The sequence below is a fragment of the Arachis hypogaea genome, chromosome 15 (assembly GCF_003086295.3).
Source record: "Arachis hypogaea cultivar Tifrunner chromosome 15, arahy.Tifrunner.gnm2.J5K5, whole genome shotgun sequence".
Taxonomy (NCBI): domain Eukaryota; kingdom Viridiplantae; phylum Streptophyta; class Magnoliopsida; order Fabales; family Fabaceae; genus Arachis; species Arachis hypogaea.
The window spans coordinates 49,883,488-49,955,576 of record NC_092050.1 but is presented as its reverse complement, the minus strand read 5'-3'; the positions used below and the strand labels follow the sequence as shown (position 1 = coordinate 49,955,576).

Sequence of the window (72,089 nt, the reverse complement as noted above, 5' to 3'; positions counted from 1 at the left end):
TTATTTCGTGTTTTATTAGGATGATGATCATGTGGAGTCATAAAAACTACTGAAAAATCAAAAATAGAATGAAAAATAGCACACCCTGGAGGAGGAGCATTCTGGCATTTAAACGCCAGAAATAAGCACCAAGCTGGCGTTTAACGCCAGAAACAAGCATCTATCTGGCATTAAATGCTAGAAACAGGCTACATTTGGGCGTTTAACGCCAGAAACAAGCAGTAGTCTGGCGTTAAATGCTAGGATTGCACAGCAAGGACGTTTTACACGCCTAATTAGAGCAGGGATGTTAAGTCTTTGACCCCTCAGGATCTGTGGACCCCACAGGATCCCCTCAGGATCTGTGGACCCCACAGGATCCCTACCTTTTCTTCTCTCCTCTTCACACCTTTTCATAACCCTCTTCCCCAAATACCCTTCACCAATCACCTCAATCACTCTTCCCCATCACCCCCTCACCACTTACATTCATCTTCTCTTCCCCATAAACCCCACCTACCTCTAAAATTCAACTTCTTTTCCCTCCCAAACCCAACCCTAATAGCCGAACCCTAAACCTCCCCTCACCCCTATATAAACCCCTCATTCCTTCTTCATTTTCACACATCATAACCACCTTAATCCCCAGTGGCCGAACCATTCACACACCTCCATCTCTTCTATTTTCTTCTTCTTCTACTACTTCCTTTCTTCTTTTGCTCGGGGATGAGAGCAAACCTTTTAAGTTTGGTGTGGTAAAAAGCATTGCTTTTTGTTTTTCCATAACCATTAATGGCACCTAAGACCAGAGAAACCTCAAGAAAGAGGAAAGGGAAGACAAAAGCTTCCACCTCCGAGTCATGGGAGATGGAGAGATTCATCTCAAGGTCCATAGCTCAGTGGTAGAGCATTTGACTGCACAAAAAGAGAGCCCACTCATGGACCTCAACAAGAGCATGAGGAAATTCCTCACCATGAAATCACTGAGATGCCTCAGGAGATGCACTTTCCTCCACAGAATTATTGGGAGCAAATCAACACCTCCCTAGGAGAATTAAGTTCCAACATGGGACAACTATGGATGGAGCACCAAGAGCACTCCATCATCCTCCATGAGATTAGAGAAGATCAAAGAGCTATGAGGAAGGAGCAACAAAGACAAGGAAGAGACATAGAGGAGCTCAAGAGCACCATTGGTTCTTCAAGAAGAGGAAGACATCACCCTCACTAAGGTGGACCCGTTCCTTAATCTCCTTGTTCTTATTTTTCTGTTTTTCATTTACTATGCTTTATGTTTATGTTTGTGTCTTATTACATGATCATTAGTATTTAAGTGTCCATGCCTTAAAGTTATGAATGTCCTATGAATCCATCACCTCTCTTAAATGAAAAATGTTCAAAAAACAAAAGAACAAGAAGTACAGGGTTTCGAATTCATCCTTGAAACTAGTTTAATTATTTTGATGTGGTGACAATACTTTTTGTTTTCTGAATGAATGCCTGAATAGTGCATATGTCTTTTGAAATTGTTGTTTATGAATGTTAAATATGTTGGCTCTTGAAGAATGATGGAAAAGGAGACATGTTATTTGATAATCTGAAAAATCATAAAATTGTTTCTTGAAGCAAGAAAAAGCAGTGAATAGAGAAGAGCTTGCAAAAAAAAAAACAAAGAGAAATGAAAAATGGCGAAAAAAGAAAGAAAAAGAAAAAGCAAGAAGAAAAAGCCAATAGCCCTTAAAACCAAAAGGCAAGGGTAATAAAAAAGATCCAAGGCTTTGAGCATCAGTGGATAGGAGGGCCTAAAGGAATAAAATCCTGGCCTAAGCGGCTAAACCAAGCTGTCCCTAACCATGTGCTTGTGGCGTGAAGGTGTCAAGTGAAAACTTGAGACTGAGCGGTTAAAGTCAAGGTCCAAAGCAAAAAAAGAGTGTGCTTAAGAACCCTGGACACCTCTAATTGGGGACTTTAGCAAAGCTGAGTCACAATCTGAAAAGGTTCACCCAGTTATGTGTCTGTGGCATTTATGTATCCGATGGTAATACTGGAAAACAAAGTGCTTAGGGCCACGGCCAAGACTTATAAAGTAGATGTGTTCAAGAATCAACATACTGAACTAAGAGAATCAATAACACTATCTGAATTCTAAGTCCCTATAGATGCCAATCATTCTGAACTTCAATGGATAAAGTGAGATGCCAAAACTATTCAAGAGGCAAAAGCCTAATAGTCCCGCTCATCTGATTGGAGCTAAGTTTCATTGATATTTTGGAATTTATAGTATATTCTCTTCTTTTTATCCTATTTTATTTTCAGTTGCTTGGGGACAAGCAACAATTTAAGTTTGGTGTTGTGATGAGCGGATAATTTATACGCTTTTTGGCATTGTTTTTACATAGTTTTTAGTATAATTTAGTTAGTTTTTAGTATATTTTTATTAGTTTTTCAATAAAAATCACATTTATGGATTTTACTATGAGTTTTTGTGTTTTTCTGTGATTTCAGGTATTTTCTGGCTGAAATTAAGGGACTTGAGCAAAAATCATATTCAGAGGTTGAGGAAGGACTGCAGATGCTGTTGGATTCTGACCTCCCTGCACTCAAAGTGGATTTTCTGGAGCTACAGAACTCCAAATGGTGCGCTCTCAATGCCAGTTCCATGTTGCATTCTGGAGATAAACGCCAAAAATAGGTTGCAAAGTGGAGTTAAACGCCAAAAACAGGTTATAAACTGGCGTTCAACTCCAAGAGAAGCCTCTACATGTGTAAAGCTCAATGCTCAGCCCAAGCACACACCAAGTGGGCCCCAAAAGTGGATTTCTGCATCAATTACTCATTTTTGTAAACCCTAGTAACTAGTTAGTATAAATAGGACTTTTTACTATTGTGTTTACATCTTTGGATTATCTTTTGATCCTTTGATCATGTTCAGGGGGCTGGCCATTTGGCCATACCTGGACCTTGTTCTTATGTATTTTCAACGGTAGAGTTTCTACACACCATAGATTAAGGTGTGGAGCTCTGCTGTTCCTCATGAATTAATGCAAAGTACTATTCTTTTTCTATTCAATTCAAGCTTATTCCGATTCTAAGATATTCATTCGCACCTCAATATGAATGTGATGATTGTGACACTCATCATCATTCCCAACCTATGAACGCGTACCTGACAACCACTTCCGTTCTACCTTAGATTGAATGAGTATCTCTGGGATTCCTTAATCAGAGTCTTCGTGGTATAAGTTAGAATCTATGGACGGCCATTCTTGAGATCCCAAAAGTCTAAACCTTGTCTGTGGTATTCCGAGTAGGATCTGGGACAGGATGGCTGCGACAAGCTTCAAACTCGCGAGTGCTGGGCGTAGTGACAGACGCAAAAGGATCAATGGATCCTATTCCAGCATGATCGAGAACCGACAGATGATTAGCCATGCAGTGACAGTGCATTGGGCCATTTTCACTGAGAGGACAGGATGTAGCCATTGACAACGGTAATGCCTAATATACAGCTTGCGATAGAAAGGAGTATGAAGGATTGGATGACAGCAATAGGAAAGCAGAGATTTAGAAGGAATTAAGAATCTCCCTACGCTTATCTGAAACTCTCACCAATGAATTACGTAAGTATCTCTATCTTTAATTTACGTTCTATTTATATTTTTATTATCAATTCACCATAACCATTTGAATCCGCCTGACTGAGATTTACAAGGTGACCGTAGCTTGCTTCAGGCCGACAATCTTTGTGGGATCGACCCTTACTCACGTAAGGTTTATTACATGGACGACCCAGTGCACTTGCTGGTTAGTTGTGCGAAGTTGTGACAAAGTGTGATTCACATTTGAGAGCACCAAGTCTTTGGTGCCATTGTTGATGATCACAATTTCGTGCACCAGGAGGCCATCAAAGCAAGGGGCATCAATATTCTCTTCTTCTCCCTTGAAGTCATTTCTCTTAACCAATTGGAAGAAGAGGAAGAAAATTCAAGAACCAACATGTCAAGCTATTGACACTAAAAGAGCGCTTGTTGGGAGGTAAGCCAACATTTGGTAACATTTTCTTTCTTTGCTTGGTTTACTTTCAATAATTTGGCATATGATTGCATTTTAAGTTTGGTGTTGCGTACAACAATTTGATCTTCAATCTTTAGTGGGTACTTGCATCATTCTAAAATGAAAGTGTCACACTAAGTTTGGTGTTGCCAATTACCTTTCATGCATAGTACCATGCACAACTCACTTATTAATGCAATCACATTGTCTCTTTTCTTTGTACCTTGATTGTTATCTTTAATTTTCCTTGCTTAAACACATGCATCACTCACTTACTTTCTTGAAGACATTCATGATTAATCATAAATTTCATCACCATTATTTTATTTTTTGCTTGAGGACAAGCAATCATTCTAAGTTTGGTGTGGGAAGGAAGGAATAGGAGGAAAATGACAACAATGAAGATGAACTACAAGGTGGTTAAGTTCCTTTTCCTCTTATTTATTCTCTATACTTTCAATTGCATGATTGTCTTCCATTTCTTTCATATTCATGTGTGTTCTTCTTCTCTTGTGAATAAGCATAGCTTGATTGCTAAATTGTAACATGTGCTATGACATTATGACTACCATCATGAGTTTTGTAAGTTCAAAGAAATTTAGTTTCACGATCATAAACAAACAAGGTAATTAAAGAAGAACCTAGCATGAGCATATAAGTATTGGAAGGCTAGCATGACTATTGTAATTGAAGTTTTCATCTAGGACATTTTATAAAATTTTTTGAAATATTGAAAACCTTGAAAAAGCAAATGCAAATAAGGCAAGAAAAGAAAAGGGAAAGATGAGAAAGTTGAAAGCTCTGAGTACCAATGACAATTTATTAGTCAAGTACTTGTGGTGTTTATGTATCAAGCAAAAGGCTTGAAAACAAAACACTTAGAGTCAAGGCTAGGCTCAAGTGCAAAGCACTCCCTCAAAGCTCAAGGCTCTAAGCACCAATGATTAGAAGGAAAGTAAAGAAAAGAAAGAAATGAGCTTCAAGAGTCCTCTAATTAAATGCTTGTGTTGCTTATGTATCAAGTGGTAATACTTGAAAACAAAGCATTTAGAGTCGTAGCTTTCAACACATGGTGCAAAGCACCCAAGAAGCTAAGATAAGAAAATAATTAAAAGCTTACTTCAAGGAAGGAACATAAAGAAAAAGATTTCATAAAACGAGCTAGATAGAAGCATCAATCATTTGAATTTCTTTTGTGATTGTAGATGCATAAGAAACTAGCCAATGATGAACATAAATATTGCTATTCTTCTCACCTTGGTTTGTCAATATTTATTGCATAATTCTTTGTTTGCTTGAGGACAAGCAAAGTTTAAGTTTGGTGTTGTGATGACTTGCATAAAAACAGCACATATTCAATGTTTCAATGCAATTTCATGAACTAAATGATAAATATTATCGTACATTGCTTTGAAATGGGTTTGTGTTGAATTTTGTAGGAAATGATAGAAAAAGAAGCAATAAAAGCACTAATAGAGGAAGCACACTCTCAAGGTGGCAAAAGAGTTGGAGACAAACTCAAAGAGAAGCAAAGAGGATTTGTAACCCTGACCTCTTCACACTCAAACAAGAATAACTCGAGTTACAAAGCTTCAAATGAGGTGATCTTAGTGCCATTGAAAAGTAGACTTCCAGAGCTTTCCAACCATATATAACACTCTATAGTGGACACTAGATTTGAGGGTGAAAATCGCAATTCTTTCAAGCACTGCGTACTCGGCGTGGCACGCCAAAACCTGGGCGTGGCACGCTGGGCCAAAATTCCAGCAAGCCTGCCAGACTGACCTCTTCACCTTCAAAAGATCATAACTTGGGCTAGAGAGGTCCAAATGACATGCTTCCAGCGGCGTTGAAAATCTGAGATCCAGGACTTTCCAATGATATATAATAGTCTATAGTGGGCATTTAATTTGGGGACCCAAACAGATCAATACTTCAGCGTGCAAGGTTTTCCAAACCTTCACAAGCCCAAAATGCCACTTCAATGACACTCCACATTGGGCCACTTCTAATACTCCAATTCCTTCATTTATTCTTCAATGTTTCAAATTTCCATGAAAAGAATTAAAAGTTCACAAGCCCAAGTCAAGCCACATTTAACAATCAATCAAGGGCATAAGAATCATCTAGAAGTAATTAAGAAATTTGCATTTGATTGTAATTTCATTTGAATTTGTAATTTAGGTAGCTTATAAATAGGACCTTAGCTTCATCATTTTACACACACCATAGAGGGGTGGAGGTGACTCCACTCCCCTTTCTCTCTCATTCTCTTCTCTTCTTCCATTTCTTTCATATACACTTTTGTAAATATTTAGTTATGAGTTTCTAATTTCCAACATTGGGAAAGAGAGCTCTATTGCTATTTGATGGATTAATTTATTTTTATTCTTCTCCTTCTCTTCATCTCTCTTTGATTTACTTGAAGGATTTTCGTTCTTCATGCTTAGCATTCAATTAACATGGAAAAGATATTGAATGCAATTGGGTTTTATGGGAACCTTGGAAGAGGAAACATAAAACCATGCTTGAAAATCCTTCTCACACTTGAGTAGATTTGGGTTTTGGTGTTTGGATATGGTGACATATAATCCTCCCTCTATTGGGATCTATAAGGATGTGTGGTATAATTAGGGACCATTCTTCATCTCTTCTCATGGGCAATTAGACCAAGGAATTGGCTGATGATCAAGATTTGAGAGATTGAATTACCAAGGAATTGGGATTCAATCAATCATGATTGCCAAGAGGTCAATGAGTTGCATGATTGAAAATGAGATGAAAAATATTGATCCTAAGAATGCAATATCTCTTGATCCCAATGTTAATTTCATTCTTATTTCTTGTTATTTACTTTTTGTCTTTAATTCTTGTCATTTACTTATTCACATTTATAGCTTTATTTACTTTTGCACATTTGTGCCTTCCAAGTGTTTGTAGAAATGCTTCACTTGGTTTTACTTTCTAGTCATTTACTTTCTTGCACTTTACTTTCTTGTACTTTCTATTCCTTGTAATTTACATTCTTGTACTTTAATTTTCAGCACTTTAATTTCTTGTCATTTACTTTCCTTCCAGTTTATTGCTTTCCTTTACTTTTATGTCATTTACATTTCCTTGTTGCTTATCACTCAAAATTGAATCGTCTAACTAGAATAAATAATCAACTATTGCTTGCTTAATCCGTTAATCCTCGTGGGATCGACCTCACTCTTTGTGAGTTTTATTACTTGATAGGACCCGGTGCACTTGCCGGTAGTTAAAACGGAAGAACTAAATTTTTTTTTCATTATCACAGCATCTTAACACCCAATGTCCATACCAATAACTTCGAACTCAAGCCTCAATTGATTACCCTGGTTCAGAATAACTGTCAATATGGAGGAAGTGCTGCTAAAGATCTAAACCAACACCTCTCTGTGTTTTTGAGAATCTGTGACACTGTCAAAACTAATGGAGTCAACCCTAACATCTATAAACTCTTGTTATTCCCATTTTCACTGAGAGACAAAGCCACACATTGGTTAGAAACCTTCCCTAAAGAGAGCATCACCAGCTAGGATGATTTCGTTAGAAGGAGAGTCATTGTATGAAGCTTGGGAGAGGTATAAAGCTCTGATCAGAAGGTGTCCAGAAAGAATGTTCAATGAATGGGTGGAGTTACAGAATTTCTATGAAGGCTTGTCCCTGCCCTCAAGGAAAGCTTTGGATTATTCCTCAGGAGAATCATTGCAAATGATGAAAACTGCTCAAGAGGCACATGATCTTATAGACATGGTGGCTAACAATGAGTATTTCTACTCCTTTGAAAGGCAAGCAGCTCCAAAGAAAGGTATGTTTGAGCTTGAAGGAGTTGATACCATATTAGCTCATAACAAACTCATGCAGCAGCAGCTCCAACAATAAATTAAATTAATGACAAAGAGGATGGATGGATTACAACTTGCAGCAGTGAGCACAACTAACCAACCACCAGTGATGTGGGGACAGCAGGAGGAAAGCTATGAAGAGCAGTAGCCTGAACAAGTGCAGTACATGCACAATCAAGGTTCTGGATCAAATGATTTCCATGGAGACACTTACAATTTATCTTGGAGAAACCACCCCAATTTGAAGTGGGGGAGAACCAGAATCAACAACCTTGGCAAAGAAACTCAAACCAGAACAATTCCAGAAACACAAACCATCAAAACTATCAAAACACTAACCAAAACTAATACAGAAAACCACAAAATAACCAACCCCAACCCAACTACTATCTACCCAACAACCTATCCACTAACCAATATAACTATCATTCAACCTCAACATCCTATAATCAACCACAACCACCTCAAGAATCTCAAAGGATCTCCAACTTGGAAATGATGATGGAAAAGATGATCAAGCATCAAGAATTGACCAACAAGAACCATGAAGCTTCACTGCAGAATTTAGAGAGGCAAATTGGCCAATTGTCCAAGCAAACAGTGGCTGAAAGAGAATCCAATGCATTACCAAGTGACACCATTCCCAATCCCAAACAAGAATGCAAAGCAATTCAACTAAGGAGTGGAAGAACCTTGGTAAATAACAAAGAAACTACCAAGAGGCCAGCTTAGAATGATGAGGCTAGCAGCAAGGAAGAAGTGACACTCAAAGACAAGCAAGACCAAGAGAAGCTCAAGGAGAAAGAGGAACAACCACAAGCTTCAAAGAATGGAAAGTAAGTCATGGAGGAGCAATCACAAGAACAGAGGAAAATGGTGAAGACTCACACCCCTCCTCTGCCATATCCTCAAAGATTTCAGAAGGAGATCAAGGATCAACAGTTTCCAAAGTTTTTATAAGTTTTTAAGAAACTGGAGATCAACATTCCACTTGTTGAAGCTTTAGAGCAGATGCCTCTATATGCTAAGTTTCTCAAAGAGCTCATCAACAAGAAGAGGAGCTGGAATGAAAAAGAGACAGTGATCTTGACACAAGAATGCAGTGCAATGATCCAAGAAGGCATCCCACCAAAACTCAAAGACCCTGAGAGCTTCTTCTTGCCTTGTACCATTGGTAACATAATCATTGACATGGCACTGTGTAATTTAGGATCCAGTATCAACCTGATGCCTTTGTTTATGATGAGAAGGCTATCTATAGAAGAAGTGAATCCTACACAGATGTTATTGGAGCTAGTGGATAGATCTCTGGTAATTCTCAAAGGGGTGATTGAAAATCTCTTGGTCAGAGTGGGGAAATTCATATTTCTAGCAGATTTTGTAATCCTGGACTTAGGTGCAGAGGGAAATGACTCTATTACATTGGGAAGACCTTTCCTGGCCATAGCAAGGGCTATTATTGATGTGGAATAAGGAGAGATGACTTTGAGGGTAAATAACGAGAAGATCACACTAAATGTCTTCCAAGAAATACAGCATACTGTTGAAGAGAAAAGCTGCATGAGGGTTGAAGAAGAAGAGTTACATTGGAAAAACAAACCCCATGAAGCACTTATCGGCACACCTCCAAAGCAAAAGACAAACATTGGAGAAGAAAAAGAGGATAAGGAACATGTGAAGGCTAAGAAGAGAAGGCAAGAAGAGATTGAAGATTTGATCATTGGGAAGGAAGTCCCTGAAATAAAACCTGATGCCAAGAAAGAAGGGCCATCAAAGAATGAAAAAAAGAGAAAGAAAAAGGTTCCAAAAGGGTGGAAAAACAAAAGAATACCAACTGAAGATTCACAAAAGGGGATAGAGTAAGATTGATATACCAGCAGTTGGAGACAGATCCACAAACTGATGATTACTACATCGTCAATAATATGCTCTCACTGGAGCATATGGAGATTGATCATCAACACACAGGAAGAAGGCTCACAGTGAGAGGGGACAAACTGAGGCACCATAATCATCAGCCACCATAACAAGGGACCAATGTCAAGCTAGTGACAATAAAAGAGTGCTCCATGGGAGGAAGCCCATGATTTAATATTCTTGCTTTTGTTTTAATTTCAATAATTAATAGTTCTTCTAGCATAAGTTTATGTTCTCATGAGCAGATGTGATAACTACACACATCATTTTGAAGCATATGTTTGATTCCTAAGTTTGGTGTGCCTAAAGGCACTTTAAAATAGCTTTTCAAGCAAGCTGATCATATAACCATCCTAGGATATATACTCATTCGTTCCATTGAAGTATTGACGAACGGGATTAATTGCTAGTAAAGAATTTTATAAGAATAACCGTGTTTTAAGTATAGCTTTTAAACCGGCAGAAAATCCTTTCGTACAAAAGTTTGGTTGTCACAAGTAACAAAGCCTAATAAAATTTACAACCGAAGTATTTAAAACTCGGGTTGTCTCTCAAGGAATTGCAGGGAAGTATGATTTATTATCGGTTATGAAATTGTATATTTTTGGGTTTTTTGAAATAAGGAACAAGTAATTTAAATGGAAAGAAAAATAAATTAATAATTAGAAAAACTTTTGGCAAGGTATGAGAACTGGAAATCCCATCCTAGTTATCCTTATCAGGTGTGATGAGAATTGTTATTGCTCCCACTTAGTTAAGCCTTAATAAATAAAGGAAAGTCAAGTGGACTAATCAATTTGATTCCTCAAGTCCTAGTCAACTTTTGTGGAAAGAGTAGATTTAGAGGGATCCAAATCAATCAACAATTCCCAATTTTCAATCAACAGCTGAGTTTGATAACTCAAGTGTCACCAATTACTTAACCAAAGCCAAAAGGGAGAAAAATCTAAATTATTTATATCATAAATGGAAGAAAGCAATCATAAATCAGAAATACCTTGAATTGTATTAAATAGGAAATAAAATTAAACATAGGAATCCATAAACCAAATTGGCAACATCAAGTAATCAACTAGAGTAATAGAATAAATAAAAGTAGAAGAGAACATAATGTATAGGAACATTGAACTTGGTATTGAAGAATTAACCATAAACTAAGAGAAATCCTAATTCTAAAACCTAAGAGAGAGGAGAGAACCTCTCTCTCTAGAAAACTACATCTAAAACCTAAAATTGTAAATTATGAATGTTGTATCCTTTGATTCCCTCATTCTCCAGCCTCTATTCTGTGTTTCTGGGCTTGGATTTGGGCCGAAAAAGGGCCCAGAAATCACTGGGGGCGACTTCTACCATTTTCTGCACGTGGCGTCCATCATGCGTGCGTGTCATTTGGAGATTTTCCTTGCCACGCGTACACGTCAGTCACGCGTGCACGTCGCTTGCGTTTTGCGCTAGGCACGCGTCCGCATCGTCCATGCGTGCGCGTCGCTGCCATTTTCTTCAAAACTCCATTTTGTGCGTTCCTTCCATTTTTGCATGTTTTCTTTCTGTCTTCTAAGCCATTCCAACCCTATGAAGCCTAAAAATACTTAACACACAGATCACAGCATCGAATGGTAATAAAGGATAATTAAAATTAATATTTTTAAGGCATAGGAAACATGTTTTCACATATATCACAGAATAAGGAAGGAATTGTAAAACCATGCAAATTATATGAATAAGTGGGTGAAGAATTGAAAAGAGCACTCAATTGAGCAATAGATGAATCATAAAATAGTGGTTTATCAACCTCCCCACACTTAAACAATAGCATGTCCTCATGCTAAATTCAAGAGAAACTAAAAGAGTGAAGGTAGAATGGTAGAATCTATGCAATGCAATCTATTCTAAATGCAAGCTACCTAAATGAATCATGCAATTCTAATTATTATCCACCAAAATATATAAAGCTTACATGTGGTTAATTGATTCATATTTTCAAGGAATCATATATGCACAACCAAGGCTAAATCATATTAAAACACATTCACAATTGAGTTGAGTTAATTAAAAGAGTTCACAAACTTGCAAGACAATCAATGATTAAATATGGATATATGGAAATGAGCTATTGAACCCTCACTGGAATTGTGTATGCACTCTAATCACTCAGTGTTTGGGGTTAATCACTCTATTCTTCTGTAGTCATGCTTTCTAAAACTTTGCTCTTTATCTAACCAATCAAAAAATATTCAATATACACATGCAAACATCATGAGGTCTTTTCAAGATTGTAATGGGGTTAAGGCAAAGGTGAGTATATATATATATATATATATATATATATATATATATATATATATATATATATATATATATATATATATATATATATATATATACGTCTAAGTAAACTATAAATTGAATCCTTGATTAGTCTAAAATTTCACCTAACATATACATACTCTCCATGATTCTAAAATTATGCTTAACTTCCCAATTTTCCCACATTTGTATCACATACTCATGCACCAAATTATTTTTAATCTTATCCTATATGCATTGATTTCTTTACTAAACTCATTATTGGGGTAATTTTGTCTCCTTATTTATTTACTTATTTAAAGGGATTTTTTTATATCAATGCACATGGTATTTTAATTATTTAAGTCTCACATGAGCATGCACCCAATATTTCAAATAATTTATCAATTTAATATTTTCCTACCAACCCAAGTTCTCATAGTTTCCCCACACTTAGGGGATGCACAATCTCTATTTTAAGCTAACCAAGGATCCAAATTGGGATATTTAATTTGTTTTTCTGCTTAAGACTAGTGATGTGGTTATAGAACAGAATAAACGGGGATTAAAAGGCTCAAGGGGGCTAACAAGGGTGATATAAAAGGGTAGGCTTATTTGGGATAAGTGAGCAAAGAACAAGTAATGGCCTCAATCATATGCAAGAAAGTAAATACATTGAATATTGGACATATAGAATGAAACAAACTAAAGTCTGCAATTATAGTGAAGAAGGGAGAAACACACAGGAATGAAAACTATGGTTAAATAATGTAACCATGCAATTAAGCTCAAAATCTCACGGGTTGTGTGTTCTTTGGCTCAGAAACCATATATCAGTTATGGATATTGATGCCAGGGTGATGCCAGGGCATTTTGGCCAGTTTCACTGACCTTTTCTTTACTGTTTTTAGGGTAGTTTCATGCATTTTCTTAGAAAATAAGCTCTTTTTGGGTAGATATTCACTTACATCTTGATTCAAGCATACATTGTGCACTTTACATGATTTCATGAGGATTTTGCATGAATTTAATGACAAATTGGATGTTGCATTTCCCATGACTTGAATTAGAACTTTGATGCACTTTATTGCTTGATTTCAGGACAAAAGAAGCAAGGAAGAATCACGTTAGCAGCCACGTTAATCTAACTAACGTGACCTCTGACGTGGAATGGGAGCTAACTTGCAAAGTTAATGAGAAAAGTAATCGCCAATAACGCCCCCGAAGCCATCATAGCCCACGTTAAGAGTCACGTTAACTTAGTTAAACTCTAACGTGGAAGAAGACAATAAGGCCAACGTTAGTGACACTCCCCTTTGTCACTAACGTTGGACCAAGCTCATAATTGGCCACGTTAGTTGCCACGTTAACTTAGTTAATGTGGCTTCTAACGTTAAGGAGCAAAAGGGAAGCCAACGTTAGTGAAATTCATCTTTGTCACTAATGTTGGCCAAGCTTCCATAAGCCACGTTAACTCCCACGTTAACTTAGTTAACGTGGAAGCTAACGTGGAGAGAGCAATTGGTCGCCAACGTTAGTGACACTTACCTTTGTCACTAACGTTGGGGTGAACCACCAAGAGCCACCATGAGCAACGTTAACTCCCACGTTAACTTAGTTAACGTGGAAGCTAACGTGGATAAAGAGGTAATGAGCCAACGTTAGTGACACTCACCTTTGTCACTAACGTTGGAGATGGCTAGCATGACTACGTTAGAAGCCACGTTAACCTAGTTAACGTGGACTCTAACTTGAGAAATAAGGGCACATTGGAACGTTAGTGACAAAGGTAAGTGTCACTAACGTTCTCGAAGGATTGGCAAGCTTACGTTAAGATCCACGTTAACTAAGTTAACATGGACTCTAACGTAGAGAAGGGGGAGGCTCATCAACGTTATCGGGAAAGGTAAGTCCCAATAACGTGTGCGAAGGACCAAGAGGCAACGTTAGTGGTAACGTTTGTGCCACTAACGTTGAGGTTAACGCGGTTCATACTTGGGTGAGCAACGTTAGTGAAAAAGGTGATTGTCACTAACGTTCTTGAACCCACACTTTTAATTAACGTTAACACCACTAACGTCCTGAGCTAAAAGTCCCTACCTACTTCATACTTTCTCTCTGCAAGCAAAGCTAAGCCCAATGAAGAAGATAACTGCTTCAAACTCAGGATCCAAAGGCCCATACCCAAGACTTGAAGAGCCAACTAGAAGATCAGAAGAGTAGTATATATAGGAGTAGCTTTGAATTAGTTAGGAGGCTGAAAACTTTAGGGAGCCTTTGGCCTAGAATTACTTTCTGTATTTTACTTTCTCTGCACTTCTAGTTTACTTTCAGCATGTATTCTCCATCTTTGTTTTCATTTTCCAGAGCTATGAACAACTAAATCCCTTTCATTGGGTTAGGGAGCTCTGTTGTAATTTGATGGATCAATTTTAGTTTTCATTCTCCTTCTTCTATCTTTTCTCTTGATTTTACTAGAAAGCTTTCGATCTTCATTTAATTGGGTAGTTATCTTGGAAAAGAAGCTATTCATACTTGGATCTCTTCTGAACCTTGAAAGAGGAATGAAGGGATCATGCTAGAAATGCTTTCTCATGCTGGACCAAATTGGGTGTGGATGGATATGTGACTATAATCCTTCCAACACTTGATTTGGGAAATGCATGTGGTATAATCAGTGACCATACTTCATCTCTCCTCATGAGCAATTGACCAAGGAATTGGCTATTGATAAAGATTTGAGAGATTGAATTACAAGGAATTGTAATTCAATCACTTAAGATTGCCAAGGAGATCAATGAATGCATTGATTGAGTAAGAGATGAAAATGAACTTGATCCGGAGAATGCAACATCTCCTGAGCCCGATGAACTCCCCATTTCTGATCTTACCCATTCTCTTTAATTTCTGCCATTTACTTTTATGAGCAATTGCCCCATCCCAATTTAAGATTCTGCAATTTACTTTCTGCCATTTACATTCAGCTCTTTATTTCCAGCATTTACTATTTCCACTATTTACTTTCCCGTCATTTAATTTTCTGCAAATTCCCAACTCAAATTCTGGTTCGCTCAACTAGAACATTCCTTTAATTAAAGTTGCTTGATCAATCAATCTCTGTGGGATTCGACCTCACTCTATTGTGAGTTTTTACTTGACGACGAATTCGGTACACTTGCCAAAGAAAATTTGTTGCGAGACAAGTTTTCCGCGTATCAAGTTTATGGCGCCGTTGTCGGGGATTGATTTTGAATCAACAATGATTAAATTGGAGGATAACTAGATTGAGCACTTTTAGTTTGTTTGATTTAATTTTCTGTTTGAGTAATTTACTTTCAGTTTTAGTTAATTTCTTCCCTTCCCCCTACTTTTTCATTTCTTTTAGTTATTTACAATTCAGTTCACTGACCCACTAACTGTTTGATATATTGCATCACTCACACTAACAGTAATTCTAACAGAAATACTTTCTGGATCTATTTCCTTGCTTGTACCTTGTTGGTTGTATGACAGGGAGAAGAAGCGAGGCTTCAACTTCCTTTGATTCAGAACCTGAGAGGACCTTCCTTAGATTAAGGAGGGAAGCAAGAGAAAAACGAGTAGTGGGTGCCGAAGAAGAGGAGGAATACTTTGAACCAAACATGGAAGAAAACATGGAAAACCATCATGAAGAAGAGGCTCACAACCATGGCAGAGAAGGTCGAGCAAATCATGCTGGGGACGAGAAAAGAGTTTCAGGCTCTTACATCAATCCAAACCCAGGAAACTGTGGAAGTAGCATTCAAAAGCCGACCATCCATGCCAATAATTTTGAACTAAAACCGCAGCTCATCACCCTTGCTCAGAACAACTGTTCGTTCGTTCGGAGGAGTCCAAGAAGACCCCAATCAACATCTAACCACCTTCCTGAGGATATGTGACACGGTGAAGTCTAATGGTATTCATCCTGACGCCTATAGACTGCTCTTATTTCCATTCTCACTCAAGGATAAGGCAGCCAAGTGGCTGGAGTCTTTTCCGAAGGTGAGTTTGACAACCTGGGAAGATGTGGTGAAAAAATTTTTAGCCAGATTCTATCCTCCCCAAAGAATCAACAGGCTGAGAGCTGAGGTCCAAACTTTCAGGCAACAAGATGGTGAGACTCTATATGAAGCATGGGAGAGGTTTAAGGACCTGACAAGGAGGTGTCCACCAGATATGTTCAATGAATGGGTGCAGCTACACATTTTCTATGAAGGCCTTTCTTATGAATCAAAGAAAGCAGTAAACCACTCATCTGGGGGATCTCTGAACAAGAAGAAGACCATTGAGGAGGCCATAGATGTCATTTAAACTGTAGCAGAAAATGACTATTTCTATGCTTCTGAAAGAGGGAACACTAGAGGAGTGATGGAGCTAAACAATGTAGATGCTCTGCTGGCCCAAAATAATCTCATTACCAAGCAGCTGGCTGACCTCACCAAGAAGATGGAGAGGAACCAAGTAGTAGCAATCACCACTTCATCAGCAACCCAAGAAGGAGTGAATGAAGAAGCAGAGGGTAGTCAGGAGCAAGCCAACTACATTGGGAATTCACCTAGGCAAAACCATGATCCATACTCCAAGACCTACAACCCTGGTTGGAGAAATCACCCAAACTTTGGATGGGGGAATCAACAAGATCAAGGCCAAGATCAGAGACGTCACAACCCCAACAACAATGCAGCTCACCAACAATTCACACAGAGAACATATCAACACCACCATAACAACACCTCTCCACATCCATATCAAAACCAAAATAACATTTCTAATCCCTCCACCTCTAATCCCAATCCACCATCATTTGATGATAGACTCTCAAGGATTGAGAATCTACTTGAAGGCATAGGCAAAGAGATTCAAGACAACAAGGCAATCAAGGAGGAAGTGCGAGTGAATTTTAAGAACCAAGGAGATACCATCAAGAGGTTGGAATCTCAAGTAGGGTATCTCTCTGAGCAGATTCCCAAACCTACAGATGGATTCCCAAGTGACACAGAGAAAAATCCGAGAGGAGAAACAAAGAAAGTAAGATGGGAAGATTGCAAGATGGTCACTATAAGTGATAAGGAGACTGAGGACAAGCCAAACAAGCCGTCAGAACAACCTGGAGATACCTCAGCAGAGGAGAAGGAAAAAGATCACCAAGAACCAAAAATCTCACAACAGGAGCTGCTGAGACTCTATGCACCCTTTCCTCAACTACTCAACGGTGCTGTGGAAAAGAGAATATACTCAAGATTTCTTGACTTGTTTGCATCTCTGCATGTAAACATACCATTCATCAAGACCATCCAACAAATGCCTGCATACATCAAGTATATGAAGGAACTGCTTCCCAGGAAAAGCTCACTCAAGGGAGGCCAAACTATAGTGATGAACAAGGAGTGCAGTGCCCTCATTCAACCAGAGTTGCCTACAAAAAGAAAGGACCCAGGGAGTTTTCATATCCCCTGTGCCAAAGGAGAAACAATGTTTGATAGAGCATGATGAGGCACAAAAGTTGGTGAATTAAAAATTATTAAAAGAGTTACGTTGCAAGTATAGTTCTTAACTCACCGAAAATCTGCCTATCAATTTAGAAATATGTCACAGAGAGTTTAAATTAAAAATTACTGGGAGTTTAAGTCCCAGGTCATCTCCCAACGAGTTACAAAAAAGTGTGCTATTTTATTAATCAGATGTTCCAAGAAGTTGAGTTAAGTAGGTGGAAAATTAAATTGAGAAAATTCAAATAATATGAATAAAAGCCTTGACTGGGAGTTGATTAGTTGGAATCTCTATTATTGATGGGACGATTTCAAGATTAATTTATAATTAATGGTTATTCTGTTTAGTTATCCTTTACTAGGTAAAGGAAAGTCAAACAAGTTGGAATGTTAGATCTATTCATGAGTTGCAACCCACTTAGTTCAAAGGGATTGGTGTTAGTGATTAGATAACTCCAACAGTTAACCCAATTACAAACTTTCTTTCAATCCTTCCAACTCAAGAGTTCCTTTCAATCAACTCCCCATCAAGTGAGGGAACTACTCACTCATTGTAAATAATAAATCCATAACACATGAAAGGGAATTAAAAGAAGACATGATTATTGGAATGGAAAATAAATTAAAATGGAAGAAATAATCCTTGTACTAAATAATCATGAAAGTATTTGGTGCACGAAAATTACTTCACACTATGTAATTCCGCACAACTAACTAGCAAGTGCACTGGGTCGTCCAAGTAATACCTTACGTGAGTAAGGGTCGATCCCACGGAGATTGTTGGTTTGAAGTAAGCTATGGTTATCTTGCAACTCTTAGTCAGGATATTAATTTGTAGTTATCAATTGACTTGCAAATGAACAAGAGAGCATGAATTTAAGGTTACTTGTTATGCAATAAATGAGAATATGTTGGAGTTTTGGAGATGCTTCATCTTTTGAATCTCTGCTTTCTCCCTATCTTCTTCTTCACGCACGCACGTCCCTCCTATGGCAAGCTGTGTGTTGGTGGATCACCGTTGTCAATGGCTACCATCCTTCCTCTCAGTGAAAATGGTCCAGGTGCGCTGTCACCGCACGGCTAATCATCTGTAGGTTCTCGATCATACCGGAATAGGATTTACTATCCTTTTTCGTTTGTCACTACGCCCAGCACTCGCGAGTTTGAAGCTCGTCACAGTCATCCAATCCCAGAATCCTACTCGGAATACCACAGACAAGGTTTAGACTTTCTGGATTCTCAAGGATGCTGCCAATGGATTCTAGCTTATACCACAGAGATTCTGATTAAGGAATCTAAGAGATACTCATTCAATCTGATGTAGAATGGAGGTGGTTGTCAGACACACGTTTATGGATTGAGGAAGGTGATGAGTGTCACGGATCATCACCTTCTCTATAATCAAGCGCAGATGAATATCTTAGATAGGAACACGCATGTTTGAATGGAAAACAGAAATAGTTGCATTAATTCATCAAAACACAGCAGAGCTCCTCACCCTTAACAATGGAGTTTAGAGACTCATGCCGTCAGAGATTACAAAGTTCAAATCTAAAATTGTCATGAGATGAAAAATAAATCTCTAAAAGTTGTTTAAATACTAAACTAGTAACCTAGGTTTACAGAAAATGAGTAAACTATGATAGATAGTGCAGAAATCCACTTCTGGGGCCCACTTAGTGTGTGCTGGGGCTGAGACTAAGGCTTCTCACGTGCCTGGGCTATTTTGGGCATTCAACGCCAGGCTGTAACCTGTTTCTGGCGTTGAACTTCAACTTGTAACGTGTTTCTGGCGCTGGATGCCAGACTGCAACATGGAACTGGCGTTGAACGCCAGTTTACGTCGTCTAGCCTTGAGCGAAGTATGAACTATTATATATTGCTGGAAAGCCCTGGATGTCTACTTTCCAACGCAATTGGAAGCGCGTCAATTGGACTCTTGTAGCTCCAGAAATTCCATTCTGAGTGCAGAGAGGTCAGGATCCAACAGCATCAGCAGTCCTTTTTCAGCCTGAATCAGATTTTGGCTCAGCTCCCTCAATTTCAGCCAGAAAATACCTGAAATTACAGAAAAACACAAAAACTCATAGTAAAGTCCAGAAATATGAATTTTTCCTAGAAACTAATGAAAATAAACTAAAAACTAACTAAAACATACTAAAAACTATATGAAATTAACCCCAAAAGCGTATAAAATATCCGCTCATCAGTATTCAAATGACAAAATTGAACAAAGCAAAGAACATGGAAGAATAAAACCAAGTTAAGAGAACGAACTAGAATGACGAAGTCTTGATGAGGAAATAACTCTTCTCAATGTTCCAATGCTAAGACCAATTGAAAATTAAAATTCCTAAAACCTAGAGAAAGAAACCTAAAGGAGTAAAACTAGATATGAAACTTCAAACTGTATAGAATGAATGTTCTTTTTTTTGTTTCTGCATATTCTCTGGCTCTAGTCTGCTGTTTCGGACCGAAAACTGGGTCGAAATAAGGTCCAAAATCGCCCGCAGCGAATTCTGCAGATTATGCAGATCGCACATGTCACGCGATCGCGTCATCCATGCGGACGCGTCATTCGCATTTTTCCTTGCCACGCGTTTGCGTCGTCCACGCTACCATGTCACTTTAGCTTTTCCAATCCGCGTGGCCACGTGAGCCATGCGGCCGCGTCACTGCGATTTGCTCTCCTTCGCGCGGTCGCGTGAGCCATGCGACCACGTCACTTCTCGCTGGTTATCTCATCAAATTCTTGTGTTCCTTCCATTTTTGCTAGCTTCCTTCCCAATTTCCAACTCGTTCATGCCCTATAAAGTCTGAAACACTCAACACACAGATCACGGTATCGAATAGAATAAAGGAGAATTAAAATTACATAATTAAAGTCTCTAGGAAGCAGTTTTCAAACATGTTATAAATTCAGGAAGGAATTATAATTTCATGCTAATTTGATGAATAAGTGGGTAAGGATCATGATAAAACCACACAATTAAACACAATATAAACCATAAAATAGTGGTTTATCAACCTCCACACACTTAAACATTAGCATGTCCTCATGCTTAATTGAAGGAGATAAGGAAATAAGTATGAACATGTAGAAATTCATGAAATGCAATGCAAGCCTATATATATATAAATAAATGCAACTATATGATTCTTGCCCACTTGATCAAAAGTAAATAAGCTCTTCAAAACAATTACAAATCAAATTCCACTAATTCTATCATTATACAATAAAACAGATAAAAGTGCAAGAAGATAGCTCATGAAAGCAGGGAACATGAAAATTCAAGCATTGAACCCTCATTGATAATGTATATACGCTCTAATCTCTAGTGTATATGGTAATCACTCTATCCTTCTCTAATCATGCTTTCTAACTTTTGTTCTTCTCCCAACCAATCAACAACAGTTAATATACCAATGCAAACATCATGAGGTCTTTTCAAGGTTGTAATGGGGCTAAGGTACAGGTAGGGGTATACATTTAGTCAAGTGAGCTAATAAATTGAATCTTTAATTAACCCAAGCTTCAACCCAACCTATATATTTTTAATGTAATCTTAAAGTTCATACCTAGCTACCCAGAATTCCCTTTTTCTATCCATACTCATGTATTAACTTTATATTTGATTCTATCATATGTGCATTGATTTTTGAATTCTGAATTTAACATTGGGGTAATTTTGTACCCTTATATATATATATATATATATATATATATATATATATATATATATATATTATTTTTTTTAACATTAAAATAAATATAGCTTATCAATGCACATAGATTTTTTTATTCTTATAGTTTCACATGAGTAGGTATCCAAATTCCCATTAAATTCTCATGACACATTCCTTTAACAACTTTTGTTCCCACAATTTCCCATACTTAACTAGCACACACAATTCTATCTTAAGCTAACCAAAGATTCAATTTGGGATATACAATTATTTTTCAGCTTAAGGTTAGTAATGTGGTAAAATATAGAACAAATGGGATTTAAAGGCTCAAAGTGGTTAACAAAGGTAATTGAAAAGGGTAGGCTTAATTTGGATAAGTGAGTTTAAACAAATAATGGCCTCAATCATGTGCAAGCATGCAAATATAATAAATATTGGACATATAAGATAAAACAAAATATAGATTACAATCATAGAGAAGTAAACACACAAGAATGAAATAATTATGGTTAAATAATGTAACAATACATAAAGGCTCAAATCTTTCACAGGTTGTGTGTTCTTTAGCTCAAATATCATGTTCCAAATACAACTCAAGCAAATTTATCATAAAAATTTTGAAAAATTAGTGAAATTTTGTTCCAAAGATAGGGTCTTAAAAGAAACTTATTGTCTTTTCAATCAAGTAGAACATGCATGCAACTATCCTAACCTATGCAATTTATTCTATTCTATAAAAGAAAGAAAATCTAATTAAATATCCTAATTATTGGTGCTAGAGAAGAGAAATTACCTCCGGAAGTCAGGTACTGACCGACCTCCCTACACTTAAGGCTTTGCACCGTCCTCGGTGCCGTCTGTCAGGAACAGGGGTGGGCTGGTGGCAGTATCTCCACAGTCGGGACCATTATGGCTCCCTGTGCTGGTAAAAGAAGTGGAGTCCGGGGTATCCAAGTCCTTGAAGTGTCCCTTGAGTAGGTCCTTGAGGTGTTTGAATCGGCGCTCATTATGGCGCTCTCTCATCTTTGCTTTCTGTTCTTGCCGATCCAACCTTTCGATTATCTGTTGGAGCAATTCATCAGTTGTAGGTACTTGTGGTGTTGAAGAAGGATTATCTTCAACTGGAGTAGCAGGAAGGCTTGTAGTGGCTGCTTGGAGTTTGAGGTATTTCCCGTTAGGGACATACTGATCATCCCGTGGAAGCACGGCTTTGGTGTCCCCAGCTCTGTAGGAGACTCTGGCTGCTGAGACAAGATCTGAGACCAAGGCGGGAAAAGGTAAGTTGTCCACAATTTGTACGTGTCCCATAGCATTCCGGATATGTCTTGAGAGATGCAGAGGTTGGTATGTAAGGATGCACCACAGTAGAACAGCCATATCCGTAGTGAAGGAGGACTCATGAGTGCTCGAAAAGACATAATGGGACATGATCTGTGCCCAGACGCGAGCCTCCAAGGTAAGTGCTGAAGCCAAGATTCCCTTAGGGCGGGTACGGTGGTATCCGTAGATCCAACGACTGCCAGGTAATGCGATAACTCCGAGAACGGAGTCCCAGTCAAATTGGTACCTCTGGCGCTTAAGTGCGGCTTCTTGGAAGGCGTCCATTCCTTCTGGAATAGGGGGAAGACTCAGAGCTTGCTGAATGGCCTCTTCTGTGATGGGGACTTGCTTCTGCCAGACATAAACAGACTGCAGGGTTGGCATGTAGAAGTTAGAGTAGAACTCAACTACCCAAGAAAGATTGACCTGCCTTGGCTGTCTCCGTAGGAAACCCCATTATCTTCGTTCAATTTGTGGCTCAACAAAGGAAGCAATATTGGACGGGAGGATAAGAAGGTATTCATTGTTATAGTTTCTTTCTGCTAGGATAGGGAACATCTGCTCACAGTAACGATTGGTAAATCGCGTAGTGTCCTTTGCTGGAAAGGCTTTCTCCTTCTCATCAACCTTTATTATCCTCTTAACTCTTTTTGTTGAGGGCTTGACTGCGGTTGAAGAAGGCTCTGCCACTAATGCTCTTTTAGTCCCTCTTCTTGCTGGTGGTTTGGAAGTAGCTTTCTCTTTTCCTTTCTTGGTGGCCATCCTGAAAGAAGGGAAGAGAAAGTAAATTAAACTCAAAGAGATATACAGCAAGGAAGGAAACGGAAAAGAGGGGGATGGATGCACATTAAGATATACTGACATTAACACATGCTCGCGAGTACATGTGAAAAGCCAACAATGGAAAATAGCTAGTGCATATAAAGACAAGTGACTGCAAGGTGTTTATTGGCATGCCGGCAAAGGGCATGAGTAGCATAGACCAAGCAATACTTTGTAACAAACCATCACGTTTGTATTGACAATTAAATTCAATTAAAACAATAGTAAAGGAAAGTTGTGAAAAGCAAGCATTGAATAGTATAACAACATAGAGAAGTGCATAATGCCGTTTGAGCTTTTTCACAAACACATAGCATGCATGTTGAATAAGGTATAGAAAATATGAAGGTGAACATGCAAGCAATCCCTTAAATAGAATAAAAATAATTGTCAAATAATTTGCAACAATCCACAAGCATATAATGAGGGATAATGACTCAAAAAAAAGAAAAACAAGTAAATTTCTAACACCATGTAAAAAGGAAAAGAAAAAGAAAGAAAATATGAATAATGAAAAGAAAAAGAAAAGAAAAGAAAATACATATAAAATAATAAGAATAATAGAAAAAGAAGGATGGAGGAAGAAAGTAAAACCTTGTTAATGGAGGTGAGAGAGATAGAGAGTGAAAGGTGAGATAGAAGGGGGAAGGGAGAAGGAAGAAATAAGGAGGAAAAAGGAAAATTAGGATTTGGAGGAGAGAAAGATAAGATATGTGGCAATTTTAGGTTGAGCTGTGCGGCGCATGCGACGCGGCCGCGTGGGGCACGCGTTCGTGTGGATGCGCTTCAAGTATGGTGACACGATCGCGTCGGTCACGCGGTCGCGTGACCCATGTTATGCTTCTGGCGCGAGTGCAGCCCCGCACCAGCACAACTCTCTGTTCAAATTAATTTATTTGCCAAAATTGGGACGGCGCGATCGCGTGGGTCACACGATCGCGTGAGTGTGCGCCAGAAAATGGATGATGCGGCCGCGTCGGCGACGCGGTCGCGTGATAAGAATTGTGCTTCCAGCACCAATCCAGCATCACTCTCGCACAATATTTCATTGTGCATCCTTTTACGTCGAAAACTCAGGGCACGCGGTCGCATGCGAGGCCATGATTCCCATGCGACACGGACGCGTCAGCGACGCGGTCGCGTGGGTTGATTTGTGCCATTGGCATGCCTCCAGCCACACTCCAGCGTGACTTTCTGTTTATTTTTTTATTTTTCTTTACTCTCCCTGTGATGCGGATGCATCGTTGATGCGATCGCGTCGCGTAGCAAAATTTTTTTTTTTTTTGAAAATGAAAACATGTAAATGCAGATGCACGAATGTACTAAGAAAGAGAAGAGTTATTGAATAGAAAAAACTAAAAATAAAGAAAAAATGATCATACCATGGTGGGTTGTCTCCCACCTAGCACTTTGCTTTAACGTCCGTAAGTTGGACGCTCCACTAGCTCAATCTTCTACTGCGTGGGGATCTTCCAAGAGGAAGATCTCAAGCTCCTTGTTTCTCTGCACCTTCTCGCCATGGTATAGCTTCAGGCGTTGTCCATTAACCTTAATGAGTTCAGAGCTTGAAGGATGGCTTAGGTGATAAACTCCGTACGGTTCGGCCTTCTCTACTCTGTATGGACCTTCCCATCTTGATCTCAACTTACCTGGCATGAGTCTTAGTCAAGATTTGTAAAGGAGGACTAAATCCCCAGGTTGGAACTCTTTCTTCTTGTTGTTTTGATCATGTACAGCCTTCATCTTTTCCTTGTATATTCTGGAGTTTTCATAAGCTTCTAGGCGAAGGCTCTCCAGTTCCTGCAGTTGCAACTTCCTTTCAGCTCCGGCTTTCTCAATTCCCATGTTGCACTCCTTAACTGCCCAAAAAGCTCTGTGTTCTACTTCAACTGGGAGGTGACAAGCTTTTCCATAAACCAAGCGGAAAGGACTCATCCCAATGGGTGTCTTGTATGCTGTTCTATATGCCCAGAGTGCATCTTGTAGCCTGGTGCTCCAGTCTTTTCTATGAGGCTTTACTATCTTTTGTAAGATACGCTTAATTTCTCTGTTTGACACCTCGGCTTGCCCATTAGTTTGGGGATGGTAAGCTGTTGCAACTTTATGAATTATCCCATGCTTCTTCATTAATCCTGTTAGTCTCCTGTTACAAAAATGGGTGCCTTGATCGCTCACGATTGCTCGTGGTGATCCGAAGCGACATATAATATGGTTTCTCACAAAGGAAACAACAGTGTTAGCATCATCAGTGTGGGTAGGAATTGCTTCCACCCATTTGGAAACATAATCCACAGCTAACAATATATAAAAATATCTATTAGAATTTGGAAATAGACCCATGAAGTCAATGCCCCAAACATCAAAAATTTCACAGAAAAGCATAATTTGTTGAGGCATCTCATCCCTCCTGGATATATTACCAAATTTCTGGCATAGGAGACAAGATTTACAAAACTCAGCAGTGTCTCTAAAAAGAGTAGGCCACCAGAATTCACAGTCTAAGATCTTTCTAGCTGTTCTTTGGGGACCAAAATGTCCTCCACTCTCAGATGAGTGACAGGCCTCTAAAATGGACTGGAATTCTGATTGAGGCACACAACATCTAATTACTTGATCAGCGCCACATCTCCATAAATATGGGTCATCCAATGTATAATATTTAGACTCGCTTTTCAGCTTGTCTCTTTGATGCTTAGAAAAATTTGGAGGAAATGTGCGGCTAACTAAATAATTAGCAACAGGTGCATACCAAGGGACTACCTCAGATACTGCTTGCAGGTTATCAAAAGGAAAATTATCATCTATAGGAGTAGAATCATCCTTAATATGCTCAAGGCGACTCAAGTGGTCTGCCACTAAATTCTGATTACCACTCCTATCCTTTATTTCCAAATCAAATTCTTGTAACAGCAGTATCCAATGTATAAGTCTTGGTTTGGATTCTTTTTTAGCTAATAGATACTTTAAAGCTGCATGGTCCGAATACACTACTACTCTAGTACCAAGTAAATAAGCTTGGAATTTATCTAGAGCAAAAACAATAGCAAGAAGCTCTTTCTCAGTAGTAGTATAGTTGGACTGGGCAGTGTCTAAAGTCTTAGACGCATAAGCAATAACGAAAGGATCCTTACCTTCGTGCTGAGCCAGCACTGCTCCTACTGCATGGTTGGAAGCATCGCACATGATTTCAAACGGCTGGCTCCAGTCTGGTCCTCTCACAATTGGAGCTTGAGTCAGAGCAGTCTTCAGCTTATCAAACGCTTGTTTGCAATCCTCACTGAACTCGAACTCAATATCCTTCTGCAGTAATCTGGATAAGGGAAGTACGACCTTACTAAAGTCTTTAATAAATCTCCTGTAAAAACCTGCATGGCCAAGGAACGAACGGACTTCCCTCACAGAAGAGGGGTAAGGTAAACTAGAAATAACATTCATCTTTGCTGGGTCTACAGAAATGCCATTATTAGATACCACATGTCCTAATACAATCCCTTGTTTTACCATAAAGTGACATTTTTCGAAATTTAATACCAGGTTTGTATTAACACATCTATCTAATACTCTAGATAATCCATCTAAGCAAAGGCTAAAAGAATCACCATAAACGCTAAAATCGTCCATAAAAACTTCAATACAGTCCTCAATAAAGTCAGAGAAAACACTCATCATGCACCTTTGGAAGGTAGCTGGTGCATTGCATAAGCCAAAGGGCATTCTCTTGTAAGCATAAGTCCCAAAAGGACATGTAAATGTAGTCTTTTCCTGATCCTCAGGAGCTATATGAATTTGGAAATAACCTGTGTAACCATCTAAAAAGCAATAATGTGATTTACCTGACAGGCGATCCAGCATTTGATCAATGAATGGAAGTGGGTAGTGATCCTTACGAGTAGCTTGGTTGAGACGCCTGTAATCAATGCAGACTCTCCAAGCATTCTGAACTCTAGATGCTATGAGCTCTCCATGCTCATCCTTCACTGTAGTGACTCCAGACTTCTTGGGCACCACTTGTACTGGGTTTACCCATTCACTGTCTGAAATGGGATATATGATACCGGCTTCCAATAGTCTAGTCAGTTCCTTTTTGATAACTTCTAAGATGGTGGGATTCAATCTTCTTTAGGGTTGACGGACAGGTCTTGCTCCCTCTTCTAAAAATATTCTGTGCTCACATACTTGAGGGTTGATGCCGACTATGTCTGCCAAGCTCCACCCAATTGTCTTCTTATGCTTCCTCAGCACATCAAGTAACTACTCTTCTTGTTGAGAAGTAAGTTCCCTTGCCATGATAACTGGAAACCTCTGCTCATCTTCAAGATAAGCATATTTGAGATGTGGAGGGAGGGGCTTCAATTCTAACTTTTGATCATGGGCAGGTTCTGGATTATCTGGAGCTTGTGAAAATGACGAAGTGCCCTCATTGTCAGTTAAGAGGATCCCCATACTTGGACCTTATCCAGTGTACCTCTCTTCTAACTCTTCCTTGTGAACTTTAGCTACACTTTCATCTATGACATCACACTGAAAGATAGAACGATCTTCTGGGGGGTTGTCAATGACTCCGTTCAGATTGAAGATTACTATGCGGCCATCTATTTCAAAGGAGTATGTTCCTGAAAAGGCATCCAATTTGAATTTTGATGTCTTTAGGAATGGTCTTCCAAGTAGGATTGATGATGGCTTATCTGAATCATTATGGGGCATCTCCAAGATATAAAAATCAGTAGGAAATGTAAGCCCTTTAATGTTCACCAAAATATCTTTAGCAACTCCAGCCACTGTAATAATGCTTTTATCTGCTAACACAAAACGAGCTGCCGACCTTTTTAAGGGAGGGAGCCTCAAAATATCATATATAGACAAAGGCATTATACTGACACATGCTCCTAAATCACACATGCAATCATAAATTACTACACGACCAATAGTACAGCTAACTATACAAGGACCTGGATCACTACATTTTTTCGGTAATCCTCCCATTAAAGCAGATATAGAACTACCTAAAGGAATAGTTTCTAATTCTTTAATTTTGTCTTTATGGATACATAAGTCTTTTAGAAACTTCGCATATTTAGGTACCTGTTGAATAACATCAAAAAGAGGAACAATTACCTCAACCTTTTTGAATATTTCTACCATTTTGGAGTCGGGTTCCAGCTGCTTCCTGGGCTTCTTTGCGAGTTGTGGAAATGGAATAAGAGTAGCATTTTCTGTGGTGTTTGCGCCTTTTGGTGCTTCCTCCTGTGGTTGAGCTATTTCTTCTTCAGCTATGTCCTGTATGTCCTCTTCCTCTTCAACATCTTCTATTTCTACTACCTCTTCAGCTGAGGTGTGTTTTGATGGGCTTGGTTCATCCTGATTCCTCTCCTGCAGTGTGGTTCCAGACCTTAGGGTGATGGCATTAATGCCTCCCTTTGGATTAGGTAATGGTTGAGAGGGGATTCCAGTGGAGCTTGAAGGTTGGTTACTGGAATTTTGCGTTGATCCAATCTGTGACATAAGAGCTTACAAAGTAGAGGTGAGACCATTCAGACTGGCATTAATACTATTCATGATGTTATTTTCCATGGTCTGTTGTCTTCGCTCAAAAGATTGTAGTAGCTCTTCATTAGGAGATACAGAAGAATGAGTAAATTGAGAGGTCTGCTGTTGATTGTTCTGTGGTCCTTGGTTTTGCCTCAGGTGAGGTGCTCTATAAGGTTGATTCTGCTGCCTCTTGTTGTTATTATTCCATCTCTGATTTCTCTGATTATCTGTGCCTCCTCTGTTATTGTTGTCCCTCTAATTCTAGTTAGAATTGTCCTGCCATCCATGGTTATTATTTCCACTTTGATTGTACCCTTGGTTGGGGCGGTCATAGAAGTTATGAGTGGATGCCACCATGTTGTCTTCTTGTTGGAGCTGCGGGCATTCATCAGTGTAATGGCTATAATCAGCACAGATTCTACAAATTCTTTACGGGACCAGTTGTTGGTTTTGCTGTGGTGGAGGAGGTTTAGCTTGCTGAGCATGTTGTTGATTCAATTGCATCTGCTTCAGCAAGTTGGTCATCTCACATATACTCTGAGCTAGAGCCGCAGTCTCTCTGCTAGAGGATACTTCTGCAACGGCTTTTGAACGGCCTTGCTTTTGTCTGTGGTTCCTAATAGATTCAGCTAAATCACTAATCAATTGCCAAGCCTCATCAGTGGTCTTGTACTTCTTCATAGACCCATTGCTAGCACTTTCCAATGTGGTCTTATCTTGGGGCCTCATGCCCTGTGTGATATAGCTAAGTAACATTATCTTGTCAATCATGTGGTGGGGGCATGCTTCCAGAAGATTATTGAAGCACTCCCAGTATTCAAAGAGAGTCTCATTGTCATCCTGAACAATTGTGGAAATATCCTTCCTCAGTTTATCAGTAACTTCATATGGAAAGAATTTCTCCAAAAACTCCTTTCTGAGTGTATCCCAGTTGGATACATTTGCTAGAGGTTGAGTGTAGTACCACTCTCTTGCTTTTCCCTCAAGAGAAAACGGGAAAGCTTTCAGCAAAATTGAAGTTTCATCAGTACCATCACGCCTGACAGTAGAATAGGCTGCCTGGAAATCTCTCAAGTGCTTGATAGGCTCTTGAGCAGGTAGGCCATGAAACTTGGGCATCAAATTTAGCAGTGCGGTCTTTATTTCAAAATCTGTAGCTACCGCTGGATGATGCGCTTGAAACAGTTGCATTGTAAAATCAGGGGCTCCTTCCTCCTGGATGGTAACTCTCCTAGCTGCCATGTCTTCTGCACGTAAAACAACCGAATCAGTAGAACGGGAGCTGGTTTCTTCCTCAAGTTCACTTTCAGATCCGCCCTCAGAGCGGACTAACCGACGCTGTTCTCGCCTTATTCGGGAAATAGTCCTTTCAATTTCAGGATCGAATATCAGCAAGCGCGGATCAGGAAGTGAACGCGTCATTTGACGAAAGAAACATGGAGCTCATAGTAGCAAAATAAAATAAAATGCAAATAAATAAATTCTAATTAATAACTTTAGCACTCTATTGCAACTCCCCGGCAACGGCGCCAAAAATTGATGAGGAACAGAAGTTGGTGAATTAAAAATTATTAAAATAGTTACGTTGCAAGTATAGTTCTTAACACACCGAAAATCTGCCTATCAATTTAGAAATACGTCACAGAGAGTTTAAATTAAAAATTACTGGGAGTTTAAGTCCCAGGTCGTCTCCCAACGAGTTGCAGAAAAGTGTGCTATTTTATTAATCAGATGTTCCAAGAAGTTGAGTTAAGTAGGTGGAAAATTAAATTGAGAAAATTCAAATAATATGAATAAAAGGTTATTCTGTTTAGTTATCCTTTACTAGGTAAAGGAAAGTCAAACAAGTTGGAATGTTAGATCTATTCACGAGTTGCAACCCACTTAGTTCAAAGGGATTGGTGTTAGTGATTAGATAACAATCCAACAGTTAACTGATGAGCGGATATTTTATACGCTTTTTGGGGTTAATTTCATATAGTTTTTAGTATGTTTTAGTTAGTTTTTAGTTTATTTTCATTAGTTTCTAGGCAAAATTCATATTTCTGGACTTTACTATGAGTTTGTGTATTTTTCTGTAATTTCAGGTATTTTCTGGCTGAAATTGAGGGAGCTGAGCAAAAATCTGATTCAGGCTGAAAAAGGACTGCTGATGCTGTTGGATCCTGACCTCTCTACACTCGGAATGGAATTTCTGGAGCTACAAGAGTCCAATTGACGCGCTTCCAATTGCGTTGGAAAGTAGACATCCAGGGCTTTCCAGCAATATATATACGTCCATACTTTGCTCAAGGATAGACAACGTAAACTGGTGTTCAATGCCAGTTCCATGTTGCAGTCTGGCGTCCAGCGCCAGAAACACATTACAAGTTGGAGTTCAACGCCAGAAACAGGTTATAGCCTGGCGTTGAACGCCCAAAACAGCCCAGGCACGTGAGAAGCTTTAGTCTCAGCCCCAGCACATACCAAGTGGGCCCCAGAAGTGAATTTCTGCACTATATATCATAGTTTACTCATTTTTTGTAAACCTAGGTTACTAGTTTAGTATTTAAACAACTTTTAGAGATTTATTTTGTATCTCATGACATTTTAGATCTGAATTTTGTATCTTTTGGCAGCATGAGTCTCTAAACCCCATTGTTGGGGGTGAGGAGCTCTGCAGCGTCTCGATGAATTAATGCAAGTACTTATGTTTTCCATTCACACATGCGTGTTCCTCTCTAAGATACTCATTCGCGCTTAACTATGGAGAGGGCGATGATCCGTGACACTCATCACCTTCCTCAATCCATGAACATGTGTCTGACAACCACCTTCGTTCTACATTAGAATGAATGATTATCTCTTAGATTTCTTAATCAGAATCTTCGTGGTATAAGCTAGATTGATGGCGGCATTCATGAAAATCGGGAATGTCTAAACCTTGTCTGTGGTATTCCGAGTAGGATTCTGGGATTGGATGACTGTGACGGGCTTCAAACTCGCGAGTGCTGGGCGTAGTGACAGATGCAAAAGGATAGTCAATCTTATTCCAGCATGATCGAGAACTTCCAGATGATTAGCCGTGCTGTGACAGAGCATTTGGACCATTTTCACTGAGAAGATGGGAAGTAGCCATTGACAACAGTGACACCTTACATAGAGCTTGCCATGGAAGGAACTTTGCACCTTTTCATGCATGAGGGAAGAGGAATACAAAAGAAAAGCTGAAATTCAGAAGACAAAGCATCTCCAAAACTCCAACATATTCTCCATTACTGCATAATAAGTATTTATTTCATGCTCTTTTATTCCTTGCAATCAAATTTGATAAGTGAATTGTTTTATTGTTTTCCTGACTAAGAGTTACAAGGTAACCATAGATTGCTTCAAGCCAACAATCTCCGTGGGATTGACCTTTACTCACGTAAGGTATTACTTGGACGACCCAGTGCACTTGCTGGTTAGTTGTGCGAATTTGTGAAGAATTGTGATTTCCAATTTCGTGCACCAAGTTTTTGGCGCCGTTGCCAGGGATTGTTTGAGTTTGAACAACTGACGGTTTATTTTGTTGCTTAGATTAGGAAAAATTTTTTTCTTTTTTTGGTTTAGAGTCTTCTAATATTGTTTTTGGTTAAAATTTTCTTTTTAAAATCCTTTTTTTTATTTTATTTTTCAAAAATTTTATTCTTAGTTATTAAAAATACTTTTTCAAAACAAGTGTTACATTTACTGCCCAATTGGCTAGAGCATTGGTCTGTGTTCTTGGTAATTGGGTACCTTCTTTTTAAAATTCTTTTTCAAAAATAATTTTTACATTAAATCTTGTGCCAAACTTTAAGTTTGGTGTTTTCTTGTTGATTTTTCTTTGGTTTTCGAAAATCTTATTTTAGTTTTCTAAAAATTTTAAGTTTGGTGTTCTTCCTTCATGTTCTTGTGTTCTTGTGAGTCTTCAAAGTGTTCTTGAGTTTTCCTTGTGTCTTGATCTTAAAATTTTTAAGTTTGGTGTTCCTTGGTGTTTTCCCTCCAAAATTTTCGAAAAAAAAAGGAGCATTAGATCTAAAAATTTTAAATCTTGTGCTATCTTATTGTTTTTCTCTCTCCTCTTTATATTCAAAAATATCTTTTCTCTCTATTTTAAAGCAAATTTTCGAAATTTACTTTTAAAATTCAGATTTTTTATTTCAAAATTTAAAATCTTTTTCAAATCATATCTTTTTCAAAATTTCCTAACCATTTTTTTTCTCTCTTTCCATTTTTCAAAAATCTTCACCTATTTTTATTTATTTTATTTTAATTTATTCTATTTTCGAAATAAATAAATAATTAAATAAATAAAAATATTTCTTCTCTATTTTACATCATCTCCCTTTCTCCATCATGGATCTAAGTGGAAATGAACAGTCCAGAAGGACTCTGGGGTCATATGCTAATCCCACTACTGCTTCATATGGGAGTAGTATCAGTATACCCTCCATTGGAGTCAGTAGCTTTGAGTTGAATCCTCAGCTCATTATCATGGTGCAGCAAAGTTGCCAGTATTCCGGTCTTCCACAGGAAGAACCTACAGAGTTTCTGGCACAGTTTTTACAAATTACTGACACAGTACATGATAAGGAAGTAAATCAGGATGTCTACAGATTATTACTGTTCCCATTTGCTGTAAAAGACCAAGCTAAGAGGTGGTTAAATAACCAACCTAAGGCTAGCATAAAGACATGGAAACAGCTGATGAAAAAATTCCTGAATCAATACTTTCCTCCAAAACGGATGACACAACTAAGGCTGGACATCCAAGGCTTTAAACAAGGAGATAATGAATCTCTTTATGATGCCTGGGAGAGATATAGAGAGATGCTAAGAACATGCCCCTCTGAAATGTTTTCAGAGTGGGTTCAGTTAGACATCTTCTATTACGGGCTTACAGAAAGAGCTCAGATCTCTCTAGATTACTCAACTGGTGGATCTATCCACATGAGAAAGACAATTGAAGAAGCTCAAGAGCTCATTGATACAGTTGCCAAAAATCAGCATCTATACCTAAGCAGTGACCCTTCCATGAAAGAAGAGGCTAAAACAGTAACTGCTGAACTCAGTCCTGTAGAACAAGCTGCTGAATTCAATCAGTAATTGGATTTTCTGACAAAGTAGTTAGCCGAATTCAAGGATAAACTACAAGAGACAAGGATGGCTAATATAAATATGGAAGTACAATTAAAGCAAACAAAGCAGCAGCTGTCAAAGCAAATAACAGAAGAATGCCAAGTAGTTCAATTAAGAAGTGGAAAAACATTAAATACCCCACCTCAAGGTAGCAGGAAGCCATGAAATGAGCAAACTACCCAAAATCCATCTGAGGACGGTAAGAGCCCGGAGAGAAATAATCCTGGCGCTAAAACGCCAGAGATTGGGTAGAAGGCTGGTGCTGAACGCCCAGGCCATGCTTAGGACTGGCGTTCAATGCCAGAAACAAGCAAGGAACTGGCGTTGAACGCCCAAAAGAAGCACAGTTCTGGCATTCAGACGCCAGGGAAAGATGAGGAGTTGGCGTCTAATGTCACTCCAGCTTCTAACTCTGGCACTCAATTGCCAGAGAGAGATCAGACACACACAAGTGCTGATGACAATCCATTTAAAAAGGCTTCTTCAACCATCACTGTAGGAAATAAACCTGCAGCAACCAAGGTTGAGGAATATAAGGCCAAGATACCTTATCCTCAAAAACTCCGCCAAGAGGAGTAGGATAAGCAATTTGCTCACTTTGCAGATTATCTCAGGACTCTTGAAATAAAGATTTCGTTTGCAGAAGCACTGAGCAAATACCTTCTTACGCGATGTTCATGAAAGAGATCTTGAGTCATAAGAAGGATTGGAGAGAAACTGAAAGAGTTTTCCTCACTGAAGAATGCAGTGCAGTCATTCTAAAAAGCTTTACTGAAAAGCTTAAAGATCCCGGAAGCTTTCTGATACCATGCATATTAGAGGGTAATTGCACCAAGACAGCCCTATGTGATCATGGGGCAAGCATCAACCTAATACCTGCATCCACCATCAGAAAGCTTGGTTTAACTGAAGAAGTTAAACGAACCCGGATATGTCTCCAACTTGCTGATGGCTCCATTAAATACCCATCAGGCGTGATTGAGGACATAATTGTCAGGGTTGGGCCATTCGCCTTTCCCACTGACTTTGTTGTGCTGGAAATGGAGGAGCACAAGAGTGCTACTCTCATTCTAGGAAGACCTTTCCTAGCAACTAGACGAACTCTCGTTGATGTCCAAAAGGGGAAAGTCACCCTGAGAGTCAATGAGGATGAGTTTAAGTTGAATGCTGTCAATGCCATGCAGCATCAAGGCACACCAAAAGACTGCATAAAAGTTGATCTTATTGACTCTCTCGTGGAGGAGATCAACATGGCTGAGAGTATCGAATCAGAGCTGGAAGACATCTTTAAAGATGTTCCGTCTGATCTAGAGGATTCAGAGGAATTGAAAGAGCCTCTGAAATTTCCTCAGGGAGAGGAAAAACCTCCTAAACCCGAGCTCAAACCATTACCACCATCCCTGAAATATACATTTCTGGGAGAAGGTGATACTTTTCCAGTGATCATAAGCTCTGCTTTAAATCCACAGGAAGAGGAAGCACTAATCCAAGTGCTAAGGACACACAAGGCAGCTCTTGGGTGGTCCATAAGTGACCTTAAGGGCATAAGCCCAGCTAGATGCATGCACAAGATCTTATTGGAGGACAATGCTAAGCCAGTGGTTCAACCACAGAGGTGGCTAAATCCAGCCATGAAGGAAGTGGTGCAGAAAGAGGTCACTAAATTACTGGAGGCTGGGATTATTTATCCTATTTCAGATAGCCCCTGGGTGAGTCCTGTTCAAGTTGTCCCTAAAAAGGGAGGCATGACAGTGGTTCATAATGAAAAAAATGAACTGGTTCCAACAAGAACAGTTACAGGGTGGCGCATGTGTATTGATTACAGAAGGCTCAATACAGCCACCAGAAAGGATCATTTTCCTTTACCATTCATAGACTAGATGCTAGAAAGACTAGCATGTCATAATTATTACTGCTTTTTGGATGGCTATTCAGGCTACAACCAAATTGCAGTAGATCCCCAGGATCAAGAGAAAACAGCATTCACATGTCCATCTGGAGTATTTGCTTACAGAAGGATGCCTTTTGGGCTGTGTAATGCGCCTGCAACCTTTCAGAGATGCATGCTCTCTATTTTCTCTGATATGGTGGAAAAATTTCTGGAAGTCTTCATGGATGACTTCTCAGTATATGGAGACTCATTCAGCTCCTGTCTTGATCACCTGACACTGGTTTTGAAAAGATGCCAAGAGACCAACCTGGTTTTAAACTAGGAAAAATGTCACTTTATGGTGACTGAAGGGATTGTCCTTGGGCATAAAATTTCAAACAAGGGAATAGAGGTGGATCAAGCTAAAATAGAGGTAATTGAAAAATTACCACCACCTGCCAATGTTAAGGCAATCAGAAGTTTTCTGGGGCATGCAGGATTCTATAGGAGGTTTATAAAGGATTTTTCAAAAATTGCAAAACCTCTAAGCAACCTGCTAGCTGCTGACACGCCATTTGTGTTTGACACAGAGTGTCTGCAGGCGTTTGAAACTCTGAAAGCTAAGCTGGTCATAGCACCAGTTATCTCTGCACCAGACTGGACATTACCGTTCGAATTAATGTGTGATGCCAGTGATCACGCCATTGGTGCAGTACTGGGGGCAGAGGCATGACAAGCTTCTGCATGTCATTTATTACGCTAGCCATGTTTTGAATGATGCCCAGAAAAATTACACAACCACAGAAAAAGAATTGCTTGCAGTGGTTTATGCCATTGACAAGTTTAGATCATACTTAGTAGGATCAAAAGTGATTGTGTACACAGATCATGTTGCTCTTAAATATCTACTCACAAAGCAGGATTCAAAACCCAGACTCATAAGATGGGTGTTGCTTCTGCAAGAGTTTGATATATAAATAAGAGACAAAAAAGGGACAGAGAACCAAGTGGCTGACCATCTGTCCTGGATAGAACCAATGGAAGGGGCGTCCTCCTCCTCTATTGAGATCTCTGAAACTTTTCCGGATGAGCATTTGTTCACCATTCAGGAATTACCATGGTTTACAGACATTGCAAACTACAAAGCTGCAAGGTTCATTCCCAAGGAGTACAGCAGGCAACAAAAGAAAAAATTAATTACTGATGCAAAGTACTACTTGTGGGATGAACCCTATCTCTTTAAGAGATGTGCAGACGGCATAATCCGTAGGTGTGTGGCTAAGGAAAAAGCACAAAGGATCTTATGGCATTGCCATGGGTCATAATATGGAGGTCATTTCGGAGGTGAGCGAACAGCCACCAAGGTCCTCCAATGTGGTTTCTACTGGCCTACACTTTACAGAGATTCCCGAGAGTTTGTACGTAACTGTGACAGTTGCCAGAGAGCTGGTAATTTGCCTCACAGTTACGCCATGCCTCAACAAGGAATCTTGGAGATTGAGTTGTTTGACGTATGGGGTATTGATTTCATGGGGCCTTTCCCACCATCATACTCAAACACTTATATTCTGGTGGCAGTTGACTATGTATCAAAATGGGTTGAGGCCATTGGCCACACCCACCAATGATACTAAAAATAGTGCTGAAATTCCTCCAGAAATATATATTCAGCAGGTTTGGTGTCCCTAGGGTACTAATCAGTGATGGGGGCACTCACTTCTGCAACAAACAGCTTTACTCTACCATGGTCCGGTATGGGATTCGCCACAAAGTGGCGACTCCATATCATCCACAGACAAATGGGCAAGCTGAAGTTTCTAACAGAGAACTAAAAAGAATCCTGGAACGGACTGTAAGTACCCGTAGAAAGGATTGGGCATGAAGCTTGGATGATGCTCTGTGGGCTTATAGAACAGCATTCAAGACTCCTATAGGGACCTCTCCGTACCAACTTGTGTATGGTAAGGCTTGTCACCTGCCCGTGGAACTGAAACATAAGGCCTACTGGACAACCAGATTCCTAAACTTTGCTGCCAAACTTGCTGGAGAAAAAAGATTGCTCCAGCTTAATGAGCTAGAGGAATTCAGATTCATTGCCTTCGAAAATGCCAAGCTTTATAAAGAGAAGTAAAAAAAGTGGCATGACAGAAAGCTATCATCTAGAATCTTTGAACCAGGACAAAAGGTTCTGTTGTTTAACTCTAGGCTCAGGCTATTCCCCGGGAAACTGAAGTCCCGGTGGAGGGGACCATATGTGATTACAAGTGTATCACCATATGGTTATGTGGAGCTTCAAGATATTGATTCTGATAAGATGTTCATTGTTAATGGACAGAGAATCAAGCACTATCTTGAAGGCAATGTTGAGCAAGAGTGCTCAAGGCTGAGGCTAGATTAAAAACTCAGCAAGGTCCAGCTAAAGACAATAAAGAAGCGCTTGCTGGGAGGCAACCCAGCCATGGGGCATCACTTCCTCTAAGCATTTTGCCCTATTCTTGATTTTATTTGTTTATATAAAGTTCATTGATACTAAGGTAAAGAGTCAATTGTATAAGTTTACAGGGTTACAGAAGGATTCTGCACAAAAAACAGAGAAAAAGAGCTCACTGGCAAGAAAACGCCAGTAAAAGTCTGTTTTGGGCGTTCAACGCCCAAAAGAAGCATCCACTAGGCGTTGAACGCCAGTAAGGATAGCCATCTGGGCGTTAAACGCCAGAAAGAAGCATCTTCTGGGCGTTGAACTCCAGAAAGAAGCTCCTTTTGGGCGTTTAACGCCAGATTTACAGCGTCCTGGGCGTTCAGAAAAACGCCTAGTGACAAAGGAGTTCCTGGTGTTTAACACCAAAAAGAAGCAACAGCTGGGCGTTAAACGCCCAGGAGAAGCAGTAGTTGGGCGTTGAACGCCCAAAACATGCAGCGTTTGGGCGTTCAAATGCCAGGATGGTGGGGAGGAGGTAAATTCGTTTTTTCTTCATATTTTTTATTTTAATCCTAATTTTCATGTTTTAATTCATGATTTCTTGCATAAACATGTTACAAACCCTGATTTCTAAAATCCCTAATTTCTAAAAACCCTACTTTAAAAATATCAAATGTATCTTAATCCATAAGCACAAATCCTTTTTTTTCAATCCAATTCAACTCTTTCTCAAATTTTCAAAACAAATCTATCTCTTTTCATTCTAAAATCTTTTCAACTAATCAATATCCTTTTTTTAAAATCTCCAAATTATCTTTTTCAAAAATCCAAATTTATCTTTTTCAAATATCTTTCATATCTCTTCAATTTTAAATTATATCTTTTCTTATCATACTTATTTCTTTTTAAATCATATCTTCTATCTTATCTTTCTCTCTGTTTTCGAAAACCCACCCACCTCCCTTTTAAAAACACATTCGGCCTCCTTCCTCTCATCCACCATTCAACACTAGCTCTCCTTCTATCCCTCTCCTTTCTTTTCTTTTGCTTGAGGACAAGCAATCCTCTAAGTTTGGTGTGTTTATCCGTGATCATTAAACCATACCCACTAAGATCATGGCTCCTAAAGGAAAATAACCCACTCCAAGAGGCAAAAAAGAGAGTGTTCCAAAACCACTTTGGAATTAAGGGAGGTTCTTAACCAAAGAACATTCAGACCATTACTACAAAATAATGGGTCTAAGATCTGTGATCCCGGAAGTCAAGTTCGATCTGAAAGAAGATGAATATCCGGAGATCCATAAGCAGATTCGAAACAGGAACTGGGAAGTCCTAGCTAATCCTAAAACGAAAGTGAGAAGGAATATGGTTCAGGAATTCTACACTAATCTATGGCAAACAGACAGGCAGAGAATATCTGGAGCTGCCCTCTATGACTATAGGACTGTGGTCAGAGGAAAGATTGTTCACATCCACCCTGACAAAATCAGGGAGATCTTTAAGCTACCTCAGCTGAAAGATGACCCAGACTCCTTCAATAGGAGAATGATGAGAACAAACAAGGGCCTGGATAAGATTCTAGAGGATATATGCATCCCTGTAGCCAGGTGGACCACCAGCACGAGGGGTGTCCCAAATCAACTCAAGAGAGAAGATCTCAAACCAGTCGCCAGAGGATGGCTGGACTTCATTGGGCATTCTATATTGCCCACCAGCAACCATTCTGAAGTCAATATTAGAAGAGCAGTGATGATCCATTGCATTATGTTGGGAAAAGAAGTAGAAGTTCATCAACTGATCCCATCTGAATTCTACATACTTGCCAACAAGAACTCCAAGGATGCCAGGTTGGCTTATCCAAGCCTAATCTCTATGCTCTACAAAGATGCTGGAGTAAAGATAGGAATAACAGAGTATATCTCAGTGGAGCAACCAATCACTAAAATCACAATGGAAAAATAACAAATGCAGGATGACCCCATCAAGAGGAGGGTGCAAGAATTCCTACCAGAACTCCCTCAATTTGAATACTGGGAGCATCTTGAGGCATCTGTCACTAAGTTGCAAGAAACCATGGACCAAATGAAAGAAGAACAGCAAAATCAAAACAGCATGCTTTGCAAACTGCTCAGAGAACAAGAAGTGCAAGGGCGTGAATTAAGAGAACTAAAGCGTCAGAAACTATCTCTTGAAGGGCCAAGCACTCCACAGACTAAAGAGGCATCCGTTTCCCAAAGTCAAGGTTGTTGAGTTCTGATCTTACCCTTAACCCTGTGATAATTTTTTTTTATTTTTATTTGAGTTTTACCTTAGGAGTCATATAGTAGTAATTAGTATCTATATTTTGATTTTATCTCCAATTAAGCTATAATTTATTTTTCTCATCATCATTAAACATGAATAAAATAGAAGATTTTCTTTAGGATAAGGAGGCAATATTTCTCGAGTTTTTAATACAAGAAATTCTGATTAATTACATGTGGTGGCAATGCTTTCTGCCTTCTGAATGAATGCTTGAACAGTGCATATGTCTTTGGAATTTGATGTTCTTGAATGTTAAATATGTTGGCTCTTGAAAGAATGATAAACATGAGACATGTTATTGGTAATCTGAAAAATCATAAAAAATGATTCTTGAAGCAAGAAAAAGCATTGAATACAAAGCTTGCAAAAAAAAAAAAGCAAGCAGAAAAAGCCGATAACCCTTAAAACCAAAAGGCAAGGGTAATAAAAAGGATCCAAGGCTTTGAGCATCAGTGGATTGGAGGGCCTAAGGAAATCAAATCCTGGTCTAAGCGGCTAAACCAAGCTGTCCCTAACCATGTGCTTGTAGCGTGAAGGTGTCAAGTGAAAACTTGAGACTAAGCGGTTAAAGTCAAGGTCCAAAGCAAAGGGAAGAGTGTGCTTAAGAACCCTGGACACCTCTAATTGGGGGCTTTAGCAAAGCTGAGTCACAATCTGAAAAGGTTCACCCAATTATGTGCCTGTGGCATTTATGTATCCGGTGGTAATACTGGAAAACAAAGTGCTTAGGGCCACCGCCAAGACTCATAAAAGTAGCTGTGTTCAAGAATCAACATAATGAACTAGGAGAATCAATAACACTATCTGAATTTTAAGTTCCTATAGATGCCAATCATTCTGAGCTTCAATGGATAAAGTGAGATGCCAAAACTGTTCGGAAGCAAAAAGCTACTAGCCCCGCTCATTTAATTAGAATCTAAGCTTCACTCAAAAACTCTGAGATATTACTGTTTCTTGACTCATTTGTATTCTATTTTATTTGTCTAGTTGCTTGGGGACAAGCAACAGTTCAAGTTTGGTGTTGTGATGAGCGGATATTTTATACGCTTTTTGGGGTTAATTTCATATAGTTTTTAGTATGTTTTAGTTAGTTTTTAGTTTATTTTCATTAGTTTCTAGGCAAAATTCATATTTCTGGACTTTACTATGAGTTTGTGTGTTTTTCTGTAATTTTAGGTATTTTCTGGCTGAAATTGAGGGAGCTGAGCAAAAATCTGATTCAGGCTGAAAAAGGACTGCTGATGCTGTTGGATCCTGACCTCTCTGCACTCGGAATGGAATTTCTGGAGCTACAAGAGTCCAATTGACGCGCTTCCAATTGCGTTGGAAAGTAGACATCCAGAGCTTTCCAGAAATATATAATAGTTCATACTTTGCTCAAGGATAAAGGACGTAAACTGGCGTTCAATGCCAGTTCCATGTTGTAGTCTGGCGTCCAGTGCCAGAAACACGTTACAAGTTGGAGTTCAACGCCAGAAATAGGTTAGAGCCTGGCGTTGAACGCCCAAAACAGCCCAGGCACGTGAGAAGCTTTAGTCTCAGCCCCAGCACACACCAAGTGGGCCCCAGAAGTAGATTTCTGCACTATCTATCATAGTTTACTCATTTTCTGTAAACCTAGGTTACTAGTTTAGTATTTAAACAACTTTTAGAGATTTATTTTGTATCTCATGACATTTTAGATCTGAATTTTGTACCTTTTGACAGCATGAGTCTCTAAACCCCATTGTTGGGGGTGAGGAGCTCTGCAGCGTCTCGATGAATTAATGCAAGTACTTATGTTTTCCATTCAAACATGCGTGTTCCTCTCTAAGATACTCATTCGCGCTTAACGATGGAGAGGGTGATGATCCATGACATTCATCACCTTCCTCAATCCATGAACATGTGTCTGACAACCACCTTCGTTCTACATTAGAATGAATGATTATCTCTTAGATTTCTTAATCAGAATCTTCGTGGAATAAGCTAGATTGATGGCGGCATTCATGAGAATCCGGAATGTCTAAAACTTGTCTGTGGTATTTCGAGTAGGATTCTGGGATTGGATGACTGTGACGGGCTTCAAACTCGCGAGTGCTGCGCGTAGTGACAGATGCAAAAGGATAGTCAATCTTATTCCAGCATGATCGAGAACTTCCAGATGATTAGCCGTGCTGTGACAGAGCATTTGGACCATTTTCACTGAGAAGATGGGAAGTAGCCATTGACAACAGTGACACCTTACATAGAGCTTGCCATGGAAGGAACTTTTCACTTTTTCATGCATGAGGGAAGAGGAATACAAAAGAAAAGCTGAAATTCAGAAGACAAAGCATCTCCAAAACTCCAACATATTCTCCATTACTGCATAATAAGTATTTATTTCATGCTCTTTTATTCCTTGCAATCAAATTTGATAAGTGAATTGTTTTATTGTTTTCCTGACTAAGAGTTACAAGGTAACCATAGATTGCTTCAAGCCAACAATCTTCGTGGATTCGACCCTTACTCACGTAAGGTATTACTTGGACGACCTAGTGCACTTGCTGGTTAGTTGTGCGAATTTGTGAAGAATTGTGATTTCCAATTTCGTGCACCATTAACCCAATTACAAACTTTCTTTCAATCCTTCCAACTCAAGAGTTCCTTTCAATCAACTCCCCATCAAGTGAGGGAACTACTCACTCATTGTAAATAATAAATCCATAACACATGAAAGGGAATTAAAAGAAAACATGATTATTGGAATGGAAAATAAATTAAAATGGAAGAAATAATCCTTGTACTAAATAATCATGAAAGTATTCAAATGACAAAATTGAACAAAGCAAAGAACATGGAAGAATAAAACTAAGTTTAGAGAACGAACTAGAATGACGAAGTCTTGATGAGGAAACAACTCTTCTCAATGTTCCAATGCTAAGACCAATTGAAAATTAAAATTCCTAAAACCTAGAGAAAGAAACCTAAAGGAGTAAAACTAGATCTGAAACTTCAAACTGTATAGAATGAATGTTCTTTTTTTTGTTTCTACATATTCTCTGGCTCTAGTCTGCTGTTCCGGGTCGAAATAAGGTCCAAAATCGCCCGCAGCGAATTCTGCAGATTATGCAGATCGCACATGTCACGCGATCGCGTCATCCAAGCGGACGCGTCATTCGCATTTTTCCTTGCCACGCGTTCACGTCGTCCACGCTACCGCGTCGCTTTAGCTTTTCTAATCCATGCGGCCGCGTGAGCCATGCGGCCGCATCACTGCGATTTGCTCTCCTTCGCGCGGTCGCGTGAGCCATGCGACTGCGTCACTTCTAGCTGGTTATCTCCTCAAATTCTTGTGTTCCTTACATTTTTGCTAGCTTCCTTCCCAATCTCCAACTCGTTCATGCCCTATAAAGTCTGAAACACTCAACACACAGATCACGGCATCGAATAGAATAAAGGAGAATTAAAATTACATAATTAAAGTCTCTAGGAAGCAGTTTTCAAACATGTTATAAATTCAGGAAGGAATTATAATTTCATGCTAATTTGATGAATAAGTGGGTAAGGATCATGATAAAACCACACAATTAAACACAATATAAACCATAAAATAGTGGTTTATCAGAGCACTCTGCGATTTGGGAGCAAGCATCAACTTAATACCCTTATCCCTTGTGAAGAGGCTACAGATCAATGAGATAATGCCCACAGATGTAGTCATCAGGCTAGCTGACAAAACTCAAAAACAAGCAATAGGAGTGGTGGAAAATGTGTTGGTAAAGGTTGGGAAATACTTCCTCCCAGCAGAATTTGTCATATTGGACATAGAAGAGAGTTACACTCACCCAATCATATTGGGAAGACCATTCCTAGCTATAGCCAGAGCACTCATAGATGTGGAGCGAGGGGAGCTAATTTTGAGGATCCATGATGAACAGCTCGCCTTCACTGTCTTCAAACACTCACAAGAAATAGATCAAGAGAACAAGGAACCAAGGAAGGATCACAGTGAGATACTGAAGGAAGAGATGAGTACTGAAGAACAACAAGCTTATCTGGAGATTTCCTTGGTTGATGGACAAGGAAACAAGCAGCTGTCACAGCTCAAGGAAAAGCTGGAGGAACCTAAACCACTAGAGGCATGTGAAGACAACATCAAAATTCCTTTAGAAGAAGAGGCCACAAAGAGTAAGACAACATCACAAGGAACAAAGAAGAAGGTACCAAGGAGGTGGAGGAACAAAAAGATCCCTACAGAGGACTTCTCTCCAGGGGATAAAGTGATCTCAGCTTACTTCCCAGATATCCCCCCTGATCTCCCCACTGTACCATCTCAGTTACCTAAGGTCTTCACTATCAACAGAGTTCTCTCCTTGGAACATGTAGAGATCATTGATACAACTACTGGATATAGGTCTATTGCCAGAGGAGAAGACTTGAAGCATTATCGATCTCCCTGATGAAGGCAAAATGTCAAGCTAGTGATGCTAAAGAAGCGCTTCATGGGAGGCAACCCATGTTTTATATGCTTTTAGAAAATAGTGAATAAGTCAATATTTATGAATTCCAACCCAAACTTGACAAACACTTGGTAAAATCCTTATTATGCAGTTTATAGTGAAGAACAAGTTTGGTATTCAAAGCATGCCAAGAAAGCATGAATGCAACTCAGAGCATGCTAGTCTTGGAGCTTTGAACAAAGACTTTTTCATCACAATGCTCCAAACTAAGTTTGGTGTCACCCAAGGTGCCACGAATATGCATATAAGGATACACAGTTAGTTAGTTAGTTGGTGTTCATGAATAAACAATCTAATTCTTTTTCTTTATTATTCTAGCCGTAAAGTTTAAATTTTTTTTATGATATTGATTTTTTTTATTTTATTTTTATAGGAAAAAGGAAAGGAGCATTGGAGAGGATTGATTGGATAATTAAATGAAGAAGGTTCGGCCACTTCATGAAGAGGGATTACACACTTGTTCTCAAAAGGGAACGCATTGGAAAATGTTGCCATGCAACATAGAAAAGAATGGGACCCTTGAAGACCGAGCAATTTCCATCATAAAGTGATGATCCTTGTCCTTTCTCCATGCACAAACCCAACCGTCCATCAAACAACCACTCCATCAATCCACACCCTACATTCATTTACAATCTCCCTATATAAGTAACCCTTGCTCTGTACCCCACCTTCACACTCCACGCCCACTCTTCACACCTCTCCCTTTCGGAACCAAGCACTTCCTATCCCATTAAAAACATTCCCACTCACTCCCTTCATTACGCTCAACCCTAAACAGCCAAAAGTCTCCACACCCTTGCCACCTTCACACATTAACTCTCATTCATAGCATCTTCGAGCTCTAAAAGAAATAAAAGAAAGGAACCTATGGAGCAACACCCGTATGATGAAAAGATATTTAGAAGCTTGCACCATGCATTGCAATACGGGTGGATGGTGGATAAGGAGATCATTTATGAGCTGGGGTTTCAAGTTAGGAAAACTGAGTGTCCCGAAATCACAAAGGAGGTAGAAAAGAGAAGATGGGAGCTCCTCACAGATCCGGTCATTAAGGTGAATGCAAATCTTGTAAGAGAATTTTATGCAAATGCGGTCCGATATGATAAGGCAGATGAGTCATATACAAGCTTTGTAAGAGGAAAGACTGTGGATTTCGGTCCCATTAGTGTCATGAGGGCATTAAAGCTACGGTCCATACCGTTTGAAGAAGAGAGTTATCATTCAAGACTGGACAACAACTCTAATTATGAGCAGATTATGCAAGATATTTGTGTACCCGGAGCTGACTGGGAAAGATATGCGGATAGTAAACCAAGGTTCATCAAGAGAGCAGACCTCACTCCGGAAGCAAAAGGGTGGTTCGAAATTGTAAGGAGGTCTATCCTCCCAGCAGGGAACAACTCGGAGGTGAATCTCAAGAGAGCCACAATGGTGCACTGTATACTCAAAGGAGGAGAGATCAAGGTTCATGAACTTATAGCCGTAGGCATTAGAAAGATGGCAGAGAAAAGCGACTCAAGAGGAAAGTTAGGTTACCCCAACACTATTTACCGACTATGCAAGAAAGCTGGGGTGGTGTTTGAAGATGAGGATCCTGTGTGGATAAAAGAAGGCATTCCAATAACCGTTCGATGGATGCATGCTACCACATCTCCCCTGCCTCAACAGAAGCAAAGGAAGAGGCCAGCCCCTCAAGTAGTAGAAGGACAAGTCTTAGAGGGGCAAGCACCAGCCACTTTGGATATACACCAACTACAGGAAGCCATTAATGGCCTATCTCGACAATATTTGGAAAGCCAAGGAGCATAGAAAGAGCTTTAACTACAAATGATGGGGCAGCAAGAGGAATCACTCTCAAGATGGATGACTCAACAAGGGGAGTGGCAAAAGCAAATGATGGAGCAGCAACTGAGTCATGGACAATAATGGAGTGAAACATTCCACAGGATAGAACAAAGACAAAATCAACAACAAGAGTCTATCCAGAAGCTAATCAACATCCAAGCACATCAAGGTGCACACATACATGAGATGCATCGAAGACAAATAGAACAGGCAGAACTATTGGACGAGCAAAGGGCATTCGCAGAAGGAGTTTACATGAGCGAGACTGGGCATCATATAAACACTCAAGCCAGGCTCGGATACTTGGTAGGACAGCTCCCTATATTGCATCCAAGAATCACAAGGTATGAAGAAATGAGGGATGAATTAGCACGAGAAGAAAGACAAAGGGTGGAAGAGAGTCATGAATCAGTGAGGAAGGCACTTGAGGATTGGAAGCAAGCAAGATTGGCACGGGTGCAAGGAAATGCTAGAGGACACAAAGAGGACAAGCAAGGAGGAGAGCATAGGCAACCACATGAGTAAAAGGTGGTGGAGTTCCTTCTTTGGTCCATCTTTTTCTATGCTTTAAATAAGGAAGATCTTGTATGAAATAGAACATGCTTCCATGTTAGTTTGAACCTTTTTCAATTCTGTCTTTTAAGCTTTTTGTTGAATAGGTCTATGCTTGCTAGTCTTTATGTCACTGCACCTTCACTTTGCTTACTTGTATGCTTGTCCTTTTGAATCATATGAAAAAGAGAATGAGTGCTTTATAAAAGACCATAGTGAAGTTCATACTATGGAGTAAGTTCCTGAGTTTGTGGTGTGGTCATAAATTAGCTAAGTTGGTTTAACCACAAGGTGGGAAGACAACTATCTGTCATGAATACTATGCTTTGAACATACCCATGAGACTAGCTAAATAATAAGATCCTAATAAGAAAAAGGGAAAGAACAATCAAAGTTGAAGAATAAAAGAAAAATAGCAAGAAAAGAGGCTAGGCACCAAGGGTTCGAGTCTTGAGGGATGTGTCTGTGGTGTTCCTGTACCAAGGATCTGCTTGGATTACTAAGCTCTCAGGGGTGCTTTATCACTTGGTAACTTGGGTTAACTAACCCGGGATTATCAGCTGAAAGTCCACTATCAAGAGCAATCTTTTCTACAGAACATTTAGTAACCCAAAGAGGTGCTGGACACCAAGACCTCAAGGAAAGAAAATAAACAAACCATGTGCCTATGGTGTGTATGTATGGGGGAGAGACTTGAGGAAGTAAGTCCTTAGGGGTGCTTCAACACCTAGTACCATGAACCAACTGGTTTGGGAGTATTGGCTGAAAGCTTATTTTAAAGAGTTCCCCCTTATAGAGCACTTAGCCTAAGAACACAAATAAGCCCTGAAATGACAACAAAAGGATCAATGAATAAAAATCTCATGGGATGCAATCAAAGTGAGTATTCTAGGACATGATAAAGGTCTAAAAGCCAGTGAAGGAATGAACCTAAGTTTCTATGCATGAAACCACCATAAAACCAGAAACATGACTTCCACAAGAATGACTCATTTCTCTTGGCATTCCATTCATCATTCTCTTGTTCCAGTACTTGCTTAGGGACAACCAAGCTTTAAGTTTGGTGTTGTGATGCCAGGGCATTTTGGCCAGTTTCACTGACCTTTTCTTTACTGTTTTTAGGGTAGTTTCATGCATTTTCTTAGAAAATAAGCTCTTTTTGGGTAGATATTCACTTACATCTTGATTCAAGCATACATTGTGCACTTTACATGATTTCATGAGGATTTTGCATGAATTTAATGACAAATTGGATGTTGTATTTCCCATGACTTGGATTAGAACTTTGATGCACTTTATTGCTTGATTTCAGGACAAAAGAAGCAAGGAAGAATCACGTTAGCAGCCACGTTAATCTAACTAACGTGACCTCTGACGTGGAATGGGAGCTAACTTGCAAAGTTAATGAGAAAAGTAATCGCCAATAACGCCCCCGAAGCCATCATAGCCCACGTTAAGAGTCACGTTAACTTAGTTAACGTGAACTCTAACGTGGAAGACACTACAAGAAAATAAGCTTTCTGCCACGCTTTTAAAGCGTGTCGAAAAGTGCTAAAAAATGTGCCGATAGCTTTTCGCCACGCTTTTTGAGCTATCGGCACGCTTTTGAAAGGGTCACATCTGCCAGCGTGCCGGTTGCTCTATCGCCACGCTTTTGTGGATCTATCGGCACGCTTTCTTTTTGGCCACGCTTTCAACTCTTGCCATGCTTAAAAGCGTGGCCATAGGTGTTAATCTATCGGTACGCTTTAAAAACGTACCGAAAAGTTCACATATCGCCACGCTTTTGAAGCGTGCCGATAGAGCACATACAGCCACACTTTTGAAGCGTGGCTTTCCCACTAAAGCCTTTTGCCACGCTTTCAAAGCGTGGCCTATTCTTTTGTCAAATTAAAAAAAAAGGAAAAAATTAGAATGCATAATAATAATTGAAAAATTACAATTCTATAATAATAATTAAAAAGAGAAAATTAGAAGGCATAAGAATTGATTTTTTATTGATTTACATGAATTATTTACATGCTATAATAATTTAAATTAAAACTATAATGTTCCCAAAGATATGAAGGATGGAAAACCAAAATGTGATATACAGCAGAACTATGATTAACAAAAAGTTGATGTGGGAAGAACTCCTGCTACCATTTGCTTTTAAAACTCCTCATCTTCACTGGCCGCATCTTCTTCCTTATCATATTTTTCATTAGCCCTCTTCATGCTCTCCTTCTCCTTCTCCCTTTTCTCCTCCTGCTTCAGCAGCATTATAACTTTCCATAGCCTTCTCATATTCTGCTTTAAGCTTAGCAACTTTATTGGAATAAGGCTTCTTCTCCTGAACCACACATTAAGACACTTGAATCAACATCACATTGACAAACACATCATAAGAGAAAGATAAGCTTTATAGACTTACACATTATATATTGTACTTTTATCATTTACTATTTCAATTTTCATTTCCACATGCAGAAATAGAATTTTAAAAATTACCATTAGTTACATTCAAAACACCAGCAGCACTTGTGTTAAGTACTGGTTGCAGAAGAGGTCCAATCACCATTACTGGGTTAATTTTTTTTTTTTTTTTGCAAATTTCCAAGCAGCATCTTCAGCCAATGTCTTTGAAAGCACATACCAGTACCATGACTGGAAAAAAAAGGAAAATGGGAAACAAAATTGGTGGTACCAAAGTCTCAAATTTACAAGGGATTGAGCTTATTCATATGAATCAAAATTAAATCAGCAAAACATAAAGCTAATTCCACTCCTACTAATTTGACCTAATTAGGGGAATATGATAACAATTGTAGGGACATGGCACATACCTTCGACTCCTTACAAAGTTCGTGATCGAAAAACCAGGTGTCATCAACTACTGCTTTAGGAGTCAGAAGCCTTCCATTAAATGTAACAGCAGCAATTAAAGAAGTTAAAATAACGTGCTTCACCAACTGCGATTTCACAAACACTGCAAAAATGAATCAATTAGAACATGTTCACAAAATATAGCGTCTTCGCTCGCCAACAAAAAAACTGATTAAACAACTTTGCAACGCAATATCCAAAATTTGATCTTCCACTCATTAAGAAATTATATATACTTTGCATATTAAAACTTAAAATTCCTACAGAAAACCAAATCCCCCTAAAATATAATATTAATAAATCATTCATCATGCTGGCCACTCCCAGAAAGGAAATAATCAAGCCATCAAAGGCAAGGAAATCCCTAAAAGTCACGGGCAAAAAATAGTTACTATTCAGAATCCCAAACCTAACATGCAAAAAACCAAATCGCAAAGCTCTGTCTCAAATAAAAAAGGCGCTATCTCCACTAATCAAACCAAGAGGAATGCTCTAATTAATCAAAAAGGAAAATAACAAGCAGCTCTAGCTAAGCCTAACTCTCATGAAACAAAAACAGCAGCAGAATAGGTTCTTAATAAAAGTAGGGATAAACAGGGAAACCATCAGGAATATTGTAGAAGCTTTAGCTATATGCTGAATGATCAATATAAGGTGTACAAAGAGGGAGGTTATGTGCCCCTAGCAAGTGAGGATAAAAATCTTACCATTAGTGACATGATGAGTTCTCATGGGGATGCATCTTGTTCAAAGGTGGTTCAGCAGCATCCTTCAAACACCTCATTTTTCATAAGTTATATTATGCTTGGTACCTAGGTGGAGTAACAAATTGAATGAGAGATTAAAATAATGAAAGACTAGAGAAAATTCTGAAACAGAGTAATGCCAAACAGAATAGAGCATTAATGAGACCGAAACTTTCAAGGTTTATCATTCAGTTTCTTTTGTATCAAACTATTCATCTAATTTCCATAATTTGGTAAAAAGAATGAAAATCAAATTCAGAGAAAACTAATGCTCAAATATCTTTAAAAAAATATTAGATTCACACTAGATTTTTTTTCCTTAAAAAAAAAAGCAGTTCAGGAATCAACACAGATACTAAAACGGTATCTTGTGAAAGTTTTTTGGTTACCTTCACCTCCCATGATTATTAATCCAATTAGCAAAAGAACAAGGTGGATCTGTATCAAGAAAAAGAAATACGTAAGTTAGGGGTACTTCACTAACTATATATTGACAATTTATATATAATAATAGTCACAAATATAAGATATATAAAGGCTTAATATAGATTAGTAACTTCAACTTGTGTAATATTATATGATTATCTTGTGTTATATATAAATAAATGTATTAAAAACTAAACCCCTAAAGTGTATGTTCCAAAGCCAGACCATGACAATAGTAGCCACTGATAGAAGGTGAGCCACAAAGGAATCAAAATCATTTGCTAAACAAACCATGCATATTAAAGTTCAGATCAGTTCAAGGACATTTGCTAAACAAACAGAGGAATCAAAACCATGCTCAAATTCTCAGGAAACAGCTCAAATTCTCAGGAAATAGAGGAATCAAAATGTTTACAATCAATTAACCTAAAAATAGACAATTGAAGAAACAAGTTCAGAGCTCATAGACCCACCTCGGTTTATTAACAAGAGAATTAAAATGGGTGATGCAAAAAACAAAGAAACTCAGAGAGAGACAGAAAAAGAAACAACCTCATGAATATATAATGTAAAAATTGACCTGATCAGATTTGCCATCACTTTGTGCACTGATAAAAATAATAATAGCAGTAAGTAGAAGTAGAAGTAAAAGTATCGATATGAGGTGCTCCATTAAATGATTCACATCTCACCATGTAAACTTTTATATATATCAACGAGTTAATTGCCTTCTGGTTTTACCAACTTAAATATTGGATTATACAAGGCAATGGATTTGTATGTATTAGCCAACCAGCTGTTGCAATATAAAATTAGGAGCATGATAATGAATTAAGTAGACATATAGACCAAACACAAAAGGTTTAATTCTTGCAAGAAAGAGGATTTTATAATTTCAGAAATCATTGCATCTCCATTATCACAGTTGCAGTTTTATTTACCTCTTTTTACTGTATAAGATGAAGAATGAGTTTTAATAATACCCATGCACCCCTTCAACAAACTAAAGCATGCATAACAAGCATTTGTTATAGAAACATTTTCACAAGTATAGTAACCATCAATTAAGACATTTGTTTCCTGTTTAGAAAATCTTAATATCAAGGTAATATTAATTAAGAAGTAATAGCTAAGTCCAATTGTTCTGACAGTTAAGTACCATTTTTCTTGCTAGAACATGCAATACGAGCCCCAATGCTTAGCCCATCAATACAGTTCATGGCAGCAACCCTTATAGCCTAAAATAAAATTCAAAAGATTGAAACTTTGGACCAAAAATAACAAAAACATAATATAAGATGAGTACTCAAATCACGACAATGTTATCAGTATGAAAAAGGACGAGAATTGTGGTGTTGTCTAAGAAGCTATTGTATTGAGTTGTTCATATTAGAGAAGAAGAAGCAGAAGAAGAAACAAGTCATGATGTGTCTCGTCATATGAAGTCCAGTGAGGTATTTTCACAAACAACAAATATTCAAGAAACAGAAAATGAAAAAAAAAATCCCAAAACAGAACTGAAATTCAAGGAAACAGTTAGTTAGAAGTTAGTACCCGGGTTGGGTAGATGAAGTAGATCAGAATATTGTATAGCTCCACTGGATGCTTCTCACAGACAAAGCAAGCTGTTCTTTGAAGTTTTCCGGCAACATTTCCTTGTTCTTTGGGTTCCGGAAAACATTAATCAGCGTTATGGTGAGGGTTGAAATAGAGAAACAAAAAGGGATTAAATCTGTACCTTCTTGTGTTACGATGAGGGTTGAGCGCCGATTGAGGGAGGAACGACGATTGCGGGAGAGGCAGCGACGATTGAGTCAGCGTCGATGGAGGTAAGGTTTGAGCGAGAGAGAGCGAGCGCCGATGGAGGCCTTGCGAGCGAGACTGAATGCCAACGGAGGGCGCGCCGATGGAGGGTTCGTCGACGGAGGCAGCACCGATTGAAGTTTCCAAGAGTTACAAAAGTGGGATAAATGATTGCAAGAGAAGGATAGAGGGTTGCAAGTTAAGAGGGGGCTACGAGCTGAAAGATGAAGGGATTCTCACTTCTCAATGATGAAGAGGGCTGCGAGCTGAGAGGGCTGCGAAGGTTTAGGGTTCTTAGTTGAGTAATGAAGAGGCTTCGAGGGTTTGGTTCTCACTTAAGTGAGGGCTGTTTTGAGAGTTTTGATAAAAAAAATGAAGTGTTTGAGTGAGAAATTAAATTAATTGGGAACCCTATTGTCACATTTTTTTAGGGTTCCAAATCATTAGAGGATATAGGCACGCTTTAAAAATGTGCCCGTATCCCGACAAACCAGCCACGCTTTAAAAGCGTACCTGTTTCTCTCTATGGCCACGCTTTTGAAGTGTGACAAAAAAAAGGGTGGTCAAATCATAAATCAGTGGTCACCCTCATAAAAGCGTGCCAAAATCTCTCTATGGCCACGCTTTTGAAGCGTGACAAAAAAAGCGTGGCCAAATCACAAATTAGTGGCTACCCTCATAAAAGCGTGGCCATTGATCACTTTTGGCCACGCTTTTAAAGCGTGGCAAGAAAAAAGGGTACCGATAGGCCTTATTTCTTGTAGTGAGAAGACAATAAGGCCAACGTTAGTGACACTCCCCTTTGTCACTAACGTTGGACCAAGCTCATAATTGGCCACGTTAGTTGCCACGTTAACTTAGTTAACGTGGCTTCTAACGTTAAGGAGCAAAAGGGAAGCCAACGTTAGTGACATTCACCTTTGTCACTAATGTTGGCCAAGCTTCCATAAGCCACGTTAACTCCCACGTTAACTTAGTTAACGTGGAAGCTAACATGGAGAGAGCAATTGGTCGCCAACGTTAGTGACACTTACCTTTATCACTAACGTTGGGGTGAACCACCAAGAGCCACCATGAGCAACGTTAGCTTCCACGTTAACTTAGTTAACGTGCAAGCTAACGTGGATAAAGAGGTAATGAGCCAACATTAGTGACACTCACCTTTGTCACTAACGTTGGAGATGGCTAGCATGACTACGTTAGAAGCCACGTTAACCTAGTTAACGTGGACTCTAACGTGAGAAATAGGGGCACATTGGAACGTTAGTGACAAAGGTAAGTGTCACTAACGTTCTCGAAGGATTGGCAAGCTTACGTTAAGAGCCACGTTAACTAATTTAACGTGGACTCTAACGTAAAGAAGGGGGAGGCTCATCAATGTTATTGGGAAAGGTAAGTCCCAATAACGTGTGCGAAGGACCAAGAGGCAACGTTAGTGGTAACGTTTGTGCTACTAACGTTGAGGTTAACGTGGTTCATACTTGGGTGAGCAACGTTAGTGAAAAAGGTGATTGTCACTAACGTTCTCGAACACACACTTTCAATTAACGTTAACACCACTAACGTCCTGAGCTAAAAGTCCCTGCCTACTTCACACTTTCTCTCTGCAAGCAAAGCTAAGCCCAATGAAGAAGATAACTGCTTCAAACTCAGGATCCAAAGGCCCATACCTAAGACTTGAAGAGCCAACTAGAAGATCAGAAGAGTAGTATATATAGGAGTAGCTTTGAATTAGTTAGGAGGCTGAAAACTTTAGGGAGCCTTTGGCCTAGAATTACTCTCTGTATTTTACTTTCTCTGCACTTCTAGTTTACTTTCAGCATGTATTTTCCATCTTTGTTTTCATTTTCCAGAGCTATGAACAACTAAACCCCTTTCATTGGGTTAGGGAGCTCTGTTGTAATTTGATGGATCAATTTTAGTTTTTCATTCCCCTTCTTCTATCTTTTCTCTTGATTTTACTAGAAAGCTTTCGATCTTCATCCAATTGGGTAGTTATCTTGGAAAAGAAGCTATTCATACTTGGATCACTTCTGAACCTTGAAAGAGGAATGAAGGGATCATGCTAGAAATGCTTTCTTATGCTGGACCAAATTGGGTGTGGATGGATATGTGACTATAATCCTTCCAACACTTGATTTGGGAAATGCATGTGGTATAATCAGTGACCATACTTCATCTCTTCTCATGAGCAATTGACCAAGGAATTGGCTATTGATCAAGATTTGAGAGATTAAATTACAAGGAATTGTAATTCAATCACTTAAGATTGCCAAGGAGATCAATGAATGCATTGATTGAGGAATAGATGAAAATGAACTTGATCCGGAGAATGCAACATCTCCTGAGCCCAATGAACTCCCCATTTCTGATCTTACCCATTCTCTTTAATTTCTGCGATTTACTTTTATGAGCAATTGCCCCATCCCCATTTAAGATTCTGCAATTTACTTTTCGCCATTTACATTCAGCTCTTTATTTCCAGCATTTACTGTTTCCACTATTTACTTTTCCGTCATTTAATTTTCTACAAATTCCCAACTCAAATTCTGGTTCGCTCAACTAGAACATTCCTTTAATTAAAGTTGCTTGATCAATCAATCTATGTGGGATTCGACCTCACTTTATTGTGAGTTTTTACTTGACGATGAATTCGGTACACTTGCCGAAGGAAATTTGTTGCGAGACAAGTTTTCCACGTATCACAGGGCATCTTGGCTAGTTTTACTAGCCATTTTTTGTATGCTTTAGGGTGGTTTCATGCATTTTTCTAGGAAATAAGCAAGTATTTGGATGAAAATGCATTCACACCTTGATTCAAGTAAACATTGTGAATTTTGAATAATTTCATGAGAATTATGCATGAATTGAATGATAAAATGGATGATGCATGATCCCATGATTAAGAGCAAGACTTTGATGCACTTTGTTTGATTGATTTCAGGTAACAAGAAGCAAAGAAGAGCCACGTTAGTGGCTACGTTAGTACCACTAACTTGGCCACTAACGTGGAAGGAAGGAAAGTTGGAACGTTTGTGGGAACTTTAATGGCATCAACTTTGAAGAAGGAACAGCGTTAGTGGCAAAAGTGAGTGCCAATAATGCAAGCGAAGGTGCAAGAAGACCCACGTTAGTCTCCACGTTAGTTACATTAACGTGGGAACTAACGTGGAAGGAAAGGGAGATGCCAAAGTTAGTGGAAAAGGTGATCTCCACTAACGTTTGCGAAGCAAAAAGACCCACGTTAGCTTCCACGTTAACTACATTAACGTGGTAGTTAATGTGGGCAAAAGTCTCACCCAGCAGCCTGACCATGCCTTCTTCAAACAAGAATAACTTGAGCCACAAAGCTCCAAATGAGGTGATTCCAGTGGCATTGGAAAGTAGGATTCCAGAGCTTTCCAAGCATATATAGCACTACATGGTGGACACTAAATTTGAGGGAGAAAACCTGCCCCGAAAGTGCAAAGATGAAAATGGTATCAACCTGTAGTAAGGCCAGCTGACCTCTTCACCTTCCAAGAAGTATAACTCGAGTTGTAGAGCTCCAAATGATGCGCTTCCAAAAGCGTTAGAAAGTAGACATCCATGGCTTTCCAACAATATATAATAGTATGGGGTGGACTGATGGGACGTAGAAGCTGGTGAATTAAAAATTTATTAAAATGGTTACGTTGCAAGTATAGTTCTTAACTCACCGAAAATCTGCCTATCAATTTAGAAATATGTCACAGAGAGTTTAAATTAAAATTACTGGGAGTTTTAAGTCCCAGGTCGTCTCCCAACGAGTTGCAGAAAAGTATGCTGTTTTATTAATCAGATGTTCCAAGAAGTTGAGCTATGTAAATTGGAATTTAAATTGAGGAATTTTAAATAATATAAATAAAAGCCTTGACTGGAAATTGATTGGTTAGAATCTCTATCATTGATGGAGTGATTTTTAAGATTGATTTATAATTAACGGTTACTCTGTTTGGTTATCCTTAATAGGTAAGGGAAAGTCAAACAAGTTGGAATGCCAGATCTGTTCACAAGTTGCAACCCACTTAGTTCAAAGGGATTGGCGTCGGTGACAGGATAGCAATCCAACATTTAACCCAATTACAAATTTTTCCTTCAATCCTTCCAACTCAAGAGTTCCTTTTAATCAACTTCCCATCAAGTAAGGAAACTATTCACACATTGTAAATAAAGAATCCATAGCACATAAAAGGGAATTAAAAGAAGACATGATTATTGAAATTGAAATTGAATTAAGAAGAAATAATCCTTGCATTAATTAATCATAAAAGCATTCAAATACAAAATTGAACAAAGCAAAGAACATGGAAGAATGAAACCAAGTTAAGAAAACGAACTAGAATGACGAAGTCTTGATGAGGGAAATAACTCTTCTCAATGTTCCAATGCTCGGATCAATTCAAAATTAGAATACTCAAAACCTAGAGAGAAAAACCTAAGAGAGTAAAACTGGATCTAAAACTACTGAATGAATGTGTCTTGTTTCTGCATATTCTCTGACTCTAGTCTGCTGTTCCGGGCCGAGAACTGGGCCAAAAATAAGGTCCAAAATCGCCCCCAGCGAATCCTGCAGATTATGTAGATCGAACATGTCACGCGATTGCGTCATCCATGCGGACGCGTCGCTTGCGCTTTTTCCTCTCCACGCGTTCGCGTCGTCCACGCTACCGCGTCACTGCGATTTGCGCTCCTTCGCGTGGTCGCGTGAGCCATGCGACCGCGTCACTTCTCGCTGGTTATCTCCTCAAATTCTTGTGTTCCTTCCATTTTTGCTAGCTTCCTCTCCAATCTCCATCTCATTCATGCCGTATAAAGCCTGAAACACTTGACACACAGATCACGGCATCGAATGGAATAAAGGAGAATTAAAATTAAATAATTAAAGTCTTTAGGAAGCAATTTTCAAACATGCACTGAATTTAGGAAAGAAATCTAAATGCATGCTAAATTGATGAATAAGTGGGTAAGGATCATGACAAAACCACACAATTAAACACAATATAAACTATAAAATAGTGGTTTATCAACCTCCCCACACTTAAACATTAGCATGTCCTCATGCTAAATTGAAGGAGACAAGGAAATAAGTATGAACATGTAGAAACTCATGAAATGCAATGCAATCCTACATATATAAATAAATGCAACTATATGATTATTGTCCACTTAATCAAAAGTAAATAAGCCCTTCAAAATAATTACAAATCAAATTCCACTAATTCTATCATTATACAATAAAACCGATAAAAGTGCAAGCAGATAGCTTATAAAAGCAGGAAACATGAAAATTCAAGCATTGAACCCTCACCGATAGTGTATGTACGCTCTAATCTCCAGTGTATAAGGTAATCACTCTATTATTCTCTAGTCATGTTTTCTAACTTTTGTTTTTCTCCTAACCAATCAACAACAGTTAATATACCAATGCAAACATCATGAGGTCTTTTCAGGGTTGTAATGGGGCCAAGGTGCAGGTAAGGGTATACATATGGCTAAGTGAGCTTTATAAATTGAATCTTTAATTAACCTAAGCTCTCTCCTAATATACATATATTCTATATACTTTTAAATTCATGCCTAGCTACCCGTAATTCCCTTTTTTTTTTCAACCCATACTCATGTTTCAACTTTGTATTTTAATTCTATCATATGTGCATTGATCTTTGAATTCTGAATTTAACATTGGGGTAATTTTGTCCCCTTATTTATTTGTTTATCATCTTTTTTTTTTTTGAATTGAAATAAATAAAGCTTACCAATGCACATAGATTTTTTATTCTTATAGTTTCACATGAATAGGTATCCAAATTCCCTTTAAATTTTTATGGCACATCCCCTTAACAACTTTTGTTCCCACAATTTCCCATACTTAACTAGCACACACAATTCTATCTTAAGCTAACCAAAGATTCAATTTGGGATATGCAATTGTTTTTCAGCTTAAGGTTAGTAATGTGGTAAAATATAGAACAAATGGGGTTTTAAAGGCTCAAAGTGGTTAACAAGGGTAATTGAAAAGGGTAGGCTTGATTTGGATAAGTGAGTTTAAGCAATTAATGGCCTCAATCATGTGCAAGCATGTAAATATAATAAATATTGAACATATAAGATAAAACAAAATATAGATTACAATCATAGAGAAGTAAATACACAAGAATAAAATAATTATGGTTAAATAATGTAACCATACATAAAGGCTCAAATCTTTCACAGTTGTGTGTTCTTTAGCTCAAACATCATGTTCCAAATACAACTCAAGCAGATTTATCATAAAAATTTTGAAAAATTAGTGAAATTTTATTCCAAGGATAGATTTTTAAAAGCAACTTATTGTCTTTTCAATCAAGTAGAACATGCATGCAACTATTCTAACCTATGTAATTTATTCTATTCTATAAAAGAAAGAAAATCTAACTAAAATATCCTAATTATTGGTGCCAGAGAAGAGAATTTACCTCCGGAAGTCAGGTACTAACCGATCTCCCCACACTTAAGGCTTTGCACCGTCCTCGGTGCCATCTGTTAGAAACAGGGGTGGGCTGGTAGCAGTATCTCCATCATCGGGACCGTCATGGCTCCCTGTGCTAGTAAAGGAAGTGGAGTCCGGGGTGTCTGAGTCTCTGAAGCGTCCCTTGAGTAGCTCCTTGAGGTGTTTGAATCGGCGCTCGTTGCGGCGCTCTCTCATCTTTACTTTCTGTTCTTGCCGATCTAACCGTTCGATTATCTGCTGGAGCAATTTCTCAATTGTGGATGCTTGTGGTGTTGAAGAAGGATTATCTTCAACTGGAGCAGTAGGAAGGCTTGTAGTGGCTACTGAAAGTCTGAGGTATTTCCCGTTAGGGACATATTGATCATCCCGTGGAAGCATGGCTTTGGTGTCCCCAGCTCTGTAGGAGACTCCGGCTGCTGAGACAAGATCTGAGACCAAGGCGGGGAAAGATAAGTTGCCCGCAATTTGTACGTGTTCCATAGCATTCCGGATATGTCTTGAGAGATTCAGAGGTTAGTCTGTAAGGATGCACCATAGTAGAACAGCCATGTCTGTAGTGAAAGAGGACTCATCAGTGCTCGGAAAGACGTAATGGGACATGATCTGTGCCCATACGTGAGCCTCCAAGGTAAGTGCTGAAGCCAAGATTCCCTTAGGGCGGGTACGGTGGTATCCGTAGATCCAACGGCTGCCAGGTAATGCGATGACTCCGAGAACGGAGTCCCAGTCGAATTGGTATCTCTGGCGCTGAAGGGCGGCTTCTTGAAAAGTGTCCATTCCTGCTGGAATAGGGGGGAGACTCAGAGCTTGCTGAATGGCCTCTTCTGTGATGGGGACTTGTTTCTGCCGGACATAAACAGACTGCAGGGTCGGCATGTAGAAGTTGGAGTAGAACTCAACTACCTAAGAAAGATTGACCTACCTTGGCTGTTTTCGTAGGAAACCCCATTGTCTTCGCTCAATTTGCGGCTCAACAAAGGTGGCAATATTGGACGGGAGGATAAGAAGGTATTCATTGTTATAGTTCCTTTCTGCCAGGATAGGGAATATCTGCTCACAGTAGCGATTGGAAAATCGCGCAGCGTCCTTTGCTGGAAAGTCTTTCTCCTTTTTGTCAACCTTTATTATCCTCTTGACTCGTTTTGTTGATGGCTTGACTGCGGTTGAAGAAGGCTCTGCCACTAATGCTCTTTTAGTTCCTCTTCTTGCTGGTGGTTTGGAAGTAGCTTTCTCTTTTCCTTTCTTAGTGGCCATCCTGAAAGAAGGGAAGAGAAAGTAAATCAAATTCAAAGAGATATACAGCAAGGAAGGAAACGGAAAAGAGGGTGATGGATGCACATTAAGATATGCTGACATTAACACATGCTCGCGAGTACGTGTGAAAAGCCAACGATGGAAAATAGCTAGTGCATATAAAGACAAATGAATGCAAGGTGTTTATTGGCATGCTGGCAAAGGGCATGAGTAGCATAGACCAAGCAATACTTTGTAACAAACCATCACATTTGTATTGACAATTAAATTCAATTAATAAAATAAGAAGGAGAATTTGTGAAAAGCAAGCATTGAATAGTAGAGTAAAGTAATGTAGAAAAGTGCATAGTGCTATATGGGCTTTTTCACAAACACATGGCATGCATGGTAAATAAGATATAAAAAGTATAAAATTGAACATGCAAGCAATTCCTTAAAAATAATAATTGTCAAATAAATTGTAACAAGTCACAAGCATATAATGAGGGATAATGACTCAAAGAATTTCTAATACCATGTAAAAAGGAAAAGAAAAAGAAAATAAAAATATATATAATATAAGAAGAATGATGGAAGAGAGAAGGAGGAAGAAGAAGGTAAAACCTTGTTAATGATGGTGAGAGAGATAGAGAGTGAAAGGTGAGATAGAAAGGGAAAGGGGGAAGGAAGAAAGAAGGAGGGAAAAGAAAAATTAGGATTTGGAGGAGTAGAAGATAAGATATATGGCAATTTTAGGTTGAGCTGTGCGGCGCATGCGATGCGGCCACGTGGGGCACGCGTTCGCGTGGGTGCGCGTCAGGGAGGGGGACGCGATCGCGTCGGTCACGCGGTCGCGTGACCCATGTTATTCATCTGGCGCGAGTGCAGCCTCGCTCCAGCACAACTCTCTGTTCAATTTAATTCAATTGCCAAATTGGGGTGACGCGATCGCGTGGGTCACGCGATCGCATGAATGCGCGTCATAAAATGGGTGACGTGGCAGCGTCGGTGACGCGGTCGCGTGACAAGGATTGTGCTTCCAGCACCAATCCAGCATCACTCTCGCACAAAATGTCGATGTACACCCTTTTACGTCGAAAATTCAGGGCATGCAGCCGCGTGGGGCACACGGTCGCGTGGGAGGCCATGATTTCCATGCGACGCGGTCGCGTCAGCGACGCGGTCGCGTGGGGTAACTTGTGCCATTGGCACGACTGCAGCGCTCCTCATGCGTAACTTTCTGTTCATTTTTATTTTTCTTTACTCCCCCTGCCACGCGGATGCGTCGCTGGTGCGATCACGTCGCGCGGCAAAAAAATTATTTTATTTTTTTTTAAGGAAAGATAAAGACATGTAATTGAAAGAGCACAAAAGCACTAATAAAGAGAAGAGTTACTAAAGAAGAAAAACTAAAAATGAAGAAAAGAACGATCATACCGCGGTGGGTTGTCTCCCACCAAGCACTTTGCTTTTACGTCCGTAAGTTGGACGCTCCAATAGCTCAATCTGCTGCGATGTGGGGGTCTTCCAAGCGGAAGATCTCAAGCTCCTTATTTTTCTGCACCTTCTCACCATGGTATAGCTTCAGGCATTGTCCATTAACCTTAATAAGTTCAGAGCTTGAAGGATGGCTTAGGTGATAAACTCCGTACGGTTCAGCCTTCTCTATTCTGTATGGACCTTCCCATTTTGATCTCAACTTACCGGGCATGAGCTTCAGTCGAGATTTGTAAAGGAGAACAAAATCTACAGGTTGGAACTCTCTCTTCTTGATGTTTTGATCATGCATAGCTTTCATCTTTTCCTTGTATATTCTGGAGTTCTCATAAGCTTCCAGGCGAAGGTTCTCCAGTTCCTGCAGTTGCAACTTTCTTTCAGCTCCAGCATTCTCAATTCCCATGTTGCACTCCTTAACTGCCCAGAAGGCTCTGTGTTCTATTTCAACTGGGAGATGACAAGCTTTTCCATAAACCAAGCGGAAGGGACTCATCCCAATGGGTGTCTTGTATGCTGTTCTGTATGCCCACAGTGCATCTTGTAGCCTGGTGCTCCACTCTTTTCTATGAGGCTTCACTATCTTTTGCAAGATACACTTAATTTCTCTGTTCGACACCTCGGCTTGCCCATTAGTTTGGGGATGATAAGCTGTTGCAACTTTATGGATTATCCCATGCTTCTTCATCAATCCTGTTAGTCTCCTGTTACAAAAATGGGTGCCTTGATCGCTCACGATCGCTCGTGGTGATCCAAAGCGGCATATAATATGGTTTTTCACAAAGGAAACAACAGTGTTAGCATCATCAGTGTGGGTAAGAATTGCTTCCACCCATTTGGAAACATAATCCACAGCTAACAATATATAAAAATATCCACTAGAATTTGGAAATGGACCCATGAAGTCAATGCCCCAAACATAAAAAATTTCACAGAAAAGCATATATTGTTGAGGCATCTCATCCCTCTTGGATATGTTACCAAATTTCTGGCATGGGTGACAAGATTTACAAAACTCAGCAGCATCTCTAAAAAGAGTAGGCCACTAGAATCCGCAGTCTAAGATCTTTCTAGCTGTTCTTTGAGGGCCAAAGTGACCTCCACTCTCAGATGAGTGACAGGCCTCTAAAATGGACTGGAATTCTGATTGAGGTAAACAACGTCTAATTATCTGGTCAGCGCCACATCTCCATAAATATGGATCATCCCATATATAATATTTAGACTTGCTTTTCAGTTTGTCTCTTTGATGTTTAGAAAAATGTGGAGGAAATGTGCGGCTAACTAAATAATTAGCAACAGGTGCATACCAAGGGACTACCTCAGATACTGCTTGCAGGTTGTTAAAAGGAAAATTATCATCTATAGGAGTAGAATCATCCTTAATATGTTCAAGGCGACTCAAGTGGTCTGCTACTAAATTTTGATTACCACTCCTATCCTTTATTTCTAAATCGAATTCTTGTAACAGCAGTATCCAACGTATAAGTCTTGGTTTGGATTCCTTTTTAGCTAATAGATACTTTAGAGCTGCATGGTCTGAATACACTACTACTCTAGTACCAAGTAAATAAGTCCGGAATTTATCCAGAGCAAAAACAATAGCAAGTAGCTCTTTTTCAGTAGTAGTATAATTGGACTGGGCAGTGTCTAAAGTCTTAGACGCATAGGCAATAACAAAAGGATCCTTACCTTCACGCTGAGCCAACGCTGCTCCTACTGCATGGTTGGAAGCATCGCACATGATTTCAAACGGCTGGCTCCAGTCTGGTCCTCTCACAATTGGAGCTTGAGTCAGAGAAGTTTTCAGCTTATCAAACGCTTGTTTGCAATCCTTACTGAACTCGTACTCAATATCCTTCTGCAGTAATCTGGATAAGGGAAGTGCCACCTTACTAAAGTCCTTAATAAATCTCCTGTAGAAACCTGCATGGCCAAGGAACGAATGGACTTCCCTCACAGAAGAGGGGTAAGGTAAACTAGAAATAACATTCACCTTTGCTGGGTCTACAGAAATGCCATTATTAGATACCACATGTCCTAATACAAACCCTTGTTTTACCATAAAGTGGCATTTTTCGAAATTCAATACAAGGTTTGTATTAATACATCTATCTAATACTCTAGATAATCCATCTAAGCAAAGGTTAAAAGAATAACCATAAACACTAAAATCGTCCATAAAAACCTTCCATACAGTCCTCAATAAGATCAGAAAAAAGACTCATCATGCACCTTTGGAAGGTGGCCGGTGCATTGCCAAAGGGCATTCTCTTATAAGCGTAAGTCCCAAAAGGACATGTAAAAGTAGTCTTTTCCTGATCCTCAGGAGCTATATGAATCTGGAAATAACCTGTGTAACCATCTAGAAAGCAATAATGTGATTTACCTGACAGGCGATCCAACATTTGATCAATGAATGAAAGTGGGTAGTGATCCTTACGGGTAGCTTGGTTGAGACGCCTGTAATTAATGCAGACTCTCCAAGCATTCTGAACTCTAGTTGCTATGAGCTCTCTATGCTCATTCTTCACGGTAGTGACTCCGGACTTCTTGGGCACCACTTGTACTGGGCTTACCCATTTATTGTCTGAAATGGGATATATGATACCGGCCTCCAATAGTCTGGTCACCTCCTTCTTGACAACTTCCAAGATGGTGGGATTCAATCTTCTCTTGGGTTGACGGACAGGTCTTGCTCCCTCTTCTAAAAATATTCTGTGCTCGCATACTTGAGGGTTAATTCCCACTATGTCTGCCAAACTCCACCCAATTGCCTTCTTATGCTTCCTCAGTACATCAAGTAACTGCTCTTCTTGTTGAGAAGTCAGTTCCCTTGCAATTATAACCGGAAGCTTCTGCTCATCCTCAAGATAAGCATATTTGAGATGTGGAGGGAGAGGTTTCAATTCTAACTTTTGATCATGGGCAGGCTCTGGATTATCTGGGGCTTGTGAAAGTGGCGAAGTGCCCTCACTGTCAGTTAAGAGGGTCCCCACACTCGGACCTTGTCCAGTGTGCCTCTCTTCAAACTCTTCTTTTTGAACTTCAGCCATACTTTCGTCTATGACATCATAGAACGATCTTCTGGGGGGTTGTTAATGACTCCATTCAGATTGAAGATCACTATGCGGCCATCTATTTCAAAGGAGTATGTTCCTGAAAAAGCATCCAATTTGAATTTTGATGTCTTCAGGAATGGTCTTCCAAGTAGGATCGATGATGGCTTATCTGAATCATTATGGGACATCTCCAAGATATAAAAATCAGTGGAAAATGTGAGCCCTTTAATATTCACCAAAACATCTTCAGCAACTCCAGCCACTGTAATAATGCTTTTATCTGCTAACACAAAACGAGCTGCTGACCTTTTTAAGGGAGGGAGCCTCAAAACATCATATATGGACAAAGGCATTATACTGATACATGCTCCTAAATCACACATGCAATCATAAATTACTACACCACCAACAGTACAACTAACTATGCAAGGACCTAGATCACTATATTTTTCAGGTAATCCTCCCATTAAAGCAGATATAGAACTACCTAAATGAATAGTTTCTAATTCATTAATCTTGTCTTTATGGATACATAAGTCTTTTAGAAACTTTGCATATTTAGGTACCTGCTGAATAACATAAAAAAGGGGAACAGTTACCTCAACCTTTTTGAATATTTCTACCATTTTAGGATCAGGTTCCAGCTGCTTCCTGGGCTTCCTTGCAAGTTGTGGAAATGGAATGGGAGTAGTGTTTTCTGTGGTGCCTGCGCCTTTTTGTGCTCCTTCCTGTGGTTGAGCTATCTCTTCTTCAGCTATGTCCTGTATATCCTCTTCCTCTTCAACATCTTTGATTTCTACCACCTTTTCAGCTGAGGCGTATTCTGGTGAGCTTGGTTCCTCCTGATTCCTCTCCTGCAGTGTGGTTCCGGACCTCAGGGTGATGGCATTAATGCCTCCCTTTGGATTGGGTAACGGTTGAGAGGGGATTCTAGTGGTGCTTGAAGGTTGGTTGCTGGAATTTTGTGTTAAACCAAGCTGTGTCATAAAAGCTTGCAGAGTAGAGGTGAGACCATTCAGACTGGTATTAATAGTGTTCACGATGGTACTTTCCATGGCCAGTTGTCTTTTCTCAAAAGCTTGTAATAAATCTTCATTAGAAGATACAGAAGAATGAGTAAATTAAGAGGTTTGCTGCTGATTGTTCGGTGGTCCTTGGTTTTGCCTCAGGTGAGGTGCTCGGTAAGGTTGATTTTGCTGCCTGTTGTTGTTATTATTCCACCTCTGATTTTTCTGATTATCTCTGCCTTCCCTGTTATTGTTGTCCCTCCATTTCTGGTTTGTATTGTCCTGCAATCCATGGTTATTATTTCCACTTTGATTGTACCCTTGGTTGGGGCGGTCATAGAAGTTGTGAGTGGATGCCACCATGTTGTCTTCTTGTTGGAGCTGCGGGCATTCATCAGTGTAATGGCTGTAATCAGCACAAATTCCGCAAACTCTTTATGGGACTAGTTGTTGATTTTATTACGGTTGAGTTTGCTGAGCTTGTTGATTCAACTGCATTTGCTTCAGCAGGTTGGTCATCTCACAGATGCTTTGAGTTAGAGCAGCAGTCTCTCTGCCAGAAGATACTTCTGCAACGACTTTTGAATGGCCTTGCTTCTGTCTGTGGTTCCGAGTAGATTCAGCTAAATCACTAATCAATTGCCAAGCTTCATCAGTGGTCTTGTACTTCTTCATAGACCCATTGCTGGCACTTTCCAATGTGGTCTTATCTTGGGGCCTCATACCTTGTGTGATATAGCTGAGTAGCACGATCTTGTCAATCATGTGGTGGGGGCATGCTTCCAGAAGATTATTGAAGCGCTCCCAGTATTCAAAGAGAGTCTCACTGTCATCCTGAACAATTGTAGAGATATGCTTCCTCAGTTTATCAGTAACTTCAGATGGAAAGAATTTCTCCAGAAACTCCTTTCTGAGTGTATCCCAGTTGGATACATTTGCCATAGGTTGAGTGTAGTACCACTCTCTTGCTTTTCCCTCTAGAGAAAACAGAAAAGCTTTCAGCAGAATTGAAGTTTCATCAGTGCCGTCACGCCTGACAGTAGAACAGGCTGCCTGGAAATCTCTCAAGTGCTTGATAGGCTCTTGAGCAGGTAGGCCATGAAACTTGGGCATCAAATTTAACAGTGCGGTCTTTATTTCAAAATCTGTAGCTACCGCTGGATGATGTGCTTGAAACGGTTGCATTGTAAAATCAGGAGCTCCTTCCTCCTGGATGGTAACTCTTCTAGCTGCCATGTTTTCTGCACGTAAAACAACCGAATCAGTAGAACGGGGGCTGGTTTCTTCCTCATATTCACTTTCAGATCCACCCTCAGAGCGGGTTAACCTACGATGTTCTCGCCTTATTCGTGAAATTGTTCTTTCAATTTCAGGATCGAATATTAGCAAGCGCGGATCAGAAAGTGAACGTGTCATTTGACGGAAGAAACATGCAGCTCATAGTAGCAAAATTAAATAAAATGCAAATAAATAAATTCTAATTAATAAAATTAGCACTCTATTGCAACTCCCCGGCAACAGCACCAAAAATTGATAGGACGCAGAAGCTGGTGAATTAAAAATTTATTAAAATGGTTACGTTGCAAGTATAGTTCTTAACTCACCGAAAATCTGCCTATCAATTTAGAAATATGTCACAGAGAGTTTAAATTAAAATTAATGGGAGTTTTAAGTCCCAGGTCGTCTCCCAACGAGTTGCAGAAAAGTGTGTTGTTTTATTAATCAGATGTTCCAAGAAGTTGAGCTAAGTAAATTGGAATTTAAATTGAGGAATTTTAAATAATATAAATAAAAGCCTTGACTGGGAATTGATTGGTTAGAATCTCTATCATTGATGGAGTGATTTTTAAGATTGATTTATAATTAACGGTTACTGTGTTTGGTTATCCTTACTAGGTAAGGGAAAGTCAAACAAGTTGGAATGCCAGATCTGTTCACAAGTTGCAACCCACTTAGTTCAAAGGGATTGGTGTCGGTGATAGGATAGCAATCCAACATTTAACCCAATTACAAATTTTTCCTTCAATCCTTCCAACTCAAGAGTTCCTTTTAATCAACTCCCCATCATGTAAGGAAACTACTCACGCATTGTAAGTAAAGAATCCATAGCACATGAAAGGGAATTAAAAGAAGACATGATTATTGGAATTGAAATTGAATTAAGAAGAAATAATCCTTGCATTAATTAATCATAAAAGCATTCAAATACAAAATTGAACAAAGCAAAGAACATGGAAGAATGAAACCAAGTTAAGAAAACGAACTAGAATGACGAAGTCTTGATGAGGGAAATAACTCTTCTCAATGTTCCAATGCTCGGATCAATTCCAAATTAGAATACTCAAAACCTAGAGAGAAAAACCTAAGAGAGTAAAACTGGATCTAAAACTACTGAATGAATGTGTCTTGTTTCTGCATATTCTCTGACTCTAGTCTGCTGTTCCGGGCCGAGAACTGGGCCGAAAATAAGGTCCAAAATCGCCCCCAGTGAATCCTGCAGATTATGCAGATCGCACATGTCACGCGATCGCGTCATCCATGCGGACGCGTCGCTTGCTCTTTTTCCTCTCCACGCGTTCGCGTCGTCCACGCTACCGCGTCACTTGCGCTTTCCAATTCGCGCGACCGTGCGAGTCATGCGGTCGCGTCACTGCGATTTGCGCTCCTTCGCGCGGTCGCGTGAGCCATGCAACCGCGTCACTTCTCGCTGGTTATCTCCTCAAATTCTTGTGTTCCTTCCATTTTTGCTAGCTTCCTCTCCAATCTCCATCTCATTCATGCCCTACAAAGCCTGAAACACTTGACACATAGATCACGGCATCGAATGGAATAAAGGAGAATTAAAATTAAATAATTAAAGTCTTTAGGAAGCAATTTTCAAACATGCACTGAATTTAGGAAGGAAATCTAAATGCATGCTAAATTGATGAATAAGTGGGTAAGGATCATGACAAAACCACACAATTAAACACAATATAAACTATAAAATAGTGGTTTATCATGGATATTAAGTTGAGCTTCAGAAACTGGCAATTTTCAGCCCCTGATCGCGGACATTATTGGCACTCACGTTTGCCAATAACGCCAGCCACTATGCCAGCAACCCTGTCCCCTTCAAAAGAGCATAACTTAAGTTACATAGGTCCAATTGAGGTGATTTCAGTTGCGTTAGAAATCTGACATTCAGATCTTTCCAACGATATATAATAATCTATAATGGGTATGAAATTGGAGCACAAACCAGAGGCCTCTTTTAAGCCCCAAAAACACCAACTGGGTAGCAAGTGTGACGTTAGCCACACTAGCTTCAGCACAAACGCCACACTTGTAGCGTTAGTATGGCTAACGTTAGCACTGACATTAGCACCTGGTCCTCAACTTGATTATCTTTCAAGGACCACCTAACCTCAAGGAAGCAAGCCCACAAGTGTCAACCAATCAAGGCCACAAGAAGCATCTAGAATAGGAATTTTCATTTAATTTTAAATTGCTTTTAATTTTATTTTGTAATTTAGGAGAGCCTATATAAGGGCCTTAGCTTTTACATTCAAAGGACATTCTGGAATGGGGGGATTGAAGAGGGGTCTTCGAACTCCCCCCCTCACACACTTTTCCTTTTCTTTCTTTTCTTTGTAATTTTCATTTATGAATTTTGAAGTTTCAGTTTTAGTTTTAATCTTCATCTTTACTTTTCTACACTTTTTTCTTTTCTATTTTTGTAGAGCAATGATCAACTAACTCTTTTCATTGGGTTAGAGAGCTCTATTGTGATTCAATGGATCAATTGTAGTTCTTATTCTTCTTCTTCTATCTTTTCTCTTGATTTCACTAGAAAGCTTTCAATCTTCATCCAATTGGGTAGTTATCTTGGAAAAGAAGCTATTCATACTTGGATCTCTTCTGAACCTTGGAAGAGGAATGAAGAGATCATGCTAGAAATACTTTCTCACGTTGGACCAAATTGGGGTTGGAAAGATATGGTAACTATAATTCTACCAACACTTGATTTGGGAATGCATGTGGTATAATCAGTGACCATACTTCATCTCTTCTCATGAGCAATTGACCAAGGAATTGGCTATTGATCAACATTTGAGAGATTGAATTACAAAGAATTGTAATTCGATCACTTAAGATTGCCAAGGAGATCAATGAATGCATTGATTGAGGAAGAGATGAGAATGAACTTGATCCAGAGGGTTGCAATATCTCTTGAACCCAATGTTCGTTTATTTTTAGTTCTTACATTTACTTTTCTTGCCATTTTACTTTTTTGCACTTTATTGCTTTCTTTACTTTTCTGTCAATTTACAGTTCCCTATTGCTCATCATCCAAATATGAACCGTCTAACTAGGATAATCAATTAACCATTGATTGCTTAATCCGTTAATCTCTGTGGGATTCGACCTCACTCTTTTGTGAGTTATTACTTGACAACAATTCGGTATACTTGCCGAAGGGAGATTTGTTGAGAGACAAGTTTTTCGTGCTATCAGATATCATGCAAGAAGGAATTAAGAGTTTCCATTCAATTCAATGTGAATCTTTGAATGGCTCATATAAAAATAAGTATATTCTTTGAAAAATGTTGTGAATTTACCAACATTTATTGCTATATATATATAGTGGGGTGGATTGTTATGATTCTGAAAAACTAAAAATTTCTAGTTTACTCTTTATTTTCAATTAAACCAATTTGTCATATGCTAAAAGGGTAAACTAAACTAAATAATCCATATTTTCTATATCACAACTAAATAAGCTAAGATGGAAAATTAAGCTAAATATATAAGATATATACACAGTCCAAAGTGAAAAATGTAGTAAAGTAGAAATAGACAAAAAAACAGCAAAAGAAAATGTGCAAGTACTGAAAAGGAAAATAAGATAAAATAAAAATAAAATAAAATAAAAATACAAAAAAAGAATAAAATAGGATAAAGAGTCTGAAAGTGGTTCACCAAAATAAAGTTTGCCAATGATGGCGACCTCCCCACACTTATATAATAGCATCGTCCTTGATGCTCAATCAACCTGGGTGTGAAGAAGCGTCATCTCCGGAAGGGTGTTCTGCTGGTGTCTCTGTGGTGGCCTGAGGTGCTGCAGTCTGTGTGGGTGCCTGGGGGTCTGCCTGCTAAAGCGGAGTCTCAGTCTGTATAGGGACCTCTGGATCTGCTGGCTGTATCTGCTGGGACTCTTCATGATGTGGCACAGCCTGCTCAGCCTCTGCCTGTGCATCGTTCTCCTGCTCATCCTCCTCCTCCTCAGATGGCTCTAATGGTGTGTCAGGCTTGGAGGGGATGTCTGTAACAACACTGATTTTCGAGAATGCGAGATCTTTTCCGAAGGC

General features: G+C 39.2%; 1 protein-coding gene and 2 non-coding genes across 11 annotated transcripts; 1 reads left to right on the top strand and 2 right to left on the bottom strand.

Moving 5' to 3' along the window:
* Positions 1-16,199: 16,199 nt before the first annotated feature.
* LOC112753161 (small nucleolar RNA R71) lies at positions 16,200-16,306 on the bottom strand. Its single transcript, XR_003177557.1, has one exon. It is a non-coding gene; the product is annotated as a small nucleolar RNA R71 (small nucleolar RNA).
* A 33,255-nt stretch (positions 16,307-49,561) lies between these two features.
* LOC140178925 (phenylacetaldehyde reductase-like) lies at positions 49,562-53,804 on the bottom strand. 9 transcript variants are annotated; one of them, XR_011871969.1, is made up of 9 exons: positions 53,367-53,752; positions 53,183-53,289; positions 52,788-52,866; positions 52,181-52,236; positions 51,592-51,640; positions 51,164-51,268; positions 50,417-50,559; positions 50,082-50,237; positions 49,562-49,923 (listed from the first exon to the last, which is right to left on the bottom strand). XR_011871969.1 is itself a non-coding variant. In XM_072216313.1 (8 exons), the coding sequence occupies exons 6-8, from the start codon at positions 51,186-51,188 to the stop codon at positions 49,795-49,797; spliced, it is 297 nt and encodes a 98-aa protein (XP_072072414.1). In that variant the 5' UTR covers positions 51,189-51,268; positions 51,592-51,640; positions 52,181-52,236; positions 52,788-52,866; positions 53,183-53,289; positions 53,367-53,744; the 3' UTR covers positions 49,562-49,794. The 9 variants fall into 9 exon arrangements, 4 of the variants coding, with proteins under 4 accessions (XP_072072414.1, XP_072072415.1, XP_072072413.1 ...); XR_011871970.1 differs by lacking the exon at positions 52,788-52,866 and having other exon boundaries at positions 53,367-53,804; XR_011871968.1 differs by lacking the exon at positions 52,181-52,236 and having other exon boundaries at positions 53,367-53,769.
* Positions 53,805-67,497: 13,693 nt separating this feature from the next.
* Positions 67,498-67,605, top strand: LOC112753387 (small nucleolar RNA R71). The gene has a single exon (XR_003177776.1). It is a non-coding gene; the product is annotated as a small nucleolar RNA R71 (small nucleolar RNA).
* Positions 67,606-72,089: the final 4,484 nt, after the last annotated feature.

Excerpts from the sequence above, each read along its gene's own strand:
- LOC140178925 (XM_072216314.1), bottom strand. The coding sequence starts at position 51,188 with ATGAGAACTCATCATGTCACTAATG. Across the intron at positions 50,560-51,163 it reads AACTCATCATGTCACTAATG|TGTTTGTGAAATCGCAGTTG; the intron begins GTAAGATTTTTA and ends TCATTTTTGCAG. Across the intron at positions 49,924-50,416 it reads AACTTTGTAAGGAGTCGAAG|GAGAAGAAGCCTTATTCCAA; the intron begins GTATGTGCCATG and ends TGTGTGGTTCAG.